General features: G+C 43.5%; 4 protein-coding genes and 2 long non-coding RNA genes across 10 annotated transcripts in view; 3 read left to right on the forward strand and 3 right to left on the reverse strand.

The window, feature by feature from the left end:
* Window positions 1-17,407: 17,407 nt before the first annotated feature.
* On the reverse strand, window positions 17,408-35,304 carry Impa1 (inositol monophosphatase 1). 4 transcript variants are annotated; one of them, XM_050161717.1, is made up of 9 exons: window positions 35,188-35,304; window positions 32,923-32,988; window positions 32,252-32,385; window positions 30,452-30,556; window positions 28,205-28,250; window positions 25,974-26,082; window positions 24,304-24,412; window positions 19,751-20,032; window positions 19,014-19,143 (listed from the first exon to the last, which is right to left on the reverse strand). In XM_050161717.1, the coding sequence occupies exons 2-8, from the start codon at window positions 32,983-32,985 to the stop codon at window positions 19,753-19,755; spliced, it is 846 nt and encodes a 281-aa protein (XP_050017674.1). In that variant the 5' UTR covers window positions 32,986-32,988; window positions 35,188-35,304; the 3' UTR covers window positions 19,014-19,143; window positions 19,751-19,752. The 4 variants fall into 4 exon arrangements, with proteins under 4 accessions (XP_050017673.1, XP_050017674.1, XP_050017676.1 ...); XM_050161719.1 differs by having other exon boundaries at window positions 32,923-32,985; window positions 35,188-35,293; XM_050161715.1 differs by having other exon boundaries at window positions 32,923-33,106; window positions 35,188-35,290.
* A 3,699-nt stretch (window positions 35,305-39,003) lies between these two features.
* Window positions 39,004-40,408, reverse strand: Slc10a5 (solute carrier family 10 member 5). The gene has a single exon (XM_050161707.1). The coding sequence runs from the start codon at window positions 40,319-40,321 to the stop codon at window positions 39,017-39,019; it is 1,305 nt and encodes a 434-aa protein (XP_050017664.1). The 5' UTR covers window positions 40,322-40,408; the 3' UTR covers window positions 39,004-39,016.
* Window positions 40,409-40,492: 84 nt separating this feature from the next.
* Window positions 40,493-43,420, forward strand: LOC126513381 (uncharacterized). The gene is made up of 3 exons (XR_007595317.1): window positions 40,493-40,572; window positions 40,673-40,804; window positions 42,444-43,420. It is a non-coding gene; the product is annotated as an uncharacterized lncRNA (long non-coding RNA).
* Window positions 43,421-43,529: 109 nt separating this feature from the next.
* Zfand1 (zinc finger AN1-type containing 1) lies at window positions 43,530-52,704 on the reverse strand. Of its 2 annotated transcripts, none has more exons than XM_050161722.1 (8): window positions 52,600-52,704; window positions 50,770-50,812; window positions 50,015-50,054; window positions 48,088-48,215; window positions 47,916-48,007; window positions 46,731-46,855; window positions 44,543-44,677; window positions 43,530-44,457 (listed from the first exon to the last, which is right to left on the reverse strand). In XM_050161722.1, exons 1-8 carry the CDS (start codon window positions 52,652-52,654, stop codon window positions 44,287-44,289), a joined length of 789 nt encoding a protein of 262 aa, XP_050017679.1. In that variant the 5' UTR covers window positions 52,655-52,704; the 3' UTR covers window positions 43,530-44,286. The 2 variants fall into 2 exon arrangements, with proteins under 2 accessions (XP_050017679.1, XP_050017678.1); XM_050161721.1 differs by having other exon boundaries at window positions 44,543-44,698.
* On the forward strand, window positions 44,367-46,724 carry LOC126513382 (uncharacterized). The gene is made up of 3 exons (XR_007595318.1): window positions 44,367-44,486; window positions 44,576-44,667; window positions 45,126-46,724. It is a non-coding gene; the product is annotated as an uncharacterized lncRNA (long non-coding RNA).
* Window positions 52,705-68,849: 16,145 nt separating the features above from the next.
* Chmp4c (charged multivesicular body protein 4C) overlaps window positions 68,850-70,729 on the forward strand; it is a 38,622-nt gene continuing 36,742 nt past the window's right edge. The window contains exon 1 of the mRNA XM_050161720.1: window positions 68,850-69,195. Within this exon, the coding sequence (XP_050017677.1) occupies window positions 68,886-69,195 (310 nt within the window). The 5' untranslated portion in view covers window positions 68,850-68,885. The remainder of the gene's footprint in view (window positions 69,196-70,729) is intronic.

Raw genomic sequence — 70,729 nt, forward strand, 5'->3', positions numbered from 1 at the left:
ATTTCAAAAGTGAACTCATTTTCTTCTTTTATTTTGCAAATAGAAACAGATGGTTGCACTTAGGAAGAAATCTTTACAAAAATGAAAAATATATGTTCTTTTAATTATTAGGTGTAGGTTTTCTCTCATGAGCATTTCCCTTTGCTTACAATAAGACTGTACTGCTATTCTCACGGTTTTATTTATACCAACACACAGTCATTTTTAGATAACTTTTGTGCATGTGACTGGTAAGTTACCTTAGCAGAACAGTAGTAACACCTTGAGTAACCATTGCTATCAGCCCTGTACCTGACCTAACTTCCCTTTAACTTTCCCGCAGTATTCCCGTATTCCTGGCAGCTCTCCCGAATCTGACTCACCGAGCTGTCACCAGCCCTCCAGGTGATGGAGAGGATTTCGAATCCCAGAGATTTTCTGCCTTCATGCGCACACTTGTGGTGACCCAGCTATGTGTTTCTTCATAAGCACACCAGTTTCTCACTTCCAATCTGTGCCTATAGAGTCTGTGTTGCCTCTTCCATAAGGGAACGTGCCAGACGAGGTAATTTAAATTTATGTTTGCAGGCTGTGTCCCTCATGCTTGGCTTAGAATGAACATTTATTTCCATAAAGCAGAGTATTTTATGCTATGTTATAGCCATAATTTTTCTGTATTTTTCAAAAGGTTCTCATCATTAATTTACTTTAACACCTATAGGGATCTCTGAGTTCAAGGCCAACCAGGTTTACAGAATAAATTGTCAGACTACACAGAGAAACCTTGTCTTGAAAAAAATATAAAAACAAAACAAACAAACAAAAATTGTGAACTTCTTGGAACCAGGAAAGGAGCCAAAATTACTCTCCAGAGAAGATTGGAATAAAACCTGTGACTGTACCTCTGGCTTCCCGCTGAAGCTACCACACCACACAAACAGCAAGGCTAGCTAGGCTGGGTGTGACTCAGTGGAGTGAACTAAAACTGTGCAAGCCTCGCGAGGATCAGCAAGACACTCCTTAAAATTACTACTGAAGCCTGGCGGTGGTGTGTGCCTTTACTCCTACCACTCAGGAGGCAGAGGTAGGTGGATCTCTGTGAGTTCAAGGCCAGCCTGGTCCACAAGAACTAGTTCCAAGACAGGCTCCAAAGCTATACAGAAAAACCGTGTCTCAATAAAATAAAATAAAATAAAATAAAATAAAATAAAATAAAATACTACTTACAAGTCAATCACTGTGTGAAGAGGTTATTCCTTGGTGCCCCTTCACATTCTCTCTCCAGCCCCTTAGGACTTAGTACTAATACTATACTATACTATACTATACTATACTATACTATACTATACACTCTATAGTGTATCTTACTTGCATTTATTCCGCTGGGGTTCAGAAGAGGGTGGGTGTGGGCTCGCCACAAAAAGGTGCGCTCAGCCCACTTACAGCCCGACCTTTAGGCTGAGCATGTGTTTGTTTTGGCACTCATTCCACAACTGTCTGGTGCACAGCTGTCCTCACAACACACCCAAAGCCACACTGCAGAGTTCTCAGCTACTGGTTGCTTTTACAGAGGTTTGAAGCCAGGTCTCACTCCATGGCCCACCCTGGACTGCAATTCATGAGTCTCCTGCCTCAGCTTCCAAGTGCTGGGATTGCAGACATGCTCCACTGTGCTGGGATTTCTGCAATCTTAACATTTTACCTGGTCTGCCAGATCTGAGTGAGGTTAGTGAAAGAAACCCTGCTTGATAGGCAGCCACTCCGTGTGAGATAAGAAATGGTATTTCCTAAAGGTGGAGGCTCAGCCCCTGAGTGTGTGCCCCTGGAGTCCTGCCAGCACAGACGATCTGAACTAGACAGCCTCACAGGCCAGTGGGTTCAGCACCACGAAAGGTTCACTATAGTCAGGTGACACTACGGGACACTTGAAGCAGGCTCTCTCTGCACTTTGAAATGTTCACAACCAATAGTTTTTTGTTTGTTTTCTGACCTGAGAACAAGCGGTAGTTACAAGTTTGATCAGAAACATACTCCACAGGCTCGTGTTTTAACCTCTGTTAGCTGGTGTCAGTAGGTTTAGAAGCAATAGAACCTTCAGAGGCAGGCCTAGCTCGAGAATCAGGTCACTATGGATGGGACATTGAGGGTTACAGACTGAACCCTTCTTCCTCCTTGTCTGTTTTTAAGTCCACCATCATGTGAGGAGATTCCACCACATACTCCCACCACCACGAAACCCACCATGTTCCTCACCATGATGGATGAAAACTGGGTTCAAGAATCAATCTTTCCTCTTATATCATTTCTATCAAGTATTTTGGGCAAATAATGCAACAGTAATTAATAAACCACCGAAACACGTGGTGAACCAGGTAGCAGCAGCTCTAGAGATGTGAGGGACATGTCCACAGGCCTGTGGTGCAGCTCTGGAGATGTGAGGGACATGTCCACAGGCCTGTGGTGCAGCAGAGATGAGAGGGACATGTCCACAGGCCTGTGGTGGTACAGTGAGCACACAAAAGGTCAGCAGCCACTACATTGTATAAACAAACTCAAGCCTTTAGTCAACAGGGCACTCACTAAAGGTGAATGGTGTTTCTCTAGATACAGACACACAGCACACACAGGATTCAGGAGAATCAGACCTGTAGATGTTATTAAATTTAGAATCTTGGAAAAGGTCACTCCTGGACCTTCTGAGATGCTCTAAAGAGACAGGGAGAGCGTCATGGGACAGAGAAGAGCATGTGAACACAGAAGCAGAGGCAGGGCTGTTGAGCTTAATCCAAGGAGCACAGCCAGAGGCCTCCAAAGTGGGAGGAAGCAAGGGACCAGCTTCCCAGGGAGCCCTCTCTGAGGACACACCCACCCACACTGGAATTTTAACTTAGGGTCTAGTGATAATGGAGTTCAAATTTTTGGTCTCCAGAACTATGTGAGAGAAAATTTCTGTTAATCCAGCAGTTTAATAGAGTTTGCTACAGGCGTCACACATGACTAAGATTATCTATTGTGAACACATAAAAGCCTCTCCCCTCACACACACGCCACACATACTTCATTTTGGATCTGGGAAAAAGACAGCATACAAAGGAGCTTAGTGGAAAGGGAAGCGGTGTATACATTCGGAGAGCTAAGGAGCCAAACGAAGCCGAAAGATTTGGAGGACACACAGTCAAGCCCTGGTTTGAGGAAATCTCCGAGTGGGCTGTTCAAGAGAAGAGCGTCTCCCAAACCATGCAGAGCTGGAAACACGTTTGTTGGTTGTGTTAACTCAGGATTACGAGCCATTCTATTAGAGGACATCCGGCAACCAGAGAGAAAAAATCCAGGAAGAGGTCAAAGGTCAGGGATAAGAGCAAGTCTCAGAAAACTTGATCCATATGTTCAACGAAAAGGAAAACAGATGAGCTAAGTTGGCCAGACATAGATTTCCTCCCATTTGACAAAATTCATAGCAATTGTAAATACACTATACATGATACGAATAAATTATGTAAAACGGATACTCACTTACAAACTGAAATGTTATACTAGGGAAAAAAAGGCCCATTTATTTCAAAGTTGTTGTCTAGGTTTGGTGTAATCCCAGCACTAGGGAAGTGGATGCCTTAAATTGGAGCCAAAGCATGACTTCAATAGAAACTTGAGTGTCTAGAATTTCAAACAATCTGAAAAATTGGACTCAACACAGCTTTCTTACTTCCTCTCTCCCCCATTTCCTCCTCCGTCTATCCTTCCTTCCTTCTCTTTACCTTTCTTTCTTTCTTTCTTTTCTTTCTTTTCTGAGAAAGGATATTATTGTGTAGCCTGGGCTGGCCTTGAGCTATGTAACACAGGCTGACCTGAAACTCAAGATCCTCCTGCCTGAGTCCCCCAAATGTTGGCTACAGGCTTGTGCTACCATGCACCCATTATTTCTATATGACCAACTTCACAGGTGTTTCTAAAATTGTTCTCACTAAGACAAAATAATAATCAGCATTTAGGCAAGTGTCTCAACCTGTGAGTCCCATGAAGGCGCACAAATCACCTGAGGAGGGGCCTGGGGTTCTACTGTCTCATGATGCAGAGGCAGCCTTGGCCCAGACACCCTACAGTGGAAGGATTTCCCATGCTCTGTGAGAGGATTAGCATTCTGCTTTTGCCTCCCACCCCATCATCTCAACATGTATTCTATTTCGATGTGACCAAACATGCTTTACAAACTACACCCAAGAGTATGAGAGAGAGAAGTAAGTTTGAATGAAACCTGTATGCAGGATCACAAGCAAAAGTGAACCCTGGCTCCAGCTCTCTAAGACAGGAAGTGCAAACATTTCCATGTGATTTTAAAGACCTCATAATCTGAGTGCAAAGGGATTAAAATCCACAGATGCCACCTTGCTTGTGACTTTAGTAAAACTGAAGCAAATCTATTCCTCGGATTTTGACTCTTATGTTCCAAAATTTAAAGACTATAGGAACCATCACGTTTGAATCATTTCCTCTGCCTGCTGCCCTGTGCGTGGACACCCTCCAATCTTTTAAAGCTCTAAGGAAAAATATTCAGGATTCAGGGTAGGTAACTTACTCTAGTTATTTTACTGTTCTGTTTTATTTTCAAAGCCTCATGCTGTAGCCCAGATTGGCCTGGACTGAGTGATGGTTCTGCTTCATTTTCCCAGTTGCGGAGATTTTTCAGAAGTCAGCTGCCACACCCAGATCTCTTCAGGAGAATCTGCAGTGTTAAATAATATGCTCCCTCTAGTGGAGGAAGAAGGTGAGCAATATGCTGGGTTCCTTCCTCAGAAGATGAAGTAGAAATATAACTTGTGAGCATTGACTATTCATGTTTTAGTTTCCCTTAAGAAGTTACTTCTTTGTATTTCATTTTATCTACATTATTGTCATTTTTCTAGGATGGTCCTTTGTCATCAAAGTCTTTCTGCCTCTACTGCAGCTCTACTAAATGTCTGGAAGCCCCAGAGTCAAGAAAACAATTCCAAATCCTGCTCTAGGGAACCTGAAACATCAGACGACTTTCATCCTGTGCCCCCTAAACAGCCAGACTCTGACGCTGTTGTCTAAAGTCAAAATTGAAGTGAACAGCCCAACACTAGGCAGAAATCAGCCAAGAATCAGAATGTGCTGAAGATCACACAACAGTCGGAGAGACAAGAACACCATCAAGAGCTTTCCTCACACAGCCACTCCGTCAAGGAAACTGCCCAGGGACTCTGAGCTTGGGATCCAGTTCTGAGCATCACCTGACCTTTTCCACAACTGTCTCCACCAACTCGAATGAGGAGGGCCAGCTGGTTTGACATTTCCACAACCCCAACAGCCAAAGTCCCCACTTTGGTCTTTCCTGAAGCTCACCCCTCCCAGCTCCAACACACACACACACACACACACACACACACACACACACGACCTTAGATAATAAAGTAAATTAAATGAACACAGAGCCAAATGCAGGTGTGTTTGACTCCAAAGTCCTTGGTTACTGGACACCAACTGGGGGGAAGGGGAGAAGGAAGCAGATAGTCGCCTGGCCAAAGATACCGTTGTGGAGATGTAGGACTCTGCTATTTTCAACAATGAAGAATAGTGAGTGTAAAAGAAACAATTTTATTACCTAGGAAATTCAAAATCTTTCAGCAGATACACATTGGCCATTGCTCTTGAATTCCATGGGTTTCCATCAATGGGCGTTGGTGCTGTGTGGTAACAGTGAGGACAGTAGAGCTCAGCTGCCCCGCCTTTGGCACCCAGGAACCTATTCCAGTAGATTCCACAGGACTGCTCCTGTTGGGTGTATGCTAGCTACTCCCTTCTCCTGATATTCCTATACCATTAGCTTTCTGCCTGCCAGGTGACCTGAGAGGGTGACAAGTGTCATTCACATCTGCTAACCTTTCTCTCCGCACTTGAAGTACCCTGGCCCCTTTGCCAGAGGCGGAAGAGTCGATACTGAAGGAGTGATCTGACTGTTTGAGTGCTTCTGGCTGGAACAAATGTTTGCCCAGGTTGCTGCTTTGTCCCTGGATGACTGAAAGGGTGCGGCAGGCTCAACAGTCCAGGGCCTGAAAAAATGCCTCGGTTCAACAATAGGTTTTTATGTCAGATGTTTCTCAATTCACCTTGTATATGTGTGTAAAACTATGATATAGAAAGTGTATAATTTATTATCCATGTGTGTGCCTAAGGCAGGTTTCAAGGTGCCCAGGCTGACCTTGAACTCCAGGTGCCTCAGCCTCAGCCTCTGCAGTGAACACCAGGCTCCTCCAGATCTTCACAGCACATGCTCATTGCTCTCCTAGCTTGTTCTCCCTGTTTTCTTATTCTTAGTGGTTCAGTTTATTGATGTCTGCATCTGACCCCCCCCCCCCCACACACACACAGACCGTGTTTGGAAATCCTGGGCTTAATTGGCCCCGTTTACTGGGACTCATGAAAGCTCCACACCAGTGGAAGGCAGAATGAATTCCCTGCATGGAACTTTATCAAACCCGAGGACCACACACCGAAGAACCCATAATTAATGCCTTTCGTGGGATTAGTGACCTAGGCACGAACACTAATACGGGGATTATGGTGGAAGGGTTGAGGGTCAGAGGAGTACCAAAGAGAGGTGTGTCCTTCCCAGGCATTCAGATCATTGTTTCTAATGAGAGCATTTCAGGTTGTTCATATACAATTAGCACAGTGAGGTGATATAGGAAAGTTCAACCCCCGCCCCCCGTTTTTTTGTGGGGAGGGTAGTTTTTTGAGTCAGAGTTTTGCCCTATAATTCAGACTGGTCTAGAATTCCCTATGCATCCCAGGCTGCCTGTGAACTCAAGACAGCCCTACCCTGGACCCTTGAAAGCCAGAGTTACAGGTGTAGGACCCCATGCCCAGTCAGTGCAGTTATTCTTTTATGAAAAATGTAAAAATGATTAATAAATAGGTAGTCTTTTAATTCACATGTACAGTTTTCTCCTTCCTGTTAGGCAGCAAGAGTTGCAAACTTTCTCTCTCTCTCTCTCTCTCTCTCTCTCTCTCTCTCTCTCTCTCTCTCTCTCACACACACACACACACACACACACACACTCTCTCACACACACACAGACACACACACACACACCGCCTTCTCCAGCACATTCAAAGGTTCTCACTGGGCATTTATTGCCAAAAATACAATTTTCTCTACAGAAGTTGGATATAATAATTACTAACATGTTTGTCTAGCTATCTGTTCCCTGCTATGTTGTAAAATAGGCTTAAGGTGACTTATTTGGATATGCAATATAAATTAAAAGTGAGGTCAAAGAAAGAATAAAGGCAAACCAAAGATAAAAGCCCGGGTGATGTAGGAAGATCAATAGTCTACCTATCTAGCTACGAGTCACTGACGCTTCTGACACTTCAGTTATGAAGTCTGACGAAGAAACCTGGTGCTGACGCTAATTCCACTGGTAAAGGTGCCTGCACTTATGGATGTATTTGAGTTATTCGAAGAATCCACAAAGCTAGAATCACTCAGTGTCAGCTACACACTTTCAAAATTTTATAGATATGAGGTGAGACCCTGAAGCTTGTCATGCAATAAATTCCCATTGATCTTTTGGAAGAGAGAGAGAAAGAGAGAGAGACAGAGAGAGAGAGAGAGAGACAGAGAGAGAGAGAGAGAGAGAGAGAGAGAGAGAGAGAGAGAGAGAATTCAGGATAACACAGTGTTTACATTAAACCCAGAGGGGACAGTGTTCTAGGCAGTGACAAAGAGAAGCTTGGGAACACACTGGACACTGGCAGCACAGACATAGGGATCCGCAGGAGGTTGGTCATGTGACCTTCAGGCTAGGCTTTCCCACAGTTCTGTGCTTTGTCCAGACTGGTGAAACGGAAGCAAGAACGGTAATGATCATCTCTGGTGCCTTGATGTTTGCTAGTTTGGTCTGAGCTAGGGCAGGGACTAAGAAGGACCTAGCTGTGTCTTTCTATCAAAACAGAAAAAAGCAGCTCTTGGTAAATAGGTCAGCGAAGCAGCCAGGCTTCAGAGTCCAGTCAGTACGGAGGATTAGCTGGGAACTCACAGGAGGTTTTAAAGGGATGTACTCCATTTAATCTTATCTTCACTGTGTGTTCTTTCTCCAGCCTTGAGTGGTGGAGGGGAGGGGGGAGGGGCAGTGGGGTGGGGCTTATCATAATCATGCAAATTGCTTTTTAAGTCTGATGCTGACCTGACCACGCAAAGTTCTCACTACCAGTGAATGCTACATGATCACACAGCTTTGTTCAATTTTGTAGCAGAAGAGAAAGTTTATTGTATTTTTTATATCTCCTGTCTCTCCTGTCTGTCACTTTTGAGTCTGAAGGATCTGCAAGGTTCTGGGTGTTCCATAGAATTTCGCTGGCTTTGGTTTCTCACATATCAAGTACTAAACGCTGTGGTCTTTAGTGTCTCTGGGAGAGAGGCAATTTGGAATTTTAGATAAACTATGGTTTGCAGGCATGCTCTTTGTTCCTGCTCTCAGATCTCAGTGTGAGTGGCATAAGATATGTCATTAAATGCTGATCGATTTGGCGTTTTCCAAGTCCTGTGCTTTGATAATGAGAAGGCAAAGGAGGAGTTATTGATAATGGCGCAAAGGAGGCATTAGTTCCAATAGGAACTATTAGTGTTGCAGTGCAGCACTGTGCTCAGGGTTCTCTGCTTTAGTTCAGGGTAGATGTACGTATGGATATGGTAAAGAATGATGGCTTTGAATCCTCCTCACAGCTGGGATTACACAGGGACCGCCATGTTTGACTGTTCTTCCTCTCCCAGGAATTGAGCTCTGGGCCTTGTGAATGCTAAATTCCACTCTAACACTGATCTCACGGCTGGCCAACTGCTTATTATGAACAAAGAAAGGGAGACCCTCAGAAGTTAGGGTTCTGGGAGGAAGTCAAAGTCACAGGTAACATAAGATCAAGAATGTGCGTCAATGTAAACAGAAGTTAGACAACAAGAGTTCAGGTGGGCTCACAAAGAAAGGTGGGGGTAGAATTAGCAAAAATAAGAGCAAGTCAGAACACAGCTTGCTCTGAATATTCATGCGAGCTGAAGCTTAAAAGTATCCAGCTGGGCCCTGTCTGGTGTTGGTACCATCTTGAATGGCTCTGCTGTCCAGGTTAACCAATTAGACAGTATTTTGGTAGAATGTGGCCATTTGTACATTGGTGCTTGAGCCTTTGCAAGCCCCAGACTTTCCCGGTCCTTATGAGAAAGTTGAAAAGAGAAGACAGTAAAGAAACACGGAACGGAACACTGCCTGCCTGGAGAAGCCCGCAGCTCCCAGGCGCAGCCCGTCCCGCCAGTCCCGAGCACAGCTAGGGCGCTGGGCAGCTGCAGCCATCTGGAGGAGTGGAAGCTGAGGGTATCCGGATGTTGAGACTACGGCAGTGAAAATGTTGCTATTCTTTAATGCAACGCAGTCCGTGCAGTTCTTTGTATACCTCACAGATTTCGCCCGAGTCTGAATCTTCCACAGGAAGTTTCTAGAGCGGTTGAAGTGGCGGAGAGTGGTGCGTGTGCGCCCTCTGCTGTATACTGCTGACGCTGCCACAAGCGCCCGAGAAAGGAAATCAAGACGTGTAAAAGTTTTTCCTAAGTGGGTCAATTACTTAAGGATATTAAAATACATGAATAGGGAAAGAATTCTCAACTACGACAACAAATGACAGGTGTTGTACTTCGTATATGTTTATGATAAATTAGCTACCTTAAAAAAATGAATTGCTAAATGTGCAGCTAAAATCCAGGGCGTCACATACATGGGTCCCCCAGCTCTGGGTGAAGCTCAGAAAGAATCCCGTGTTGTTTGTTTACTTGGCTATTTATCTGCTTGTTTGTTTTGCAGTGATGAAGGATCAGCACCACTGGCTTGAATACTACATTACTGACGTCAAAATCTGCTGAGGTTGTTATTTGAATGAGAAAGAAAATGTTTCAGAAATAAACACTTGGAACAACGCAGTGATCTCTTATGGGTTGTTTGCCATCTAGCGTTCATTTTTGGAACTCAGAAAAGCTAATTAGATTTTTTTTTTTCAAGCAAAGAGCTGACTCAACAACATTTCTACATGAACCATGAACGTCTTGTTTGTGGGGTGGGAGAGTGTAGTGCACGAGTAACCTGGCTACTTGTAAGCCTCGGTTCTTTCTGGGAAACAGATCCCTTCTCCATCCTGGCTGCCTGATAGCATCACCTGGGAAATGAAGGAAATATGGAGGGTCCAAGCACTCTGGCCTGGAAAATCAGGGTCCTGGCTAGCACCTCATCAGTGGCATGTCTCCAAAGCTCCCAGATGATTCTGATGTGCAGCCACGGGTCTCACAGGAGCTCCTGGCTTAGCTAAATTATCTGTGCAGGAAGAAAGCATCTTTGTTTCTACAGAAATTATAGCTTCCCCTAGGATTACTGTTTGTTTTCATTTATCGAGATGGATCTTGTTCTGGTAGCCTTGTCTGGCTGGGTATTCACTATGTAGCCTGGGCTGGCCTCAAGTTCATGGCAATTCTCCTACCTCAGTCTCTCAAATGCTGGGATTACAAGTGTGCACCACCACCCCTGGCATTTTATGAGTAATAAATACATTACCTATCCAATGTTTTGCATAATGCTGTGCTCAATAAATGCAAACCTTTAGTTTCGGAACAAGGTCTCTCTATGAACCCTAGCTAAAACAGAACTCTAGCCTAGAATACAAGCCCAGATTGGCCTTGAACATAAGAATCTCTTGCTTTAATAAAAGGTATTAATAACATTATTATCAAAGAAAATACTTTGAGTTATTTTTAAAGATCTCTGGCCTGGAAACCCTGTGGCCCCTGATTGTTCTTCCTTCCAAATCGACCATCTGCAATGACACCAAGCCGAGATCCAGATTAATTCAGAAAGACCCTCAGAGAAGGTCACACTCGATGTTAAACCTGCAGACACTAAAGAAAATGTAAAAAGAAGATCCAGAACAGAGAAGAGATTCCTCCTTGTCATCAAAGCCTGACATGCTGCTGAGAGATGCTATGCTTTGTTTAACCACAACTCAAGATGAGGACTGTCGTTCTCAAGAAGCAGTTTCTTCGCCTTTGTTGATAGTGTGAGCTGTCTTTCTGTGATGACCCTACTGGCCCAGAACTTGAAATCCCTCTGCCTGGGTGTCCCGAGTGCTAGGATCACACCTAAATGTTACTTCTTACCCAGTGCTGACATTAAACACTTTGTGACTTAGTTGTATCCACTATTCCTAACCCTCCAATTTCCTTACAAATTATATTTACCCTACGTGAGTGGGTCTGCTGGCCTCATGGCTTTCTGCAGGCAAAGATACACTATCTACAAGTGCAAAATATGGGCACAGCCTATGTGCTAAGGGTAGAGCCCAGGAAAAAAAGAACCACTGTGACATACAGGCATCTTTATGAGCGTAAAATGGAAGATTACTTACAGATTTGGACAGGTGCAGTGGCAGCTGGCAATGAGTCCAGCGCACAATAGTTCCCAGTGTGGCTGCAGTGTTCAATGAGAATGTCCAAGGGTACAGCTAAAGTGCCTGGCTATACCAGACTGGAATGTAGGAGACTTGGGGAAAGGAGAGAGCAAGTAAACGAGTTCCAGTACAAAAGGGGAGAGCACACAGAACATATCATCACACCCTGAGAAAAATCAGCAGTTTGACGCCCAGGAGCAGTTACAACAGAGGACCTTCTGAACGAAGAACTGGGGAGGGAGCCAGAAATACATTCAGGTGAACTTTCAGGAGGGAAACGTGGCTGAAGGTCAAGACCAGAGCGTCCATAGTGCAGATGAGATGGTGAAATCCATGGACATGCGTGACTCCCTTGGTTGTGAACAGAGGACGAAGGGTGCAGCCTAGGGATGGTGACACACCAGAGTAAGAAAGGGGACAGGAAACAGAGAAGTGGACAGAGTAAACTTTCAAGGTGATTCTAAAAACAGAACAAGGGGCATAAATGCAGATCAACTTAAAGGCACGATTTGGGTACAGCACAATTTGGCCTCTTTAAATTAGGTCACTGTTGGTGGTTTCAGAGTGTATGTCTTTGAGAAGCAGTGGCTGAGACAGGCTAGAAGTCATCATATTTTTGGGGGGTAATTATCACCTCCCTCCACCTTTTTTCTGTGCTGTGTAGTATTTTAGGGGACTCCTCCCCACCCTTTAAAGCCAGCGTGTTGTTGGCAGAGTCAGTTTTAGGTGTAGGGCAACCTACACCTAGAAGCCATGCAGGGTGGGTATTTGAGGTATGCATCTGTGAGGTATATACCAAGGAGCGGAGACTGAGTTCTGAAACAAACACCACTCTCCTGATTGGATACAGGCTGAGTCTCATGAAATACATCAAAGTGCACCTGCAGTGGTACATGGTAGTTGAGGTGTTACACATGGTTACCAATCCATGCCATCTTCCTAGGTAAGTATCTGGTATTTGGTTTTGCCAGGTTTTTGTTTTACCCACTCTGGTGTTGGGGTGTTAGTGAGTTCATTTCTTGGGTGAATAACTATTGAGTAGTTCTATGTTTGCTTGTTTTGTGAAGTGCACATTTGCTTACATTTGCAAAGGCATTGTCCTTCATTTGTGAAGTTTTTAGATAGACCATTTCTACCATATAAATATTCGTAGAGCAAACTTCCTGAGCTGTAGTTCTTCTGAGACTGCTGATCCTCCTGCCTGCACCTTCTGAGCCAGCATTGCAGGACACCTTGGTGGTGTTTCAGTGATGGTTACTAACTTCCATTGATTCATCTTTCTCTAGGTTGAGTGGATTGGATGTGCACTGTTGACCAAGTGTTTGCCACATGAGAGAAAACATGCTCTCTCAGCATCTGTTTCATTATTTAAAAACTTACTTTAGGGGTGGAGTTTGCACAAGCCATGGCAGGAGCTTAGATCAGAGGACAGCTTCCAGGACTCAGCTCTCCCCTTCCACCACGTGAGTGCCGGGATCAAACGTAGGTAAGCACCTTTACCCACACTGACTCATCTCGGCGGTTCTAAAAATTGATCCTTGTGTTGATGGGAAGGAGTCAGTATTTCTCCTCTCTCCGGGGACATCAACTGCGTGCCACTTGAAGGAAAGACAGACCTTTCCCTTACCCAACTGCAGTGGTATCTTTCATAAACTAAACCACGTCTAACTGGGACTCTGACCTCACAGGCCTGCTTGTCTGACCTTGGGCAAACACCACCGCATTAATTACGGCACTCTGCTCGTAGTCAGGCTCTAACTTTGCCTTTCGCTTCACAGTGGTTTCGCCATTTAGGGCTCTCTGCATTTCTGTAATAGTTGCTGACTTTCTCACTTTACCTCTTGTTAGAATTTGGAAATTGGCTATCCTCCAAAGGCACGTGTAGTAAAGGGCTGGTCCCAGCAAGTGTGGCAGTACATGCCTGTAATGGTAGCATAAGGGAGGCAGATATAGGAAGACTGAATTCTAGGCCAGCCTGGACTACATGCCAATACCTGCCTCAAAAGAACCCTAAATGCAGGGAGAGGAGGCTCAGTGGTTGAGAGCCAGCAGTTAACATACCCTGCCATACTGAAAGGCTGAGAGAGGTGGAACCAGCACCAAGGGCTGCAGTGATCACACCATTTACCATTGAAAATAAAAAAAGCTCCTTGTTAGAAAAGGATTTCAGATGCACAGTAGGACAGATTCAGACATAGAAGACCTCCAAACGAGACACAGTTTAAAAAATGTACATAGGCTTGGGAGAAAGAGGAAAACAAGTATAGACAGTTAGAAAAAGAAAGTTTTAAAAAATAAAACAAAGTCTTTAAGAGACAGTAAAAATAATATAAAACAAATAAGCCACGTAAAAATGGAAAATACACAGAGAATCTGGATTATGTGTATTATTGTGTTTTCTTTGGACTGAATGAGCCAACTGCTAAAACACATTTGATTCTGGGAGCTGCTAAGCTAAGCCAGCATATATATTTTAAAGGTATCTTGACTTCAAAACTTGAGTCTAAAGATATCACTTTGCAAAGAGGTTCTCTATGGATTCCTTCCAGGTTAATATCGTTTGATGGAACAAGACCCTACAAAAGGTCTCCATGAACTTTACAAATACTTTGTCTAACTAACAGCAAGAAGCAGTTTGTAAAAAACAATGACCAAATCCCCAAAATGATTGTTTATAAATGCTTGTTTTCACTTAAAGGGGGTTGACTTTAAGTAGTTAATGGTCACAGTAAATCTCTAAAAAAAAAAGGGGGGGGTAATTGAAGAGACAAGACTAAAGCCATTTTAAACCCAAGGCCCATCTTTGTGGGATTTAACAGGCACCCCATTCCAAGTACCTGTAAATTCAGAGAAAAGTCACAACCAACCCAAAAACTGCCTGGCTGCCCAGAGACTGGAGGACAGCCAATGGAAAGATAGACAAACTTTTTTTTTTAAACAGTTTTTGGGAGGTTTTGTGGAAAGCTACAAAAATCCTTTCTTGATTCAGATCCGGTAACAGGAAGGCATACAACTCCCTGCTTGGGGTTTTTCCCTTTAAAGACCCCCTGCACTGTGAGCTCGGGGCCATTCTCCCTCACCCACTGCATCAGTGTGTGGGACCAAGCAGCCCCTGCTTGCAAGCCTGTAAAACAATAAAGAAACCCTGTGTAATTGTATCAGAAAGCCAGCTCTTTGGTGGTCTCATTGGGGGTCTTTGATGACCAGCATAACAATGTGGTATAGAAATGAATACTTTACAATGGTATGGACTTTGGTTTATGGATACAAATTTAAGGTGAGTTTTGTTATACGTATATTTCTACTCTTATTTAAAGTATTATGTTTATATAGCTCATTTAAAAATGTAATGCATAATTTAAAATTACAAATTAAATAGTCATTTATAATAGTCAGACTTGCAGTCGTGTTAGGTTTTCTAGATATACAGAGATATATTTCAGTTCAATAATTTTCAATACTTCAAAGACTACAGAATATGGCATTTAAAATATTTTAAGAATTTAGACTTTTTTCAACAGTGAGACATGTCTGCTTCTGGCAGTACCAATCTACTTCAAGAGGATGATGGGCATCAAAGAAGCTCCTTATAGAGCTTGCCTGAACTGCTTGACAGTATACTATATAAACTTTACATGCAGAACCCAAAGAAAAATGACTGCCAAACTTGCCAAAAGGTGAGACGGTCCTTCAGGGTTCCTGCTTCATGAGTCTGTCAGACATTCTGCAGGACACAGAAGAAAGTGACTGACAAGCTGCCAATATAAGCTAAACAGTCTTTCAAATTCCCTGCTTTATGGAAAAGTCTTCCAGATACTATGGGCCTGTAGGCTGAAGATGGGTGCCCCAACATAACAGAACTCTGGGTGACTGTTCAACTCCAGAGTTTTACAAGTCACTTACAATGCACTTCCTGTTTACTTAGGTAATATTATATATCCTTCTGGGGTCTTTGATGGAATTGAAGATATAGTTTTCCTTAGTTAAAATAAAAGATAAATTAGATACAAAACATTATATTCATAAAGATAAGATAGGGTATTTTCTTTAATTTTGATTAATACAAAGACTAAATGTTGTAACTGTAATTCTTTCTTGATAACTGTTTTGTTATATGTAATTTTACTGTTATAGTTTAAAACCTTTTTATTTTTTATTTAGATGGAAAAGAGGAGATGATCTGGGATTACCCTCTGTATACTGTGAATATGTTTTATTATCATTAGTTAATAAAGAAGCTGTTTTGGCCGATAACAGGGCAGGATATAGGTAGGTGGGAAAACTAAACTAAATGCAGGAAGAAAGAAGGTGGAGTCAGGCAGATACCATCTAGCTACCGAGGGAGAAGATGCCAGACCCTTACCAGTAAACCATAGCCTTGTGGGGATACACAGATTAATAAAAATGGGTTAATTTAAGATAGGAGAGCTACCTGGGAATATGCCTGAGCCGTTGACCAAACAGTACTGTAATATAGTTTTCATTATATTAATATAGGTTTTGTGTGATTATTTGGGTCTGAGCATCCAGGAAACAAAAAAGCTGTTTGATTACACAAAACTGTCCATAACTCCAGTTCCAGAGCTTCTGAAACTGTCACACAGACATACAAGCAGGCAAAATACCAATGAACACAAAATAACAATAAATTACTTGGGGGGAAAACCCTAAATAATCAAAGGCTTGTTTCCCAGAGTGATAGCCTGCAGAGACAGTGAAAAGGTGGGACCTAGGCAAGACCCTAATACCATTTGGGCCACGCCCTCACGGGCAACTGTGGAATGCCAGTCTTTCCCTCCACTTCTCCCAGGCCACGAGTGAGCACAGTCACTGTAAAACACAAGCCAGACATGATGCACTTGCTGTCTTGCCACAGCAACAAAGGCACAAGCTAACCATTCACCGACTAGAACCCCAAGGTGAGCCACAGCAAACCACCTGGATGGGAAGGCACTGAAACTATATATCCACCTGGGAGAATTCACATCAGAGCAATACTAAGGGCTCCAAAGTATACATTACGTTTATCAAAACTTCAGGCTGGCAATATGGGCTGGTGGGAAGGGGGCTTGTCCAAGCCTGGCGACCTAAGTTGGATCCCCAGAACACAATGAAAAGAGCTCCTGCAGGTGCCGTCTGACAGCCCCGAGCACACCGAAGCTTGTGCATACAACCCCACCCCCCATGTAATATTTTAAAGGATCTTCAGCATTTTCCCCAGTAACGCTTTAGAGTTGCTGTGTGCATAGTTCTTATAGTTCCCACTAGAGCAGTCTGGGAGCACCCGATCACTCCGTATGCTGATGTATTCATTCAGTGCTTTTGCACACACTCATGCTTAGACAGCAGTGGCACCAGCCTCATCTCCAGGGACATCATTAATTTTAATAATCCCTTTGCAGACTCTTCTGTATTTTCTAATCACATGAACAACGAAGTAAGACTCAGTTCAACCAATCACTGTTTCTTTGCCTTGCATTTATATACAGCCTCAAGCTACAGCAAAGCGGCTTTAATACACTCCCAAACAAAGGATCACTTATCAGAGAGTTAATGGTTCTCAAAAGCAGAGAGATCAGGGAAAGAAATCCCCTGAAAATGAGAACTAGAGAAGTAAATACTGGGACACAGCAACAGGTTAAACAGAGGACCTTCTGTCACATAAATCAAGATTTCCCAATTATTTTGGGGTAATTTACTTTCTAATCATCCCTTTTTTTAACATCTAAGTAATGTTCAGGCAGATATTACTCAACTGCACATAGAATAAAAAGACACAAACAGCCATGGGGGGAAATATCAAGTGTTTACCGATATTGGGAAAACTATATGCAAAAGGTAAAAATACATAACCAATCATATACATTAGTTTCAAATATTTGTACTTAACTCAAAACCCCTAAAAAGAGTTGAGACCACAGACTTTGAAAATATATCATTAATCACACTTTTAATTTAAACGTTAACCATGGGCTGGGATGCTGATCTGGCCCGCATGAGGCCCTGGGTTCAGCACTAGTGACATGATGGTGCCCTGCTGTTCTCTCTATCTCAGAACTTAGAGAAAGAGGGCAGGGACATCAGGAGTTCAAGTTCATCATCAGCTACATAACAATTCTGAGGCCAGCCTGGGATACATAAATACACACAGTAAAATAAAATGTTATTCTCAATAGTCTTAAAATAAATCTAATCTCCAGAATAACCTGTCTTGTCATAGGATTTAATAGTATGTGATGTTTAAGTCATATGGCTAACAGCAGAAATATATCAATTACAGAGCCCAAATCAGAGTGTCACAGAGATCTAATACATTAAATCGCCCAATAATAAAATAATTTCTGCCTTCAAACTTATAAGAACACTTTATTTTATCAAAGGCCAGGCTCAAACATACAAGAACAAAGTATCTGTTCATAGCCGGACAGTGGTGGCGCACGCCTTCAAACCTAGTACTCGGGAGGCAGAGGTAGGCAGATCTCTGTGAGTTCGAGGCCAACCTGGTCTACAAGAGCGAGTTCCAAGACAGTTAGGACTGTTACACAAAGAAACCCTGTCTTGAAAAACAAACAAACAAACAAAACAAAACAAAACAAAAAGAGAGATCTGTTCATATGCCAAGGGCCAAGGCTAAAACAATAAACTAAACAATAAATTAATCCTTTCAAAAGGAACAGGAACCATTAAATTTTCTTCTTGGGTTTGAGAGGCCCAAGATCCTTATAGAGTATACAGACAGCAGTGTTGAAATTAAGCAAGGAGTTTGGAAAGAAATCAAATAGTTCACCATTAATGCCACAATACATCGTCAGCACAGCCAAAATCAGTTGAAGTATCTGACTGTGAATACTGCATTTAGTAAAACGTCACACTGTAACTAAGTACAGCAGATAGCTGAAAATCTCTCCAGCATGGGGACTTAGACAGAGCCTGCACTGCACAGTACTGTATTAACTGCAGAAACGCTCACAATAGGCAACCGTCTCTGGCAGTCCTGTGAATGGCAACATGGAATATAAAAAGGACAGAGAGGTAAAGCAGCTTCAGAACAGGTGCCATCAGCACAGGAACTGCAGCTCCAGGCACTCACGTAAGCTGCTGACTTTAGAGAGCCCACTGTCTGACAGGTATGCGCCAGTGCCCAGTTACAGAGAATAACACAACAAAAGGTCTCTGCGAGGACAGAGCCTGCTGTAGTCACACACATAACTAAATATGGCTTTTGGAAGAAAGACTTTTACAAAACAAAAACTTTACACTTGAGAATTGTGCATGTAAACAGCATATTAAAATGTAAGGGGATTTTGTGGACTGGGGATTATTCCACAGCAAGTTCATAATTAGACTTCATGGATCCTTTCCCCAAGAGATTCTCACATGCAGATTTTCTTTCAACAATCAAATATTCCATCTAATTTTGCATATGCCATCTGAAATGTTCCCATTTTAAAATCAGGACCTCAAAGACAAATTTAAACTAATGACATCATACATCACAAACATCCCAGGGTCAGCCAGTGTGATGGAGCTGGACACTGTCCTGTGCCAACTAGCTTTCGTCATCTCTTTGTAAAGGTATTATCTCAATTTCTTTGGCTATTCTTTCGGCTAATGCTTTATTATTTGCAGCAATTATTCTCCGAGACATCAAATCAAATGGTCCACCTGAAATCAAATCAAACATGGAAAACCAATTAGGAGAAAAGCCAGTGCACAGCTGTATCTATGGCCATTTTAATAGGCTTAGTTTTCAAACAGAAAAAAGAATCTATCTCTCGATGACAGCGTTTCAGTCTTGAGATGATGGAAGTTTCTAGGCATCTTTTCTGAGTAAGTACCAACATGAGGGATTTCAAGTTGGAACGCCATCCTCCCTTTCGGTTTCTTGTGGGCACTCTTACACTTCTGCACCGGCTGAGCGTCTGCACACACACACTGACTCCGATTCTCTTGCACAGCGCTCTCTTCCCATTTCCTGCTCCACCCTGCGACATCTCCTCAGTAAACTCTTGGAACCCAGGCTTACTCTCGCCACTTTCTCCTACTGCTCAAAGTTAATATTTAACTGACCTAGGCCAGAGCAAGAGACGCGGTGGACAAAGCCCGCTGTCCACTCTCACTATGGCCTCTTCAAAGTTCATGGAACAAGCTTCGGAAAAGAGTAGACCTTTCCAAAGCCTCTCAGGAGCTCCTGGTATTCACCCTTGAAGAGTCACAATCATTTCTCAGTATGTATTATAACTAGCTATAATATAATATAGTATGTCTTTACCTCTATCTCCTACTGTCTGACTTTATAGAAAGTTGCACAGCCCATTCTTCTATCAGGACATGAATCAGCCATCTTTTTAGAGCCCACACAAAAGGGAGCCTACAGATGCTTCGCGGTGCCATGACTTCACCTGTCACATCCATCAGCACTCCGCCTGCCTCGGTGACGATGACGCCAGCTCCTGCCATGTCCCAGCAGTGGATCCCCATCTCATAGTAAGCATCCGCTCCTCCAGTTGCCACAAGGCACATATTAACAGCGGCTGTTCCAACACTCCGGATTCTAGCACGAGAAGTAAAGATTGGTGGGAAAAAATTCTTAGAAGATGTATTCCTGTTTAAGGTCACTTTCAATGCCAACTGTGGTTGCTTGCTTGAATCTAGAGAATAACTGTGGATAGAAGTATTCTCCATATACTTTAAACTTTCTCTCTATAAAAATGTTCTCTATATACTTAAAAATGAAGTATATAAAATTTAAATATCCTTGCTGTTCTTGCATGGACCTGAGTTCAGTTCCCAGCACTCACATGGTGGCTCAGTTCCAGAGAAATCTAATGTTCTCTTCTAGCTTCTGCAGTCACTGCACATATGTGGTGCACACACATATATGTAAGCAAACATTCATACACATAAATAGAATCTCTTAAAATAATCTAATCACAACGTACTGTGTAAATCGGGAATTTATCACAAAGCTACCATTTAATAAGACGAACAAACATGATAACAAAGTCTTTAAGGGGAGACAAAACAAAATACCAGAGAGAGCCACGCATGACAGTACATACCTGTAATCACACTACCTGAGAGAGGCTGAAGTGGAAGGACCAGGAGTTCAAGTCCAGCCTGAAGTACATTGTATGATTTTGTCTCAAAAAACAAAACCAGACAAACACTGAAGAACAGTGACCCTTGTGTGCATTCCTGTCTGGACCCTAGCACCATTTATTCTACACAGACACAGTGCAAACCATCCCCAGGCCGTGTGAGACACCATGCCACTGTCCACTGCCAACTCCATCCCCAGGCCGTGTGAGACACTATGTTACTGTCACTGCCAACTGGAAAGGCCTCATGGTTGTGCCTGAACCCACAACAGGCCAGCTGGGCTCTGCATGAACATTTGGTCTTTACTTTTCAAAAATATCATTGCTTTCTACAATTAGTAGGAGCTTTAAAATCCTCAAAAATGTCAAGATCATAACAAAATGGAAGACTTTGAAACGACTTCCAAAAAATGGATGGGCAACGAGAATTAGGCTGTGTATACTGACACACACTTAACCTCAGCACTCGGGAGGACAAGGGAAATCATGGACCCATGCTAAAATTGGTGGTCAAGTCTTTGCACATTAAGTTCAAAGCCAGCTGGGGCTGCAGTGTGTAAGAACGACCCTCAAAAACAGAGGGCTCTCAGGATGGCTCAGTGGGTCAAGGTGTTGTCACCAAGCCTGACGACCTGAGTCCAAGTCCTACAGCCCACAGTGGAGGGGGAACTGACTCCTAAACGCCATCCTGTGATCTTCATGGTTGAACTGAAGCACAGGGAGAAACAGAAGCACTCGGGTTTGATGTGGTTATGTTACTGGATCTTTTACTAGGAAATAAACATGTTAGAGCAGCAGTTCTCAACCTGTGGGTCACAACTCCTGTGGCAAACCTCTACCTCCAAAAATATTCACACTACAATTCTTAACAGCAGCAAAATTATGGTTATGAGGTAGCCATGAAGTAAAGTCTGTTACAGACTACAGAGTGCATATGGAACAAAGAGAGCTCAGCGTGAGGGCCTGAGGTAGCCATGAAGTAAAGTCTGTTACAGACTACAGAGTGCATATGGAACAAAGAGAGCTCAGCGTGAGGACCTGCAGTGCGGGTGGCAGCACTGGAAGCTGGGTGCTGCTGCTCCCAAGTGGGGAGGAGGAGGCTGAGGCCAGCAGAGGCCAGCAGAAGAGGACACTGTCTCAAAAACAAACACAGCAACAACCACGACAGAAAGGAGACAGGGAGAAGGAAACATAATGTCCGTAAGTTACTTTCAACTTCTTACTCAAATTTCCTTTTTCCTTTTTTATTTGTTTTGACTTTTGGGGGGGGGGGCGGGGACTGTTGTTGTTGCTGTTGTTTTTGAGACAGGACTTCACTAATGCTTCAGCCTCCTGAATGCTGAGGTTACAGGTGGGGCCACCATATCTGCTTCAAATTCCTATTGTAACTAATATTTCAACCTCTGGAAATAGGCAGAGATTCATTCTCTCAAAGTTTATACTTTTTCAAAAATACTGGAGAATTGATGAATTGTGTGGGTATTTTTTTTTCTGTATCTAAAAACAAACAACAACAACAACAAAAACAACAAAAACCCTAGTTATCTTTCACAAAGCCAAATTTAAAAAAGGACAGGAATGACATGACACCTGCTTCCCCACACCCCAAAATAGAACAAACCCACTGACTCATCCAATATGAGCCTAGGCCCAGCTCTACGTGGACTATAGGATGTCTGGCAGTTAGACATAAGCCAACAACCCTCAGGAACTTGTAAAACCAGTTCCCATCTGCCAAAAGGAGCCATTTCCCTTATCTGGAAGAAGGGACACAGGCTTCACTGGCATGTATCCACCTGTGGCTATGTGCCAAAGGCCATGCTAGGTTCCAGGCTCCCTCAGTCCCCACTCACAAGTACACGCCAGTCCCTTGACCCTCCCCTGACTCCGTGCCCTCCTCAACACGATTCTCACTGCACTCTGTATCCCTGGGTGCCCTCCTGTTCTCTCACCATCTCCACTATTGGTTCCTGCTTCCCAGCCCCGGCCATGTTCAGGCTACTTCTCTCTGCTATGGACTCCTCAGGTGCCATGGCTCTTCCTTCTCTCAAATGCACACTCAAACCTCAACCATACAATGGCAGTCATGTAGGCAGCTTCTTTGTCACCTCCTCCTTGAACAGAACACCTTTGACTTGGAGTGTGTCTTACAACTTAGCAAGATGGGTCAATCCAATTCCAAGTGACAAGGTGAGCTGAGCACAAGGTGAGGCTGGAATCCAGGAATTGAGGAGGCCCAGGCAGAAGCACTGGGAGGCTGATACTACCTGATAAGACTGCCCGAGAGGAAACAATCTGAAATAAAGCCCAGGAAGGGCTCTTCCCTCCCTCTTACATGAGACAAGGACACGGGGCAGTGAGAGCTCACGTTGTAGGAGGAATGACCAGGACTGCTCACAGTAAGTGCCGTGCTGTTTACCGTCCACAGTTAAAGAGCCGCTCTAAAACAGGCAGCGGCTGCAGCAACTTCCAGCAGCGCCTGTCACCGCTTCAAGGACAACAGCCTCTCAGTTACCCTACTCCCTACTACACAGACCACAGATTTACAGTCCCAAATCACAGTCGGCAGCACGGTCAACATGTACTTCTCCCAAATCACAGTCGGCAGCACGGTCAACATGTACTTCTCCCAAATCACAGTCGGCAGCACGGTCAACGTGTACTTCTCCCAAATAACAGTCTGCAGCATGGTCAACATGTACTTGGAACAGCTTACTCCTAAAAGACGCGGTAAATACCGAAGAAGAGAATGATCTGGAAGTCATATCTCCACCTGGCTGTGTGATCTGCACGTGTCTGAACCTCTGAACTCAGCTGTAAACAAGGCTAGGTTACTAGAGATCCTTGGTGAATTCTTAAGAGACATCCCTGAGGATGTTTCAGGAGAAAAAGTAGCAAGAGTTGGCAATAAGAGAATCCTAAAATTCTCTTGTTGTTCAAATGCCTGTCTTTATTGTTTGAATGAGTTCTCACTATGTAACCCAGAAGCCTCCGCTTGCCCAGAGCCCGGCTTCTCAAAGGCTTCGTTCATTTGGCAGTCTCTTCTTGTGTAGTTCAGCTACCTTTGAACGATTCTCTGCAGTCCTCCTGTCTCAGCTTCCTAGAGGCCAAGGTTACAGGTATGCTCGGCCATGTCTGGTGACAGTGGCTTCTGAAGTGATAATTTTTACTGAGACAACTACAATAGAAACAACAGCTGTCACAGCACAAAGCCGGGTGAAAGGAGAAGAACAGTGTCAACGCATTATAGCTTTGCCTATTAAAGACATTGACACATTAACTTATAAATTCAACTCCATTCTATGTTTTGTACAAGCGACAGGTTTAAAATGGAGAGACAAAAATAGAGAGACAAGGCTTGGCATTGTGGTACACACCTCTAAGCCCAGCATCAGGGAGACTGAGGCACTGGGAAGGCCGAGGCAGCAGGACCGTGAACTCAAGGCCTGCCCGAGATACACAACAAAACTACGTGGGAAACATCAGAAACAAAACAAACAAAATTCATCTAAAACCACGAGGAAGATATTCAAGGTCAATTCTAGCCTCCACATAAACACAATGGACTCAGACATACATGAAGGGCACTCATGCATGTGCACACGTCAGCGCGCACGCACGCACGCACACAGAGAAAGAGAGGGAGAGAAAGAGAGAAATAATAAAAGTGAATCCTTTAAAAAGTGCAGCTCTCTGGCAGTGTGGTGGGAATGAGAAGGCTTACCCGTGGATGGGAAGGGAGCAGAGCTTTTCCATGTTGGAAAGAACAATCCGCAAAGTCTCTGGTTTTCTGGACGAGCCCAACTCAGTCACCAAGAGTGCTTTGGTAATATCTGAAAAGAGAAGTTATTTCAAATAAACCATTGGATGTCAATAACCAAAACTCTAGAATAAATCTAACACAATTCAGAATAAAATGGGATATTAAAATCCTTTTTCCTGGTGGTTAAAACACATAAAATTAGGTATGGTGCTCAATACAACCCTGTAACTAAAAAATAAAAATAAACAACAAAAAAGGAAATGAACAGAAATCATGCCCTCAACCTAAGTGTTTATGAGAAAGGATATGGCTGGGCAGAGTGGTGTGCATCTTTTAACCAAGTGCTCAGGGGACAGAGGCTGGGGGCTCTCTCAGTTCAAGGGCAAACTGGCCTACACAGCCAGTTCCCAGTTCCAGGCAGGAGCTACAGTGAGACCTTGCTTCAAAATGAAACGAAACCGGAAGGAAGGGAGGGAGGAAGGGAGGGAGGCAAGAAGGATAGAAAGGAAGGAAGGTTGGTTGGTTAGTTTAGCAGAGTCCGCAAAGATTCCAAACTCCAGACTGTTGGCAAGCGTAAAGCACTTGCTAAAGTGCCAGGCTGCTGAAGGGGCAGGCTGGAGATGCAGACTGACATGACAGAAGAAAGGTGACATACGATGCCAGCCACCTGTCACACTGCAACAGTGCTACTCACTGAGTGTGTATGTACACACACAAACACACACACTTATCTTCATAAAGACAGGGTCCACACTCACACACGTAATCCTTCTCAGATGGCAACCCTGACCCCACTCCCAAAAAGAAACCCTGTACTACTGAATATGGAAACTTCTCCCACATTACCTCCAGAGGCCACAGACTATATAACAACCATTTATACGGCGTCAATAGCGTACTAGCCGTAACTAACCTAGAGACAGAGAAAACAAGGGTGTGTGGACAGGGTATATGCAAATACATTATTTTATATGAGGAACTTGACCCTCACATAGACTGAGAAACTACTGTGTATCATTCTTAAGGATTCTCAGGTGATTTTGTTGTTGTTGTTGTTGCTGGGAAAAGGTACATAATTTTTTTCTCTGATAAAGTTTTGCTACAAAGCATAGGCTGCTCTAGAACTTACTTTGCCCAGGCTGGCCTCAAACTCCTGATCCTTCTGCCTCTACCTCCTGAGTGTTGGGATTCCAGGAATATTCCCCCATGCCCAACTGATCTCAGCTTTAACATGCATTATTTATGATTTATTGACCAATAATGGGCTGAGGGGCATCCAGTAAAATCCAGAAATTCTAGGAAGGATAAGACACTGTAGCTGAAGCACTGTGTCCTGAACCCTTAGAAGAGAAACCCTGGCGTAGATAATACATTTCTGTCAACATCACCTAATACCGAGTGCTCTTGCTCCATGCCATCTGCTTCTCCTGCTCCAGCTATCACACTAAAAATGAGGTCAGAAGGGGAAAGGAAAAATAGTACAGTTCTGAGTCAGCTAATGTAGCTAAGTGCAGGGGTTAACATATGAACATGAGTCAGCTAACACTAGCTAAGCGCAGAAGTTACCATACAAGCATGTAAACTGCAAGCACACTTGGCTCAGGGCACCAGGCACCGAAGGACACACCTACCTTCCTGTTGTGAGACCCGAAGCTTTTGACCGTTACAAAAGGCTCCTTTTCCCTTCCTGCCAGTATACATCTTATCTTCCACACAGCTATACACAACTCCAAACTCCATCTGCAGAGGGAAACAAGCCTTTTAGCAAACCTCAGTACTTTTCAATTAATTGGTATCTGCTTCTGAATAAGGTGACAAGAAAATCTAGAGTATTAACAAACTCTATTCAAACAGCCCAAACACAGTAGGTCATCAGACCTCAGTCCCACCTCCCTCTCTCCTAGCCTCAGACTGAGGCAGCTTTCTGTATTTTCTACAATGAACACTGTGTCCTCCTGCGTTAGGATCCCTGCTCATCCATTCTCTGACAAACTATCCACAGATCCTCCTTCTCTTCTGGTACCTTCTCACTAAACATCTCCCGTCCATATTGCTCCTTTGAGTTCTTGCCCCCTACACCTCCATGCTGAATTTAATTGCTAACACAATGGTACCAGGAGGTTTGGCCCTGAAGAGGCAACTGCCTTCTGCCGGGCAAGGATTCAGCCTTCTTCCTCCCCAGCAGCATGAGAGGCATAGCCTCGGGATAACAGCTTCACCAGACACTTCCCTACACCCCGCCCCCACTGTGTGCTGAGTTCTGTCAAAGCAGCCCCTTTCTACAGTTTTGCACTCCGCATCTCCCGCTCACGCCCTGCGGTCTGCAGTCTGCACTGACCAGCCTGTCTACTGCATCTTTAAGAACCCTTTGCTGACCCCAAAGGCTTTGCTCTAAAGAACTGGAGATGGGTGGTCATCCTCAAAGCTCTTCGATACTTAACTCCAAAGTTCCACGTTCCCTGAGGTGTCCCTTAGAAGTTGACCCCTCAGGCTTTCTACCCATCTTGCACCACTTCCATTTCCCTTCCAGCACTTCTGATTCTCAGGTTCTTCCAAGTCCACAGACTCAACTACTAACAATCATGTTGGCTCCAACAAGTCCCATCACAGGAGTCTATGTGTTGTAACTGTCTTGCAGAAACCTCTTTTAAAGAGGTCAAAAAAACTGTTCCTTCTGGTAAGACTTTTCTTTCTGGAAAACTTCAAATCTTCTAACCAGACACTTCCCTACACTCCGCCCCCCCCCAACATGTGCTGCTTGTAAGACTTCTTCTGCTAGGAAGCCGCCCATTGCATGACAGACAGCGCTGGTATATTCTCTTCTGCCTTCCTCTACAGGCTACCTTCAGCTGAGGATACACCTGACTGCAATAAAGGACGGATTCAAAAGCAGAGACCACATTCTGCTTAGGCTGTCTATTGTAAAGGCTGATTTAGGACCACTGGGCATGCTACAGGAACAATGTGGTCTATAACCAAGGGCTATAAGCGCGCGCGTGTGCGTGCGTGTGTGTGTTGTATGTGTGTTGTGTGTGTCGTGCGTGCATGCTGCTAGGGATTCAATTGAGAGGTTTATATACACTAGGCCCTACCACTTAGCCTTGGGCTTTTATTTCAGAAATTTCTGAAATACACTTTTGTTCATGCTGGTCAAATGCAGCGCACAAGCTCCTTGAAGATAGCAGTCAAACAGCAGGGAACAAAGAGACCACAGTAGCTAACAGACTTTACTCTACTGGGTTTGGTATGAAAGCATTCAATTACGTCTAAGTTCCTAACATACCCTGCTATGTCCGGTCATTCTCTGCCCCTGACATATCATCTTTCAGTGTCTCCCTGCATTAACATCATGAAGACATGCTTAGAAATGTCCCACTCATGTCTGAGACATTTTAAAGTCACATTAACCCCGTCATAGCTGCATGTGTCAGAAGTATGGGGTGGCTTGTGTTTCCTTTACTTGTGTTCAATTTCTCTTTCCAACTACGTCTTCTCAGGAAACAACCTCGTCCCCTGGAGATGCATGTGAAGAGGCCCAGTCTTGTGGTTTACATTTATAGTGATGCGGGAAACAACCTCGTCCCCTGGAGATGCATGTGAAGAGGCCCAGTCTTGTGGTTTACATTTATAGTGATGCGGGAAACAACCTCGTCCCCTGGAGATGCATGTGAAGAGGCCCAGTCTTGTGGTTTACATTTATAGTGATGCGGGAAACAACCTCGTCCCCTGGGGATGCATGTGAAGAGGCCCAGTCTTGTGGTTTACATTTATAGTGATGCGGTGGCACAGAGCACAAGAAAGGTTTATTTTTTCTCAGAAAAGGAAAGCAAGATATTTGATGGAACATACATTTAAGACATACCTGTTTATTTACAACGAAGCCAATTGAAACAGCTACAAAAGGAAACCTTAAAAAAAAAAATTCACACACTAACCAAGACAGAATTTAATTTCAACAAGTACTTATAAGATTGTTTTCAAATTAATTCTCATAACCCTGAAGATTGACTATGTCACAAGTTATGCATATAAATTGGAGAAAGATGCACAATCTACACACACACACACACACACACACACACACACACACACACGATGCTTCTACAGACATTCACGTATTCACATGACTGAAAGGGTCATAAGGACCTGGCAACAATGTCACATTCCTCAGCAGCAGGGAGACAGAAGGGAAGCAGAAAGTGTCCTGCACACCATGCTAGAGCTCTTGAATGTCAAATACTGTAAATAAAGTAGCTATGTACAGGCTTTATTTTTCAAAATGCAAATTTTTAGTACTGGTCACAGGTTAAAAAAAAATTCCTCTCATTTTCCCCACCAGTAATAAACACAGGGAGAAATAAATTGTTTGTTCCTATTCTGAAATGAAATTTGGAGCTGAATGTTAGAATAATAAACTGTTAGCCACAGTGATTTTTACGGCTTCTAGTTTGCACAGATATTATATTCTCACACACAAGTGAATTGGAATTCTAAAAAAAATTGGCAAAATAGGTTCAAACATAACTGAGATAAACTTAAATTCTGAACTGAAAATAGTAAGTATTTAACATGGAGTTTTTATTGTAATAAAAGCACATCACAGCCTTTTATTTTATTCCGTGCACCTCCACAGCTTCCATACTTAAAGGTGCAGTGCCTTGTCCCATGTGGGTTCTATGCCTTATAGCTCTTATAGACTTTGGTAACTGTAAACATGCACACACACGTATGCGCACGCACAGTACAGGACAACTTATCAGGACCATGCCAAGCACTATACTGAGTTCTTAAGAAAGTGTACAATAAGAGTCCTAGCAAGAAGCAATTCTACAAAGCAAGAGTTACTAACATGGCCATTTTATAAGTTTTTTTTTAAATAAAATTATCATATGTAATTTAAGCTATCCTGAAATTCAATATATAGTTCACACTGGCCTCAATCCCATGATCCTCCTGTCTCCACCTCCCAAGTTGGAGGATTATATTATCATACCCAGTGTTATAGTTTTTGTCAATTCAACACACACCCAGACATCAGAAAAGAGGAAATCTCAATTGAGGAACTGTCTACACCAAACTGGCCTTTGGAAATGTCTGTAGGGCATTTTTTTTTTTTTTTAGTTTTTTTTGAGACAGGGTTTCTCTGTAGGGCATTTTCTTAATTACTAATTGATGTAGGAAAGGCCAGCCCACTGTGGGTGGTGCCACCTCTGAGCATGTGGGCCTGGGCCATAGAAGAGAGGCAGCTCAAGGCAGGGAAGCAGCCAGTGAGCTCCATGGTTTGTGCATATGGCTCCCGCCCTGAGTGCCTGCCTCGGCTTCCCTCACTCATGAACTGGAAAGACTAAGGTAAAATAAGCCCTTTCCTCCCCAAGTCTCTTTTGGTTGTGGTTTTATCACAGCAACAGATAGCAAACTGTAATAATTGAATTTTAAGCATTTTTTAAGCCCTTATTTTTCTTTTATGGTTATGGGTATTTAAGCACCATGTTCGTGCAATGTGTAAGCAGACCAGAAGAGGGAATTGGATCCCATGGGACTGAAGTTCCAAATGGTTGTGAGAGGCCATGTGTGTGTGTGCTGGGAATCTAACCTGAGTCCTCTGGAAAAGCAGTCAGTGATCTTAACCACTGAGCCATCTCTCCTCCCCGGGTTTAAGTAGTTTTTAAACTGAGGCTGAGAAAGACAGTCACAAGCCAGCGAATAAGCTGGAGGATTCAAATCTCGGCCTGCAGATCCTAACGCCCACACCCCTTTAGAACCCTCTTTTCTGTCTGAGTAAACGCTGTACACTGCGAGCATCCCATCAGTGCAGTTACCAGCTCCTTTGCTGATCTTAAGCGCCCGTGGCACTCCTCACACGTTTAGACCATCACAATAACAAGGAGTGGAGGTCAGGTACACCACACAAGGCCAGACGGTACCACTGCTTCACTCATCCACATCTCAGAAAAGACTGCACAGCTCACTTAGCTCCTCCACTACATTTTCTGGACGGTTTCTAAAACAATTTATACAATTTCCTAAGGTGCATGTTGCCTTGACAGAGAATTGTCCCCCACCCCCCTCCCCAAAACACAGCAGTAATGACATTAAATTAAAGGCGTACCTATGCACAAAGTTGGTCGTGCCGTCAATAGGGTCAATGATCCACGTGGGCTTGTCGGTAAAGACTGTCTTTTCTCCAGCTGCCACAGATTCTTCCCCAATGAAACTGAAAGCAAGAAACACAAGCTTCTAACCTCTAAATTGGATTCAGGACTTTAACCTTCATCTCCTAAGCTACAAGGTCTACCATTAAACACAAGCCAAGCCTAGACTATTATTCTAATGTACCTCCTTTTTTTTTTTTTTTTTTTTTTTTGAGGGGGGAGGTTGAGACAGGGTTTCTCCATAGCTTTGGAGCCTGTCCTGGAACTCGCTTTGTTGACCAGGCTGGCCTCGAACTGACAGAGATCCACCTGCCTCTGCCTCCAAGTGCTCGGATTAAAGATGGGCGCCACCACCGCCTGGCCTAGTTTCTTTCTAAAAATAACACACACACACACACACACACACACACACACTAAACATAACAAAGCTCTACTTTCCCCAGAATAAAGGCACGTGAAACAGTACAAAATCCAAAATCCTAAACGCAATACTGGCATAAACGCAGGAAAACACACGCACATCTGCAAAGGTCATCCTTAAAATGAGAATCTAAGGAAATACAGCGATTTCAAAAGTAAGAGCAGGGTTGGAGAGATGGCTCAGAGGTTAAGAGCACTGACTGCTCTTCCAGAGGTCCTGAGTTCAATTCCCCGCAACCACGTGGTGGCTCACAGCCATCTGTAATGAGATCTGGCGCCCTCTTCTGGCCAGCAGGCATACATGGAGGCAGAATGTTGTATACATAATAAATAAATCTTAAAAAAAAAAGTAAGAGCCCAGGGCTGCAGACCCCTGAATCCCAGCACTCTAGGTAGAGGAGAAAGAATAATCAACTCCTGGACAGCCTGGGCAAGAGTGAGACTTTGTCTTAAAATCAAACAAACTGAAATAAATAAGAAGAGCACAACTTCTCTAGTCCCTATCAAGATGGAGAGCCCAGAGAGCACTTTCTGAGTGTGGCGGCCTCCTAACTTAGACTACAGCAGGGACACAGCAGACAGCCCACAGGGCGCGGGAGCTGCCAGCAACCACAGACGCCAAGGGATTCTCCGGACCTGCTGGAGCTGTGGTGGTGGCACCTCTGGACCACTGACTAAAAGGAGCGGAGACCTCAGTCAAGGTCATGCAGCCCAGCCACTCTACTCTTCCCAACTCTGGCAAAATTGTGAAGCAGTATGTCTGTCACTTAGAATTATTTTAATAAGAGCGACAGGTGACAGAGAGCAGCCACTAAGTTAATGAGAATATAAACTAACCTCTTAAATGACTGTCCATGCAACCATAAGTTGATTTTATAAATGGTGTCTGACTTCACTGGCTTTCTTCTCTCCTATTTTCTTTTTTGAGTTGTTTATTGTTTGAACTGTCCTAATAAATATTTGTCCTCCTTCACTTTCCTCTTACTTCTAAGCTGTTTTATTTAAGGAAGTATGTTCAGTCACAACTCTAAAACATTTCTCCTTCCAGTGTTACAGCATTAAAGCTTTCAAATTCTTGAAGTTCTGGGGACCAGACTCGCGGACTTGCACACACACAGAATGCTCTACCGCTGACTGTTTCCAGGCTGGGGTTCCCTGAGACCCACTATCCAAAACAATGGCCCAGACATCACCCCAGGTGTCTTCTCCCTACCCAGCACCCTCAATTAAGCTCCTATTCAAGCCTAAGTCAACCTACAGTTTGACACAATACTAGCCTCACGCACAGATTACAACCTAGGCTTAATTTTATCACTTTAAATTGGTGCAAGAAATACCTGTGAGATGGGTACTTTTCCTTTATTGAAGAGAGAAGCATTTTTTCAACGTTCTGGTCGGTAACTGTTACCAAGTCAGCTGGAGAACTTTTAATCATGACATTCACCTCATTTTGTAGAGCTTCACGAATCATCTAAAAAGATGTTTTTGGTAAGCAAGTAAAAAAGATGTAAGTAATTTTAAACCAAACAAAAGGTAAATTACAAAAATAATTTCAAGCATTCAGTCTTACATGATGTTCTTAAGTTTTTCTTTCAGAAATGTCTATGAAATATGGTAATTTTAGAGTTATGACCTTCTAGGTAAAATATTACATAATTTCATATCCTATTTTAGATTCAGGAATGTCTGAATCTAAAGCTTAACAATACAAACTGAAAATCCTAGCTGGAGATGTCACGTAGTACCAGTGCTTGCCTAGCACACACACAGACCTAAGTTCCATCCCTACCGCCACACACGCACACACATGCATTCACGCACGCACACATATGTACATGCACACACGCGCGCGCACACACACACGAGCATGCTCACATATGCACACACACATACACACACACTGTATTTAAAGTGTAAAACAGCTAATATGAATCTGAATATGCTTTAGCAAACAAGGCTGTACTGCAATCTACACACATCCCATTCTTGGCACGAAACTAGTCCATACCTCTCCAGCTCGTCTTGCGAGGGTGACCGCATAGTCCATGCATTCCTGCCAGGGGTCCGCCATCTTCTGAACAAGTTCAACACAGGCAAGCACAGTTACAAACTCTGCAAGCATCTCAACTAGAAACTCACCTCTGATTCACCTTCCCTGGTTTACAGTTCAATGCTTTCCCCAAGATATAGGCCTAGTAAAAATCATTTTGAATTATCACATATTTCACCTGCATAGTAGAAACCTTTTTTACTGTTATTGTTTTGAGACAGTATCTCATAGTCTAGGCTAGTCTCAAACTCCTGATCCCCCTGCCTCTACTTCCCAAGTTCTAGGATTACAGGCATATGCCACTATACCCAATTAATATAAGAATTACCAAAGTGGGGGAAAAACGTTCTAGGAAGCTGTCTTCCAAAGTGTCCATACAATATCAAATTTAGGGGAGTGGCCACACACACCATGTCATATTGTCGGGGTGGTAGGGATCCAATTGAAGCTTACGTAATAGATACGGTCAAGAAATAGTCTAAAGGTTAGATGTATGACTGGGTGGGGAACAAGATAAAGAGCCCCAGGAAGGCTGAAATAAAAGTAGTTTTGAAGACAAAGGAGCAAAAGATGTCTGTGTTAACTACATTCAGGAAGTGTTTTGCACATGGAATTTTTTTTTTTTCAAAAAATAAGGTTGTAAAAGTGAAGAACTTAAGGTGCACAGATCAGAAACACTTTGCCAATGTTATATGGGCAGACTTTACAGAATGCATACTCAATTCTAATTGGAAAGTTCCTTGCTTTCTGTTACAGCACTCTTGGTGGGGGGGGGGGTGGAACCCTAGGTCTAAAAATATAATTATAGAAGTAAAGGCACCATTCACTTCCTGGGCTTCAGGGAGGGGGAAGCATAACCGTGTGACAGCACAGGCTTGACCCCACGCTAACTGTTCCTAGCACAGAGATTCATGGAAACGGTCACACTCAGAAAAGGTGGTCTTTTTTATAAAGCCACACTAACTCTGCTTCACAACTGAGAGCAAGGGACACCGTGTTCCTCTTTAGGAGCATGTGAAATCTCTGCCTCATTGCACAGGCAGAGAAACGCGGGGACTCGGAGTGTCTACTGGGTGTGGCTTTGTTTTCCTTTCTAGAGACAAGGTGGGTTTCAAGTTTCCAGAATGTTGGCTGGGATTGCAGGCATAGCCATCACGACTAAATGCCTTTTCCCGTGATACGAGCATTCGCGTAACCGTGTAACAGACCCTTTGTGAGTTATAAGCTGCTTAGAGCTCTTCAAAAATGCTTTGCAAACTTTATCATTCTTGTTCTCATCACTCTTCTTGCCTCCTCGCAGCCTGACACTTGGGCTGGTCTGCTCAAGCCTCTTACAGGCCATCTTGTATCAACACTAACAGAACACCGTTTCAAAAGACATCCATCCTATCTTCAAAGGATCATCCAGGGAACAGATGTCAGCCAACAGATGTCTGTACAAAAACCGCTGTTGCTCCTCAGCAGTTAGCCAGTTCTATGCATGCGCTATCTTTTCAACCAGTCTGAAGAGATTTCTTGAGGAAAAGGGGGCTGATAAATGAATTTTTCTGAGATGCCCTGAAATGGACAGAGGTCCAGAAGAGGGAAGAAATAAAGGAAGTCAATTAGGTAACAGTTGTTTGGGGTTTGTTCTTTTCTCGGGGGCGGGACTGGGGCAATAATGGAGAACTAAGAAGCCTGTGAGCTGAAATCCAAAAATACCGCCAGCTATAGATCACATACGCACTTTTTAGCCTCGTTGCTGGTAGTTTACAAAATGTGCCCCAAGTCTTGGCCCTTTTCCTAGCTAGTATATTTAATAAGCCCTTTTATTTCAAAGACCTCTTTGCCCCAGGACCTGTTTTTCGGGGGTCATAGTCTTCACTTTGGGAACAAAGCCACACAGACTTAAAACTGTTTCTGTCCTGTAAAGCCGCTCCACTCCCCTGTCACCGCTCCAGACGCAAGAAATCACCGGACCTGGGCCTGTCCACCCCTGACCCAGGGAACTTGCCGCAGAGTCGGGCTTGATCTGAGCTGAGGTTCTCAGAACCTCAGCGATCAAGGAAGGTGGCCTGGCGAACCCGCTCGGCTGTTTCCGGAGTACTACGGAAAGCATACCAGGCAGGAGCGCCCGCCCGCCGCCCCGGCCCAGCATGGGGACAGCTCGCCTGCAGCTCGCCACAGCCCGCGCCCCGTCTGTCGAATAACGGGGTGCGGGATGCAGGGACAGAAGGGACTTACCTCGCGTGAGCGCACAGCGATGCGCAACTGCCGGGGTCGAGGACTCCGCTCTTCCGGAGGTAACGGGGCTTGCTCGCACAGGAAGTCCCGCCCCTGAGAGCCTTCAGGAAGGGCCGGGACGTCTAGAAACCCCGCCTTCACGTCTGGACTCCTCCCGGAGTTGCCGGTTTGAACGTCCTAGGGGCTGCAAGGCTTGGTCTGGTTGAAGTTGGTGTATTCTGGCATTCTTCTGCATTCCCTTTCTTTAAGAACTTCTTCTTTATTTTGCAAATCTCCACTTTTGTCTTTTCAAGTTTTCCCATTTTCCTTTCTCCCGTCTGGTCCATCCTGCTCTTTGGTCACAATACATTGTTGTTGTGACTGTCATTGTGCAGCTCTTATTATTTGCTAAACCAAGCCTAAAGCAATTCACTTAGATACCTACTGTTCTTTGTTGAGAACTTGACAGCTACAGGCAGTTGTACTTCTCATCCACCCCAACCCTCAGCTCTAAGGATAAAGCCTAGGGCTTTGTAAATAGTATACAAGCACCTTGTCACTGAGCTACCTTCCCAGACATGAATTTTCAACAATGTCCCATTAGGTAGCGTAGGTTGGCTGCTGAAGTCCTTGATCCTCATCTCACGCCTCTACTTCCAGAGTTCTCAGGTTACAAGCGTGTGCCACCACATCAGGCAGCAGCTGTGTTCTTACATGCTTAAACATAAGTGTTCCAACAATTTCATGAAGAGTCTCTTCATTATACAGATAATGAAACTGAGGCTTAGAGAGATTAAGGGATTTGTCCCAAACTTACACAGCGTGAACACAGCACCCTGACTCCAAAATCCACATACAAAGACCAGTTTGCTCCATATGGGCAACAGAGGCTCACGTATGGCTCCTCAAATGTTTCTTCACAGCAAATGGTAGGTCATGATGACAGGTATGTTACTCTTAACTGGAAAACTCTACACATATGACCTTCCACAAGAGGACTACAGTGTCCCTGCATAACTCCTTGTGAATTCATTGCCTCTCTTGATTTAATCAAAAGACAAGAAATTATTAATGATGTGCAATATGTCTCAGTGATAAGTGGCAGGAATGGTGAACCCAACTTGTAAACAATTATCACAAAGAGCCAAAACTTGTCCTTGCTCTTCTGAGGAATGAAACCTTAAGAGACTGATTTGGAAGCTGGGCGGTGGAGGCTCACACCTTTAATCTCAGCATTTGGGAGGCAGAGGTAGGCAGATCTCAGTGAATTTGAGGCCAGCCTGGTCTACAGAGCGAGTTCCAGGACATCCAGGAATATTACACAGAGAAAACACGTCTCAAAAAACAAAAACAACAACACTCTCCTCTGCCCCTCCCTCTTCCGCCTCAAAAAAATCAAAAAAAAAAAAAACATGAAAGAAAGAAACTAATTTGGATACCTCTGTCAAATACTCTTGTTTTTTTTTTAAGTTCTTCAACCATTTTAAAATAGAATAAAATCTTATCAAATGTCTGCTGACAGGCATAGATATGTGAGCAGATGAGTTCTCTAGGCACGTGAAGACATGGCATCTTTAAACCTCTCAGGAGCGGAAGGTGTCCCACTGACTTGGCAAAGCTGATAAAATCAATCTTGAAGGAAGATAAATGAGGCACTACAGACAGGATTCGTCTACAGCAGAGCTGTTGCTAGCTTCCTCCAGCAGATGAGCAGGAACTCTAGTTTTGTTCTGTTTGTCTGTCTCTAGCAGCCTCAGCTGCTTCTTCAGAACTACCGTCAGGTAACTCAGGATTTCAGCACAAATGGTCCGTTCTGTTGCCAAGTGATTTCTGAACGGGAAGTGCACAGCAGTGTCTGATGTTCTGATTCGGATACGGCAGTGCTGCAAGCTGGCATCAAAAGCACAAAACCCTGCTATTGAGTGTATGAAAGTTGGTTCTGATGGTTGTAGAGACCTCCATACATGATGAGAGAAAAACTCTGAGATGATAAACTTTAAACAGAGAGAGACAGACAGACAGACAGACAGAGACAGAGAGAACGTGAAGTCTCTGTTGATCTTGGGTTTTACAGATCTGAAAACTGACACATTCTAGGTGTCATAAGGTTGATCATAAACCACAACTAGAAAGACAGGTTTCCTGGCTTGCAATTGGCAGATTATATTCACTAAGAGATGCCTAGTTAAGTTTGTATTTTATAAATAACGTTTATACTGTGAGCCTATGAATGGACATTACTGTTTAAAGGAGTCAAATACTCCCGGGAGGCAATCATTGTTTTTAAGATCAGGACAGCCATCCGTCAGCACACCATCGGGGCTTTTATGAATCCAGTTTTTAATATACTGGACTTAGTGGCATAAGAAAGAACAGATATGTCTATCTTGTATCAGCAGAAAACAGAAGTTCCCTACTACGACAATACTATAGGCAAGAACATTGACAGGAAAATATTAAAGGCTTAGGCTCCAAACATAGCTATCTAATTTATATTTCAAACTACCAGTATGTATCTGTCAGTGTCAACAGTTTAAAATCAAACAAAACAGTAATAATAACTAAGGAAGCACAGTAAATGTGTGGTTGAATATAATTCCCACAACAACAAAGGAGTTGGCATCATTATTTCCACCTTCTTAAGAGAACTGGACTGTGGGATAATTATTTTGTCTTCAACAACAAGAAAAGAGGCAAATAGGGAAAGGCATATCCTTAAGACTGGTATTTCTTTTTAGGGTTAATGGCCACATTGCCTGTGGAGAAGAATACAGACTGGTCATAAGTACTAAAAAATGCATCGAAAATTTCGGCCATAAATTTTTTATGATGCAAAAATCTATCTCATGAAGTTTATATAGAGGTGTGTGTGTGTGTGCACGCGCGCGTGTTATAAATTATAATCCAGAGCCTCAAATATGCCAGGTAAGCACTCTTACTAAACTGCACACCCCTGACCAAAGACCAGTCGATTACTTTTTGAAGCATAGTCTTCATTTGAGTCCTAGCTTGTGCTTTAACAATTTGTTTGAATAAGCATATGAAAAACTTAATGTATGTAGCAAATACAATAGGGTTTCTTTGCAGGGAAATGTAATGTCATCCAAATTAAACATTAAGATTAATGTGGCTGACTAGAGTCAGCAGAGAGAAGTCAAAGTCCTTTTGGAAGGTTTGGGAAGCAGCACTGGGAACGGGAGGAGGCTGCTGCAGGCACCGATGAAACATTCCACAGTAACGAGGTGGACTGTTTAAAAAGACAGCGAGGGAGAGACAAGCTTTCCAGATAAGTGCCCGTGCCTTTGGAGTGGAGTATAGGAGTCAGAAGCACACATGGCTGTGAAAACAGCCTTGCTGTGTTTATTCAAGACAGGCTGCTCCCCAGTGAGCTAGTGGGGAAGCCAGGGGAATGTCAGACAGAAATCTGCGTGCTCATTCCCCGAGTAAGCATTTGCTATCCATTGTATGGACAGCCTTTTCTTAAAACTCAGGATATACAAGATTCACTGGTTATTTCCATTGCTGTTCCTCATTAAGAGATTGCAAAATCATTACCAAACTAACACACTGCAAGGGTGTCTTAACCCCCTTCTCAATATGTACTGTAGCAGTCACTGGGTGTTTACTATGGTAGCATATGTGTGTCCTATATAACATATACAATATGTAACATATTTATATACATATAGATGTGTAACATATCACACACACAAATATGTAAAACATACAAGTATTAGAAGAAGTACTCTCACCCCCACGTCAAGCCTTCGAGCAGATGAAAGGAGACTTGAGAGCAGGCATTGCTGATGCACGGTTTGAAGCAGGGCAAGGATTAGGAGTGCTGCGAGTTCTAGACTAGGGGAGCTTTCTCAGCTTCTGTGCTAAGGCTTCCTAGTCTCCTACCCTTGTAGATCAGAAAGAGCAGGGACATTTCACATCCAGAACACATGGCTACTGTAAAAGGAGCCACAGAGGCTTCATATGCCTTGAGCTGTGGGAGAGAGAGCTGAATAATGGCCAGGGCTAAGAAACTATTCAACATCCCACTTTCAATAGCAATCGTTTTGCAAACAGGAAGAGGCAGCATACAGACTTTAGCAAAGAAATAGCCAAACATAAAGCCCAGTGCAGGAACCAAAAGCCCCAAAAGAAGCACGTTTAGGTTAGCCATTCTCAGAAACACCAGTCCCATCCTGAAAGCCAAATAGATCCCTACAAACATTAAAGTCAGACTCAGAGGCCGAACTACTCTCTCTAAACAGACTGCTCTTTCAGGTGATCTGTGCTTGATGACCACACCAATTGATACTGGTGTAAGAATGAACAGGAGTGTAGACACAATCTTTAAAACAGGAACATGAAAGACACCTGCTAACCCCAATAGCCTACTGTATATGTAAGAATTGACAGGCATCATTATCAGGGCCAGGGATGTCGATGTGCAAGTCATCAAAATGGCCAAAGTGACATCTCCTTCCAGAAGTAGGGCAAAAAGATAGCCCCCACCTCCTCCTGGGCATGTGCAGGTCATTACAAATCCAAAAGCTTGTGCTTCGTGCAATCCCAAAATCTGAGACAAAAAGAAACCACAGAATGGCATCAGAAAAAACTGTGTCACTGCCCCGAGAACTACTGGCAGAGGTCGTTTCCATACGGTTTGAAGTACCTGGAACTCTATCTTGCAGCCAAAGGCACATTTATTTAAAAGGATCATCGATAAAACAAGCAGTAAGATATACTGATTGACATGCACTGGTGCCTGGAAGAGGCTGTCTTCCGTCTGTCCGAGCACTCTGACTTTAACATCTGTTATCTCTTCAATGAGTCTTTTGTGCCTACCTTCAGAAGTCCAGAGCTGAATGGTCATGTTCGTCTCCCCAGGGAAAGTCATTAGGCTGAGGGTAAAGTCTGTGGCGTCCCGCGAGGTCTTGGTCAAGTTGACCACCTGCAGCACCTTTGGATCTTCTACCTTCACAAAAAGGTAGCTGGAGTCCGGCCGTTTGTCCTTGTAACTGGACCTTACGATGACAGCTTCCTTTGTCTTTGTAAATGACAGTATTTCTGAATTTTGTATATTCAGGAAACTGAGAAATGACTTCTTTGCTTCTCCTGGGATCACCAACAAAAGTAGGATTACAAAAGATTTTCCAAACATTGTGAAAAGTTTGATAAACCGTACGTGGCAACTCAAGATTTTTTTTTTTTTTCAAAAATAGACGGGCATTCTTGCAGGTCTCCAGTGGCAGAATGCATAAATGTGGGTTAGGCAACAGCTGGGGTTTGGTGGGTCAAGGTCCAAGAGGAGGGACCGTTGTGCTTGTAACGAATATAAAGCTCCCTAGTGAGTGACACAGCCAGTTTCTCTGTAGTTAAGGAAACTGAGACGCCAACCCTTGCATTTAACAGGTATCACCACCACAAGCACCCACTGGATCTCTCTTCCTGAGTTCCTTATTACTTGAGGATAAAGTCTTAGAGCCATTTTTTCATTTTCTTTTGTCCTAAGGAAAACAATAAAATAAAAGCAGCCAGGGACAGAGGTATCTACGATAGATACTAATGCTTGGAGACCATTATCACTATTCCATCAAGGCAGATGGAAACTGCATATCTACCTACATGCTGGTGTGACCGGAGAGTGAGTACTGGGGAGAGAGAAGGAGGGAGGTGGGTTGAGGGAAAGGAAGAGGGAAGGCTGTAGGGGAGAAGGGGGTAGACAAAGAGGGAATTAGTGAAGGCTGACATATGAAGCCAGTTATGAAAGACTAGAAGTCCCTTCCTGCCAAGGCTGTCTTCCAAGAGTTGCAGAGAAGGAAAACAAACAACATGAGGTACAAATGTGCCAGTCTGCGCTGAACTCCTAGCCCTTCCCTATCCCTGGCCCACTTCCACCCGTGGAGATGCTTTTTAAATAAACTGTCTCTTTTCTGACCACCATCCATGTGTCCATCCCTAGTCCAATTCCTTGTTCAGGGACACAAATAACTGGAAGTTGAAACAGCTGCACTATGCACCCTGACTCGTGCCTTTAACACTGGGGCCCTACACTGAAAGCCACAGTGACCAAGGGAAGTACAATTTTGCTCTCTTGACGTTAGTCATGTGGCTGCCATCAGTGACTACAAGGCCTAACCTCAAGAGCTTCCTTGATGCTAATAGTTTTCTGCAGTTCTAGAGCAATTCTATCTGGCAAAATAAATCCTTAGACTACCCTTGCTATATGTTGCTCAAAAACGTCTGGTGTGGTCACCAGGTAACTTGAGGACATAAGAAGGTAGCCTGGCTAGGGAACTGTTGCTACTGGGCATGTGGAATTCCAGAGAGGAAAGGCACTAACCTTAATTCTAATGCTCTAGTCTTTTACTGTGCACAGCTAGGGCCACGGACAGCTATCAACTAACCCAGCAATGCCTCCGCTTCTATGGATAAGGAAAAGCAATCCACAAACTCAACTGTGCACTTCCCAAATGAGAGGATGCCAAGCAGTGAGAATTCAAATAAATTCCCCATTACTACAAATGCATATTTTACTTTTGTGTTAGAATACAAAGTAATGAGCGTCATTGTGGCATTTTCAGTTTGACCGATTGTTTTAGAAAGGTATGTAGGTGTCACTCGGCATTATTAATTTATTTCCATGTAAGACATTAAGAAAAACCAAAGACATATTTACCAGTGGCAAGGACAGGGACTAGGACTAAGCTCTGCTCAATGACAGCAGTAATTTTCCAAAGGAACTTTATTTTAAGAATAGAGTATCACTATGAATCTCTTGCTGGCTGTCCTGGAATTCACTATGTAGATCAGGCTGGTCCTGACTCACAGATCCATCTTCTTCTGCCTTCTGAGTACTGGGATTTAAGGCATGGGCTGCCACCCTGTTTCTCAAGGAACTTTAAAGTGACAGAAACACCTGCCACTGAGAAGACTTAAGCAAGGGAGTCACAAGCTTAAGGCCAACCTGGGCTACAAAGTAAAAACTTGTCAAAATGAGTAAAGAGCCCGGTGGGATAGCTTAGTGAATAGAGCACTTACTGCCCGGGTGAACACCTGAGATTGATTCCCAGAACCCACATAGTAGGAAAGAACCAGTTCCCCCAAGTCGTCCTCTGACCCACACACATGCTGTGGCATGTGACTTAGAAGAGAAAATGACACGTACTCTTACAATATATGACCTTAGTACCTTAAGTCACAACTTTGATTGACCAGATCCAAGCAATATGAAGTATTCCTTCTCATGCACTTTATCTAGTTTTACTTTGTTTCTCTTTCAGGTTCCCCCAACCTTTCTTCATACTGAAAAGTTTGAGACTGACACCTGAACACTGCAGCTGGAAGAATCCCATGGCCCAGCTCTCTCATGTATTGCCCGTCCTTTAGGCTGATGCCCATTGGTATCAGGGATTTAGTTCAGCCGTTCATCTGCACTCCTCTCCTATGTTTTCTGTGTCTCCCAGGACAATTTTAATTGTCTGCCGGCAACGGAAACACCAGGGAGGATGGGGACAGTGTAACCTTACCGTTTCATTAGGCAAACTTACTCGCAGCCTTGGGTTTTCTGCTTTCAGAGTGATTTGGACACAGGCAGTTAGGGGGACTGAGACTCTCATCCACACCTTGTCCTCTTTAGACTATGCATGCCTTAGCTACCAGTTTTTAGTATCCCTGGCGTCCTCCATAGCTGCAGGCTCCACCGCCTAGGACCTGGCCTTGCTTACAGGCAGTGTACTAACTTTGTCGGGCCCTCTGGATATCGCCTTGTTCCTTTTGTCTGATTAAGGAGAGAAGACATTTTTTTCATCCTTCCTAGGTTTCAGTTCCTGCCAGCCTCATTTGCCCTCCTCTCAAAAGGTATTATTTTTTTGGCATTCAGTTTTCATTCAATTGTATGTGCTGACCACCTATTGTGTGCAAGTAATTGAAATTAATATAGGTACTGGTTGGAAAACTTTTTGACATCTCAAAACAAACAAACAAACAAACCCAAACCAACTTCTGGTATATGGATTTTTAAACATTATTTCTCTCGCTAGTGTGATAGTTTCCCATTAAACAGCTATTGGGGCGTGGCTATACTGTCTGTGCACTTATTTGCAACTTGCCTTACAATTTTGTGTGACAGTTCTAAGTGTATGTCTACATATCTTCACTGTATCTAAAATGGCAATTAGATACTAATGTATCAAGTAGATGCGTAAGTAACTCTGTAAAGGAATGGATTCAGAACCTGATAAAAGCCAGAAATTATCACTGTTTATCACATGGACATGAAAAAGATGGACCTGAAGAAGACCAAAGGAGCATGTGAGTTTATTCTTTTAATTAAACCTAAAGTCATGAAAATTGGCACGGGGGGGGGGGGCAATTAAAAATACTTTATTTCCTTCTTTAGTGCAGTCCTTCATACACTACAGACAGAAACATTCATTCTCAAGTGTAGACAAAAAGCATTCCCCAAAAGGACTTATTTCAATTTATAGATAAAATGCAGTAATTGCTGGTGTATATTTTGCTTTGGTGCAATGAAAGAGATTGTAACAAAGCAGTCTATTCATTGCTCTTCTCATTTCTCTATTCTCATACACCATACCAACAAAAACATGAATCCTATTGGAGGAAATTCATTACCCGAAATATATTCAGTGCAATTACATGATACCAAGAAAATAATTTTCCCTCCTCATATATGAGGTTTCTTATCCAAACCCTTGGAAGACTGAGTGAGAGGAAGGCTGAGATCCCACAATTCATGCGCATATTCCAATCACACGTCATCATTTAGGTATACAGAAGGTTGTGTATTCTGGCCCCTTAGTCAATTAGGCTTAATCGTAGGGCCTGCTTAAAACAAAGACGACAAGTACCGAAGAATCTGCCACCTGCGTCCTCCTCTGCCATAAGAATGGAAAAACAGCAATAAAAATAATACTTTGTCATAACTACTAATACATAGTTCAAATTTAAAACACAAAGCCTGGAACTTAGTAGAAAACAACTGATGTAAATTATGACCTAATGGAAATAAATTATAAAAAAGCAACTTTCAGAGTTTTAAAAAAGTATCTGTCGTAAAAGAATGATTTCTGCTTGTAAATTCTGGCTCTAATTCTGGAGTGACTATTCCAAGTAAGAGTCAACATTTTTTAAAAACTGCTCTTCATCGTTAAGATACTCCAAAATAACATTTCCTCCATTATGTAAAGGGCAATCCTCCTTGGTGATCCAGGTTTCCAAAGTATGGTCCAAGGGCAAGGCTTCTCCTGAAGGAACGTGACACAGCCGCAGCTTCTGCCGAGAGAGAAACAAACCACACAGTGGTAGGGACACCCACTTGTGGGCAGAGCGGGAAGGAGGGGTGGTGGCTGCAAGTTACCTTTGCCATCAGCTTGTTGTTCTCGTTTCTAAGACCGGCTAGAGAGGCTGCGAAGTCCACCACCTTCCCAATGCTCCAGCGGAGGCAGAAGAACATGGCTTTGCTCTTCTCTTTGCTCCCCTTCGGTAAGTAAACCTGAAAGTAAATTCTCTCTGTCTGTGTGAGCAAAAGTTAACATATAGATTAGACACACGGGATAAGACATTCCTTTCAGCTAGTGGTCCCTTTCTTCTTTTCATCAAAGTAAAATAATGCCATAATGATACAAGTTCAGTGAGCAAACCAAAGGTGTAGCCCATCTAACTAACTGTATGTCCCAAGGACCCAACCCCAAACTCTAGCTAGGTGATCCTATGTTATGACAGTTGTGTGACCTGTTTTATGTTCAGGGCCTGGGGCACAAGCTCTGTCTCTTCTGTGTTGAGTTCCAGTGGTTCAGACCTGGACCGAGGCTTCCCCTCAGAGCCCCCAGCCACTCCTGAGTTAAGAATGAGTTCCACACAGACAGAGAGAAATTGGGGAAGCTGATGGGTCATTCAAGATCACAGAACCCTAAACATGGGCCACTGATCTGTTCTGTTAGGAAACAAACTGGTTTCTACTGTACTGCTTGGAACCCCGTTCCTGTCATCCGAGAAACAAGGCTTCTGATATAAAACACCTTTTTATGTGAATGACTTTACTGCTTATTGGATGCAGCAAGACTTTTGAGAACAAAGAAAAATATTTATTAATAAAACAGGGTTTCAGAGGTGGGATCTCTACTATAATCTGTGCCTTACTGTGTTCTTTGATTGTATTTTGTTACTTAATTAACTTTATTTTTCTTTAAAAAAAATAATAGGGGGAATAGACTCTTCCCTGATTGCTAAAATTTGCTTTAGGGAGATTGTCTTCACAGGTCACCTCCTGGACAATAAGTGTTACTCTCAGGGAAGCATGCCTAACGGGAAATGCTGGGAACAGCTAGAGCAACCTTAGGCACTAACAGTGAGATTGATGCCTAGCTCAGCAGAAAGGAACTCAGACGTGCTGAAGGTCAGTGGGTGTATTAAAGATGAAAACCTTCAAAGAGATCTGCTGGAAGCCTCAGCTCTGGCCCACTTCATCACCACCAGCGCTGCTCCCACAGGAAAGCAGCAAGATGACATAGGAGACGGGCAAAGGAAAACTTAGAGTCTCTAACAATATCTGAGATCAAACACAAGCCAACAGGAAGCTGAAACAGGAGGTTTGCGAGTTTGTGAATTTAAGAACAGTCTGGGAGACCCAGTGTCTAAGTAAGTAAGTAACAACAACAGAACACATAAGAAAGAAAACTACAAAAACAAACAACAGGCTGTCAGGGCTTCAGAACAGGTAGTACAGAGCTTAGGGTGGCTAATGCGGCTCTGGGCGGTCTGAGGGACTGCCTGCCGAGCACTGGCCTGGAAACTGCTCACACGTCAGCACAAAGACAGGCACAAAGCACAGCTGTGCCTCCTTCGCAACACAGCTGAGCTCTCCCACCTCAGGGGCTGCAACTGCAACAACCCCAGAATCTCTCTAGATAGAAGCATCATTCGGCTCAAGCTGAGATCTTGAAACCGATGCTCTGGGTGGGTGGGTTAAAGGAAAAGCAGAAAACTACCAGGGAGGGACTGGGAAGTAAGGGGAGAGAAAAAAGCAGCTCTTCAAAATCAAAATGAACTTGTGGAACCAATAAACTTAAATCTTAAAATGAAGTAATAAACCTAACAGATCTAAAAAGACATTAAAGAAAGTTATTTGGGATGCAGTGAGAGACATTATATAACATTTCCCATAAAAAGGATCATGTTATAAAATGAAAACAACTGGAAATAAAACAAGGTGTAGATATCCAAGAAGAAATACAAAAGCTAAAAAAATGGCTTCAAAAATAAGCAACTCGAACCAGGTAAATTTCTACCATCGTCAGTTAAAGGCATACAACAGAATAAAGTGTAGTTACTGAATGAACTAGACCATAACTGGGGCACAGAGAAATACTAAAAATGGAGGGAAAGTGGGCCAGGAAAGAAGATCATGCTCACTGCCACCTCCAGGGGAAACAGGCAGCAGTGGTCTTCAGAGGTGACCCATGTCAGGTTCACATTCGTATTCGATGGGGGGGAGGAAGAGAGAGGAGGTCTCGGCACATGTCACACGCTTGGCTCGCTTGTTTCACCTGCGGCAGTGACTTGTCCCCGTCAGCATGCATCTTCAGCTTCATCAGGGCCACCTTCGCGGCTGTGCCGCTGGTCTTCGCGCCTTTCCGGCCTTTTCTTACTACTGCCCCTTCTGACTTGGAGTCTAAGGAAGAAGTAAAAGCATGCAAGTACTTTCTTACTGCAATTTCCAGATTTTCTTTTCTTTCTTTTCCTTTTTTTTTTTTTTTTTTTCCTTTTCTCTTGTTTTGAGACAAGGTCTCCCCAAGTAACCTTGGCTGGCCTGAAACTCACCGAGCTCCACCTGCTCTGATAGGATTACAGAAGTACACTGCATGCCCAGCTTTACCATTCTGGCCATCAGCCTACATAAACTGCACAGGGCAGCTCTAGTAAGTATATTTACAAGACTAATGGTCAATCTAAGCAATTTCTACCTCAGAAAACTTCACAGGCTCGTGCTTCTTTCTGACATAAGCGATTTATTCTACAGTGGCCACTGGTGAGAGCTTTCATAGAACACTTCCGGTCTTAACAAAGGCCCCACTCTGTCTGTAGGATAAAAGTTCTACTGATCTAATATATTGCCAGAGAAACTAGGCTCTTTCCTGGTGCCTCATTATCTGTGGCATTCACAGCACAGCCAAATAACCTTAGTAGAATGTGTTCTGTAGACAAAGCCATCCGTCATGCCAGCTCATCAACACACCTAGCTAGAGTCAGCACCAGATTTGAGCTGCCCGACAAGTGAGACCATCCAATGGGAACCTTACAATGCTCTAATTTTCCCTGGTCAGGAAGACTTTGTACAAAAACTCTTAGGTTATTAAAATGCAAGTTCTTGGGACTGTAGAGATGGGTTAGCTGTTAAGAGCACTTTCTTCTTTTCCAGAACACCTGGGTTCAATTCCCAGCGCCCACATGGCTCATGGCTGTATATAACTCCAGTTCCAGGGGATCTGACACCCTCTCTGGTCTCTAAGGATACCAGGCATGTAAGCAGTAAACAGATATACAAGGAGGCAAAATACCCATAGAAATAATTTAAAAATAAATAAAATGGTAGAAAAGAAGGCAAGTCCTACACTGGAGCTGCTAATAAGCCTCCATAAGTGGCGATCTGAAGCAAGAGGCAGGAGAAGTGGAGTATGGGATGGACACCAGGGGCCCAGCAGCCACACACTTCCTAGGATGCTAGGACTCACCAATAATGTCCTTGACAAGTTTCTGTGTGGCAGTCATTCGAGGCTGTGGGGTCTCCAGTTTTTCACACCCATGGTCCGACTGATGGCGGTGTCTACAAGAAAGAGAGGAATTGGCACTCGTTCACGTACAGTTGAGCAGGTACACAAAGCTTGAAAGCTTTTAGGTGATTACCTTAGGCAGAAGTTCTTCTCACAGTAGGGACACACAACTGCCACGAGCTCTACTTCAGTACAGTCCTTGAATGAGCATGGGTAAGGTTTGTGTTCATCTGTCTTTGGTCTCTCCTTGATGATATTCACCTACAGCAGTAAGAGGGGGAAACGGCACTATAGTCCCCATTTCCGACAACACAAGAGCCAGTGTTAGAGGACATCATCCATAGCATTTTGATTTAAATTTATTAGATTAAGTTATATATTCTCATATGTTATTATGTCATGAGAAAGGATTACTAGGCTTATTGTTCCACTTTGGCATAACTTTTCCTAAAGTGTTGTAATTATATTTAAAGTAAAATTAAAATGACTATTCAGTTTCCCTACCTTTTTATTGAGGCTTGGTCTTACTATGCAATAGCCCAGCTGGCTCTGAGTCTGCAGTATTTCTATTTTGGCCTCCTGAGTGCTGGGATCCTAGGGTGTACCACTGTGCCTAGTCTACTGCCTACAATTTTCCTCTCCGCTCTGTAACACTGCTACACAAAGATGCCCTATCAAAATCTGCCCAGCTGGTCAACTCATCAACCCTCAAATGGGGAGTCACAACGACTTCCTATGCCAGTTTTAGAAACTGGACAATTCAGGACACAGTACCCTTAAAACTCACACCTGTGACATGAGGCTGTTCTCAAAATCATAAACTAGTTCCCATGCTATGTGAAAGATTTTATTATTGGAAAACATTACATCAGAACACATTTTTTTTGCAAGGAAACAAAAAGAAACAGATTAGCCACGTTATTGAGCATAGAGTAATTACATTCCTAGAGTTAAGTAAACCTAAGAAAAGGATTACTTGAAATCGGTAACCATAGGAAAATTCATTGTATTAACAGTAGGAACATCTATTATAATTAAAAAACCTAAATTTTCTTCCAAATTTGCTGCAATGACCTAAAGGTAGAAATATTTTTCACTTGAATATGTATCTGAAAAATGTAAGAGCTATTCCTAAAAATCAAATGATAGTATAAGAAAAAATCATAGAGGGCCAGACTTATGTTTTAAAAGAAATATAATTTTACTATGATGTTAAATACAATACATCCCTTCCATTCAATCTTATATAATATTAACAAGTTATGTAATTTTCGTTTTCCTCAAATAGACCAGACAAAGGGGTCAGATTTTTTATAATTGAGAGAACGGAAGTGAAAAATCTCCAATAGGGCTTGGTGAATGGAGGCAGGGATAAACCAACTGAAAGTTACCTCAAGATATAAGCTGCTGCTTCCATCTACTGTGGGGAATTCTCAGTTAACTCCTTGTCTGTCTGCCCTGGGGAGAAGCAATGCTAAGTAGTATCTGGGCATCAGGCTTTGGACAGCTGATCCAGATGTCTGGCTCTGCACTAAGTAGTGATAAGGCTGTTAGTCTGGTCTCTATCTTCAGCTTCCCTTCTCAATCTATTCATCTGTTTGGAATCCGGATAAGGATTTTCTTTCATTGGACTAAGGGTTTGCTCTTGGTGGTCTAAGGCTGACTGGGTTCAAACATGTGACTACCACAGAATCCTATCAGCAGACATCAGTGAAAATGAACACTACAGTGAAGGACAGAGTGACCTGGAAGGACAATGTGACGTGGGCACTGAGGCCAACCTGTATCACAAACACACAGCTTAATGCTACGAGTGGGCTTCCCAAACAGAAATGTAGGAATAGATATTATGAGGATAAAAATGTGAAAATACCAAACAGAGTAAATTTTCTTCAAGGAGAGACCAATATTAGAAATGCAGCAAAAGACTTTTTATAGAACTAATTTAGGATGCTAAACTTAAATGTCTGGTGTACCAGCTAGCTTAAAATCTAAACCAATTCCAAAAGTACACAAGTACAGATACATAAATTATACCAGAGAAGAGAAAATAAACATACCTCAGGACAACCATGCGCATCCTTGCTTCTGTGTTCAAGGCTTAAATAATTTCAAAAAAGTTTATTTCAGACCAATCAATTAATTCACTTAATGATAACTGAAACAATTTGGGCTATTCTAGTATCTCACTTCCTTAAGGACCTTTAAGTCACTACACTAGTGACTTTCATGCAAGAACCTGAAATCCACAGACAGAAAGAGTATCTACCGTCTCAAACGGAAATGTTCACCTGCAATCGCGTTCTCCTTACTTCAAGTGCTTTGAAGTGCACAGAAACTTCAGTCTCTGCTGAAAGGATTCAGCTGAACGAAGAACTGCGATGCCAAAGCATGTATCTCAAACCCTTGAGTGGTGTACAGCGCACATAGCGTGATGCGGTCAATCACTATCCATTTTAAGATCGTTATAGGTCGGGCTCTTTCCATCCGTTGATTAAAATACAGAGAATAATCATGGCTGGATTTTTAAAAGCTTAAGTTATTTATATGTGAACATTATTTTCTCATTGTATATTATGATACCTAATCTTCCAATCCACATTTATGACTGCATTTCTTGAAACTTTAAAGATTAATGATATATATGCATAACTAATTAAAACCTTGCCTTTCCTACAAGTGATTACAATTCTGAATATCAACTGTCCATGGCTAATGTTACAACTACTTTCAAATCATTCTATTTCTCAGAAATTAACCTCACATTGACAAACACCAAAATTCATTTTAAATCCTACGTAAAAACTTAACTTACCAAAATATTCCTGAACAACCATCACATACAAATGGAAGAAAATCTAAAATTGGAGGAAAATATGGTAGGTACTGGTGAGTATCTGATTTTGATTTAGTTTTCTTAAGCAAAAAGAATCTCCTGGCCAATTCTATAACAAAATTTTCTTTTGCCACGCAGTGGTGGCGAACGCCCTTAATCCCAGCACTCAAGAGGCGGATCTCTGTGAGTTCGATGCCAGCCTGGTCTGAAGAGGGAGTTCTCGGGCAGTCAGAACTGAGAAGGTCTGATGAACTATCACTATTGTCACTAAATAAAGCATGATACCTTGAGCTTCAAGTCCATACCCAGAAGTTAGAGATACGTGTGTCAATATGAGAAACTGAAACAAAAGAATCTGCAGAATTTCAGTATCTTTCTTTGGATGTATTTCATGTATGTGTTCTTGTGCTTTGACACACATGTGGAGGTCGGAGGATAACTTTTTGGGACCCAGCTCTGTATTCCGTCATGTTTTTGAGGCAGGATCTCTCGTCCTCCTGCCAGTGCCCCCGGCATATGAGCCTCCTGTTCCACTGCCGAGCTCACGGAGCCACCTTGCTCGCCCATTATGTCACTCCGCAGTGAAGAACTCGGCATGTTTGCTATTTTGAGACAGAGTGATCAAGTAAATATTATGTCATTCAAGGAGGCCTGAGAGGAAAAGTTATGATCAAAAAATTTCCTACCATCCACACTTAATTTTAATCCTATTTCAAGAGACAAATCTCGTCTTAATTAATAGACAAAATCTCGTCTTAATTAATAGACACTAAAGATATGTGAAACTGGGAAGGATGAGCTATAACACAAATGATAGGTATTTTAGACATAATTTAGCCTGACCAAATGAAGACAACAGTGAAAGCCAAAGGCTAGGTTTCCATAGGAGAGGACTACAGGGGAACAAGCTTTGATCTGCTGAGTGGTTCACGGCTACAGTCAATGGGAAACACATAACTAACGATGACGATAAATACTGTTGTCTTCGCTTACCACAGGTCACACTGATCCAGGCCAAATCTAACTTTCAGGAACTTGCTACTAATTGAAGTTATAGCAGAATGAAGCACTATACACACATTTGGACTGCAATTCAGTAGGCAAAGGCCGCACAGTCTGTGAGTCTAAGGCTTGAAGAACTTCCTGGCCACAGGGCTGTAACACCTATCACCACGGGTCTTATGTTTATGACCACAGGTCTCTGTTTAATGGAGAGACCATATCCATATTATTTATTAAACCTTTCTAAAATGCAGCGTACTAATCTGCCACTAACCACTTAAATGAACCTAGCACCAAAATCAACGCTCTGTTTGTTCAAACAGTGACATTAAACAATGGTTGAATGGGTGAACGCCTAAGGGACCTCCTGGAATAGTCGGGGGGGGGGGAGGTCAGAAACCCCGAGATTTTTAAAGACCCGCGAACACAGTTAAAAACTGATTTGTTCAACTCATTCGTCTGAGAAAAAAAAAATTACTGAAGAAAATGTCTGAGAGTGGATGCGCCAAGGTCGTATTGCTAAGGACCAAGGGGAACTGGAGCCCTGCTCCACGCCGTCGGCGGCCCAGCGCTTCTCGGGCAAAGCGACTTGGAAGCCCTGAGAAGTCTGCAAGGTCAGCTTTTGGATCTGGGTGGAAACCGAGGGGTCACACGTTTCGCCCCTAAACTGAGGGGCAGCAACAAAGCACCACCACCACCCCGGAGAGCTGCTCGCGCCCCGCGTCCTCCCTCACCCGCCGCCACCGCCCCGGCCGTCAGAACCCGGCCCCGCTCTCCCGCGGGCGAGGATGGGGTTTCCAGGGTCACCTCGCTGCCGGCAGTGCTGCACCTGGCAGTGCTGCCCGATGTCCAACTCCGCCATCTTTCCACCGCCGCAAAGGCGGGGAAGGGGAGGGGGCGGGGCAGCGCGGCGTTCACCAACCCGTAGCGTGCAGGGCCCGGGGACGGGGCGGGGGGGGGGAGGGGCTTCGGGGCGGGGCCCACGAGAGGGACGGGCGTGCAGAACTCGGGGGTGTGGCTACGGGCGGGGCCTTGGGGCGGGGCCCACGGTAGGGACGGGACTGCGGCGCGGGGTTCAAGGGAGGAGCGGGGCAGCACTGAGTTCACCACCCAGTAACGTGCAGGACCCGGGGGCGGGGCTGAGAGGCAGGGCCAACGGGGGGGCGGAGCAGCGCTGCTTTTCCAAAACCGTAGCGCGCAGGACCAGGGGGCGGGGCGGAGCGCCGGAGCTTTGGGGCGGGGCCTATAGGAGGGTCGGGGCAGCGTCGCCTCCCGAACCCGTTACGCGCCGGACCAATGGGCTGTGGGCGGGAGGTTCCCACGGGGGGGCGGGGCAGCGCTGCGTTCGCGAACGTGTGGCGTGCAGGACTCGGGGGCGTGGCGGCTTGGCGGGGCCTTGGGGCGGGGTCCACGGGAGGGGCGGGCAGAGCTACTAGCTAGCAAAACCCGGGGGCGGGGCTGAGGGGCGGGGCTCACGGGAGGGACGGGGAAGCGCTGCGTTCACCACCCGTAGCGTTCAGGACCCGGGGGCGGGGCTGAGGGGCTGAGCCCACGGGAGGGGCGGGGCCTGGGTGAGGACGGGAAGTGTCTCACGCTTTGAGGAGGTCTAGCCTTCTTAAGGTTGGGGGGAAACCTGGTCGCCCTCAGTTCCTGGAGCCCTGGTTCTCGCTCTCACGTTTTAGAAAAACCCAGCTCCGCTTTTGGAAACTGTACCCTCTATTCTCCGCGCTGAGCCTTCAACTCGACAACAGCCTCAGGATGATTTCTTGCTTTTCTTAGTGAAGTAGTCCCAGAAGTCAGCACAGACCAGGCACAAAATGTAAGAATCAGGGGACATCCCTGGACACTGGTTACCATTGTCTTGATGACTCAGTTTGAAGTAAATGCTCCCACAGTGGAAGCATTAGACTTTTGTTTTTTACTTTAAAGTTTTTTTCCTTGTCTTTTTTTTTTCAATTCTGATAGGAAAAAGATACATATAGTGAAGTTCTTAGGGCTCCTCAGTGTAGAGAGCACACACTCACTCACTACCCAGGCAAGCTGCCATGACCCAGGAGGAAGGGAGCTCTTTGGTGCCCAATGAGCCACTTCACAACTATGAAGAAGAGGCACTTCCTTGTAGGTGGGGATAGGCAGGGCTGTCATTCCACTGACAAGATACCAGACACCACTCAGTGGATGAGTGACCATCAGCTGCTCTCATGACAGGAATCTGAAAAGTATTTACTGTCTCCCATGTGACTTCAGAGATTCCCCAAACAATGTTCTCCTGGAGAGTGGGGAGGATATGATTGCCACACACCACGCTTTTTCAGTGCGTTCTGGGTATGAGAGCGTGGGTCCTTATGCTTGCGCACCAAGCAGTTTTCTCACCAAACCACCTCCCCTGCCCTCAAGATTTCTTCAATCTAAGGCTCAACAGTTCACCTGAGTTTTTATTAGTGTTTTATTTTACTGGTGAAGTCAAGCAACAGCAAGCCTTCTAGAATATTACTGTACCTAAACTTTTAAATGGGTGGCAAATATATAACTCATCAATCCAATCATAAAAGAAAGAAAATTGTTTTCAGTTCTTGAGGATCTCACAGAGCATTACACAGTTAGAATAGCCAAGACTGAAATTCAACTGCTCTTATCTCTGAGTCTCCTTTTCTGATTATTCTTTACACATTATTTACAGAAATCGATTTTCTCCATATATTTTCTCCAATTTGTGCTTGGTCCATTCATTAACTACATCCTCACAGTGATGAAATTCCAATGGTTTCTATATCAGAAACTCCTCTGCCTGTATACTTAGTTGTGACAACATTCTTTGAAATATGCTCTCTCCATTTCTAGCAGCCTAAGTACCTGCTTTGTGTTCTTTCATAATAAAACTAAAGTGCAAAATGAAGGTGTTTTTGTTTGTTTGTTTTTCACCGCCATTCCCTCCCTAACTGTAGTGTTCTACCACACCAAGAAGCCACTTTCCACCTGCCCTTTCTTATGTGCGTTCTGGAATAGCCACCAAACACAATGGAGTCTTCCTTAGAAACATTGTTTCATTCTCTCTGTATCAATTTCTCCGGATTATCTTTCCTTGTAGAAAGTTACTTTCTTGCCTGTTAGATGTTTCCTCAGTTCCTCATTAGGTACAGAATTCTTTTGTTTGTTCAGTAAAGCTTTCCAGGTGTGTCCCCAACTGTTCCTCACCATGTGCAGTCCTTCTCACTGTCTCCCTCCCGGCCAGTAGACCTTTGGGCTCTTTAGTGTGCCTATCCATTGCACATGCCATTGTCTCTCCCCTGGAATGTTCTCTATGACAGGGGTCCCCAAGTTTCTGTGAAGCTAAAATCATGTGCATGCTTGTCCACAAATCCAGCTGCTCCCCTCCTCCTCGCTCTGATTATGGGGCGGGAGATGGCTGTAGGAAGCAGTATAATTGGCGACACACGCTTCCTTATTGAGGAATTTACAAAGCCCTTTGTTGTTCTCTACTCCACCTTCAGCATATAATCAGTCACTCGTCATCTTGCAAGGCTTTCGGAAGGTATAGGCACAATTCAGTCCTCCAGGACATCGACATCTCTCCTCACACTCACCACGTGTGTTTCTTGGTGCCACTACCCAGGTTCTATTAAAATTTGATTCACTCCACTCTCTATTCCTTTTCCCCATCTCTGCCTTGAATTCTATGGGCTACAAAATAAAATCTATCTTTGGTTCAATTCAGCAAGCAATTTGAACATCTCCTACATTTGAGGTACTATTCCATATCTGATAAAGAATTAAATACAACATAGTCTACAACTACATGGAACTGGAGATGTCTGAGATGGACTGTCTTTGTTTGGCACTTAAAAATATTTCAAAAGCTGACCCAATGTACCTCGTCCTTGCTATCTTCTGAAGACATCAGCACACCGCACCAAGTCACATTAGGCCCTTTGCACATCTGTTTCTTTTACTTGGAATATTCGTTCTTCTGCTGTGGCTAGTCCATTTCTTCCTTTCTACTAATCTTTTCTTTAGAAAATCTTATTTTTTCCTAAACTAGACTCAGTCTTGTTGCCTTTATATGCATTTTACATCTTTTCCACAGATTTCTCCCAGGGTAGATTGCATTTTTTAAAATGTGATTACTGGTTGGTAGTGTTCTCCAATAATTTATAACTTCCCTGAAGTCAGGAATCGCTCACTTTATTACCCATAATATTAAAATTGTATTGAGCCTACATTTTAGATGCTAAATTGAAAGACCCTACAGACCCCTCCTCAAAACCCGCAGCTAGCATGCTCCCGGGGGGGGGGGGCGCCCTGTTTGCTTGAAAAATTCTCAGATCAGCAGCCAGCCTGCTCTCATAAGAACACTCCATTTGCTTAGGAGAGCAGGATGTCTACGAGATAGGATGACTGCAAGGCAGGATATCAATAAGATAGGACATCAGCAAAGCAGGTTGACTGCAAAACAGGATATCTATAAGATAGGAACAGAATGACTTTTGCTGACACCCATGCTGAGCCCCCACCTCATTCCGATAACCACGCTTTTGCTTCTGTAAACTTGCTTTTTGCTCCTCCCTATAAAAAAAAAAACCCGGCCTCCAGTCCGCAGGCGCGCAAGTCCTCCAGAAAGACTTGCTGCCCGCAGGTACCTGTGTTTACCCAATAAACCTCTTGCGATTTGCATCCGTATGGTCTCGGCCTGTTCCTTGGCATGGGGAGGTCTCCTCCTGAGAGAAAGTCCTCTTCGAGGGTCTTTCAAAATAACATTCATTGAATGGATTACTGAGAGAGCCCTCTTTAGAGTCTTCTATGCACTTGCCCAAATGAATTTACCACAGGTTCCCGTGCCTACTCCTGCCTTCCTTCCTGTGGTACTCTGTGTTATTCCTCCTGATTTGCAATGTCTTTACCACATCCTCACAAATCATCTTTCTACCCATAACCATGTGCTGTGAAATGCTCCTTTATACACTGTAAAGATTTGTCCCTAGAATTGGCAGGAAGTATAAGCAACACAAGCAGACTAAGATTGCTGGGATGAAGAAGGGTGGAGCCAGAGGAACAGCAAGGAGATGCAGAGGGAAGTAAGGTAGGCAAGCCGTACTGAGAAGAGAAAAGAAATATGGTTAATTTAAGTGAAAGAGTTAGCTAGTAACAAGCCTGATATGTTGACTAAAAATTTATAATTAATATTAAGACTCTGAATGGTTATTTGAGAGCCACTGCTGGGTCAGAAAAACTCTGCCTACAATCCTGTGTGTAAATAACATCATCCCTACAAGGCTTACCCTCATTTTCCTGCTATAAAGTCTCTCTTTCAAATGCATTCATTACATTATCTTTTTAAAAATTTGGTTATTTACAGAGTTTACTATTGTTATTCTTACAAGTATTTCCTCATGCAGTAGGTTGGCCTATGCCGTTACAAATTGATGTTGCATTCATTGTACATTCTTTTCCCTCTATCTGTGAAGTCTCATTTTTTTTTTCATTATTCCCAATGGGGATAGAGTCATTGTTCTCAGCTATGAGAACACAAAAGTGATCACAACTTAACCATCTGAAAAATAATGCTATTCTGTACTGGCAGGACTGTGAATAGAGGAGAGACACAAAAAAACTACCAAGCAGCTCTGTTAATAACAGCTCAAATTTAGAAATGCAAACAAGCAAACAAAAAACCCAAAATAAAACAACAGCAACAAAAGATTCACCAGCAGGAGAAAATGTGAATGAGTCATGGTACAGTGGTAAGCAGAGATTTCCTGTTTCCCAGCAGCTCCCAAATAATCACTCAGAAATTACTATTAATTTTAGATGCTCTTCTGATAGCTCAGGCTTGTTGATCGCTAACTCTAACATCTTCAGTTCACCTATATTTCTTATCTATGTTTTGTCACATGGCTTGGTGCGTTCTCTCAGCACGGCATGCCCACCTTGCTTCTCCCTCCATCTCCTGGCAACTTCCAAGACTTTGCCTTTCTTCATTCCAGCATCTTTAGTTTGCTTGTCCTGCCTTTACTTCCTGCTTGACTACTGGCCCATCAGTTCCTTATTAGTGCTGAGAGTAATACATATTCACAGCGTACAGAAGGACTATTCCACAGCATTTTACCCTTTTTGTCTAATTAAAGAGGAAGATTTTAATTTTAACATAGTAAAATTATACACAACAAAACAGTTATCAAGTGAGAATTACAGTTATAATATCTAGTTCATTTGTATTTAGCAAAATTAGAGAAAATATTCATTATATATTTTATCTTTGTGACCTTTAGGGTTTTATACCAAATTTATCTTTTAGCATAACTAAGGAAAACTATAATTATGATTATATAGTCTTCAACTCTGTCAAAGCCCCAGAAGGGTGAAATGTTATCTAACAACAGAGATATCTGGCTGCCTGGACCCTAAGTTCTTCTGCAATGTTCAGCCATCCATCTTTCTTCCTTTCTTTTCTTTTTCTTTTTCTTTCTCTCTCTCTCTCTCTCTCTCTCTCTCTCTCTCTCTCTCTCTCTCTTTCTTTCTTTCTTTTGAGACAGGGTTTCTCTGTAGCTTTGGAGCCTGTCCTGGAACTAGTTCCTGTAGACCAGGCTGACCTTCAAACTCACAGAGATCCACCTGCCTCTGCCCCCCGAGTGCTGGGATTAAAGGTGTGTGCCAACACCCCCCGGCCCCATCTTTCATATATGGGGTGGGAACGGGAATGGGAGGATATCCGGTGGTGGTGGTGGGGAGAATGGAGGAAAAGAGTACTGGGAGAGATGACGGGAATTGGAGGGCATTTGAGGGTCACTGTGGAAACCTAGTGCCGTAGAAACTCCAAGAATTTGATGAGGGTAACCCTATCAAGGACTCCTAGGAATGGAGGAGATGGAGCCTAAACAGCCCATCTTCTGTAACTCCGAAACTTACAGTGGTGGAATTGGGACACCAACTCAGCCACAAAACCTTTGGTCTACAATCTATCCAGTCTGCAAGATGTGCAGGGGCAATAGAGAGACAGAACATGTGGGACTGGCCAACCAAGGACTGGTCTATTTGAGGCTCACACCAGAAAAGGCAGCCCATGCCCAACACTGATGGAGGAAGGTCATTGGTTAAATGAAGAAACTGCTTGGCCCTGATAGGTTAGAACATAGGTGGGTGGAGTAAACAGAAAAGAATGCTGGGAGGAAGAGGAAGTGAGGTAAGACTCCTCAGACAGATGCCATTTCCTCTCCTCTCTGGGGCAGAGGGGATGAAGCTCTGACCCAGGATGGACGTAGGCTAGAATCTTCCCGGTAAGCGCACCTTGGGGTGCTACACACATTAATAGAAATGGGTAATCAAGATGTAAGAATTAGCCAGTAAGAAGCTAGAGCTAATGGGCCAGGCAGTGTTTAAATGAATACAATTTGTGTGTTGTTATTTCGGGGCATAAGCTAGTCAGGCGGCCGGGAGTCGGGTGGTAGGAACACAGCCCACAGCTCATTCAACACAACACTGCCTGGATGACAAAGAACTGGAGACTGGATAGTCCAGAGACCTACGATAGAAAAAAGAAATCAGTAAAGTAAAATGGTTCCTAATGATATTCTGCTATACTCATAGATTGGTACTTAGCCCAATCCTCATCAGAAAGGCTTCCAGCAGCTGATGGAAACAGATGCTGAGACCTGCAGCCAAGCATTAGGTGGAGAGGGAGCCCTGTTTGGGCATCTCCATTGTGTTCTTACCCTGCAAAGAGGAGGAGGAGGTATTGTAGGAGTCAGAGGGGTTGAAGATAGCAGGAGACCAGAGCTCACAGAATCAACTAAGCAGAGCTCATAGGGGCTCACAGAGACTGAAACGGGTCTGTGGTAGGTCCTTTGCTGTTGACTGAGGTTTTCCTGCTGTTTGTCCCTCAGCCATTCAGTCCTAAAGAAACACACAGAGGTATACATTAATTATAAACTGGTTGGCCTTTTAGCTCATGCTTCTTATTAACTCTTATAACTTACATTAACCCATAATTCTTGTCTGTGTTAGCCATGTGGCTTGATACCTTTTATCAGTGAGGCATTCTCATCTTGCTTCCTCTATATCTAGGTGGTGACTGCAGACTGAACCTTTTCTCTTCCCAGAATTCTCCTAGTCTGGTTGCCTGGCCTATACTTCCTGCCTGGCTACTAGCCAATCAGCATTTTATTAAACCAATACAAGTGACAAACCTTTACAGGGTACAAGACCATTGTCCCATAGAACTCTGCAAATATGTATGGTTGTTAGCTTGATGTTTTGTGGGAACCCTGGCAATGAGAGTAGGGGATGCTAACTCCTTTTGGTTGCCTTTGGTACTCTTTTTTCTCCTTCTGGGTTGGATTTGGGAGAGAGAGAAAGTGGGGGGGGGAGTAGGAGGAGTGGGGGAGGGAGAACTGTGGTCCAGACATGAGAGAAGAATTAAAAATATAAAGATTGTATGCTAGAGAACAGAGAATTATGTTCTGATTGAATGTCTGACTCATCTGGATAGGACATTACATAGGGCTTCCCTTAATGCTGCAAAGTTTAAAAAACTCATTTGTAGCATGTTTTGAGTATTAATTATTGATATCCTGTTTTAGGTTTTAGTGGTTGAAATAAGAATGAACTCTGGCTTGAACTTTCTAACAAAGCTAAAGGAGTGGTTAAGAACATGAGCGTGGGAAAGAAGTGACGGCACAGGCATGAAATGCACTTGATGCTCTTCCAGAGGACCCCAGTTCAGGACCCAGGACCTGGAACTCCAGCTCCAGGACATCTGGTGCCCCCTCTGGCCTCCTCAGGCTCCCCTAAACATGTGCACATAACCCACATATGAACACATATACGTAATTAAATTTTTACAAAAGAATATAAACTTAGTGCCAAAACTGATAATAGCTCAACAACAATTAAATATTAAGTTCTGTGAAGATGCCTACACTATTAGCATACACATGAAAAACTCAATAGTGTTTTATTTTTTAATTCCAAATTATAAAAGCCAGGTGTTGTGGCACAGAGTTTGAATTGCAATTTTGTGACAAGTACCTAATGTGGTAAGAGTTATTAAAGCCAGCTCCGGCAGCCCTTGCAATCTATGCTCAGATCACCACTCTTGATTCACCAATTAAAAAGACAAGTAATAACAAGAAGCAGAGAAATGAGATTTATTCAACCTGGCTACAATGGAAAGAGGAACAGTTAAAAAAATCCAGTGTCTGACAAGTTCATTTGGGGGTGGGGGGGTTAAAAAGAGGGCAGAAATTATTTACACTCATACAAACTGTCCAGCTCAAGGTGTGCTCTCACCATAACTGACCCACATTGTCCTGGTTTCTGGATGTCCTGCAATGTCAGAACTGTGTGACACTTCTTCCTGGGAAGTACGTTCCTCCTCTGGATAGAACAAAGGGTTCAGCCTTTCCCTTGAGCCAGCATAAAATCCTACAGAAACTCCAGTTCTTATAGTATGATAGCCAAGAGAGGGGTACAAGCATCTCTCTTCTGAATGTATTTGCTTTTGCTAGGATCGTTGGAGTGAAGCATCAAAAAATATCTGTCAGAGACAAGTAGCTTATAATGTAATCGCACCACCTAGAAAACTGAGGCAGGAGGACCACCCTGAGCAAGAGGCCCTGCTCAAAAAGAGAGAAAAAAAAAAACCCAGTTTACTTTAGTGAGCAAGCAAGTCAACATTAGCACAGCACATAGCTGTCTGGTATTCTGGTGTAATATTAATGAGGAATAGTAATAAATGTTAACTGCAGAGCAGGGAGCACAAACAAAGTCATTCGTTTCATTCTGCTTGCCTGGCCAAAAGTAACTGCAACATTTCATTTGGTTCTCATTTTAAGTGTGAAAGAGGAAAACTGGGGCATAATGAGGAAGGTGTATAAATTCAGGGCGTTGTTAGAGCTCGAGCAATGAGCGATACTACAGAGGAAGGCCTGTCCCCCTCAATATCATGACCATGTTTGTGTTACACATGTGTGTGAGCATGTGTGTGTGTTTATGTTTTGAAAAACATCTTTTAATCAAGAGTTCCTCACCAGCCAGTAGGTTTGTAACATTTTCTTAAGTAATTACTCTTAAGAGAGATAATTTTAGTAGTAGTACTGACAGGCATACATAAAATTATTTTGGAATGACACCTTAAATTACATTTTGGCAAGGGTTGAATCTTCAAGTATAATTTGCCTAATTAACTATGGAGATTTTTGATGATGCAATAACAGCTACTATTAACCTCACTCCTTGAAATTCCTACCAATCAAAAAGGAATGAAATCTTTGAAACTATAATTTATTTTCTAGCAGGGATATTTTGAATGAGGTCAAGTGTTTACCTGCCTCACTAGTGCTATGTGCAGTTATGCATCCCAAGGTTTCCCTTCTCCAAGGAAAACGGCGCAGCATTTTGTCAGGCCTTCTGCACTTGTTAAGAAGAATTATGATTCAGACTATTGGATCTAGTAAATGATTTAAATATCTTATCAGCTATGCTCTCCTTATGCATTCATTTCTTCAACAAATATTGATAGGATGTCTACAGTGTGCTAGGCTCTGCTTTCCAATCTTTGAAGAATAACCTCTGTTCTCAGGGGAAAAGAAATAGGCTACAAACCAAACTAGCACACAGTAGGTGGTGTCAAATGGTGCTAAGGAGGGAAGGGAGACTGTGGTGCTAGACTCTGAGAAGGCAGGGTAACTATCTTAAACACGAGGGGTGGTAAGGATGGAATGAATAGCATGTAGGGACCTGCAGTGGCAGACCTCTTCAGAGGAGCAGCAAGAGTATACTCTGTATTTCAGTCATAGCCAGGAGGCCACGGGTTGCAGTGGACCAGCCTGGACACGGTGAAGTGCATGGACAGGTGTAATTATTCTGGTGGAACGAAGATATTCTAATGAGATGTTTGTGCCTCTCCCTATGGCTCATCAGACAATTGAAACAATTGTCCTTGGAAAATTGGAATTTCCCCAAGAATTCCATGCCGGGAGAAGAAAAAGGCCAAAGGCTGGTGCCAACCAGAGGAGAAACTTGTCTTCCCGAAAGAGATTCCATACAGTTCTGTCAAGTTGTCAGATCACCTTTCAGGGGAGACAAGCAGAGATCATGGTAAGACCACACTTTGACCATGACTGTTCTGCTATACACATTTCTCCATTTCTACTTATCATCAGGACCCAAGGCAAATTTGGGAGTATGAGCACATTGCATACACCTCTCTTCTCTTGAACATTTTCTAATACTGTATGTATAACCGTCTTATTGGGGATTGGTGGGCAAGACTAAGACCCAGGTGTAATGGATTATGTAAAAATGCTGTGGATGTCCAAACGGCGGCAGTGGGCAGTGGGTCCCTAGAGCAGCCAGTCCCAGGCAGGGACAGCGCAGTTCCCCAAGTGGCTGTAGTGGGCCACGAGGGGCAGCGAGTCCCATGAGGAGAGACCAAAAGATGGGCATGCCATGAGACCATGCTGCAGGTCTCCAAAGGCGGCTGGTCCCGGGTGGGGAGCCATGCAGCAGGCATGAGACAGACACATGGATAGGCATGAGGTTGGATATTTTTTTAGTCTGTTATGGAGGAGAAGGGGTGAGGAGTAAGGGGAGAGAGGGTAAGGGAAGAAGGGGGAAGAGCAGAGAGAGACACACACAGAGAGAAGGGGGAAGGGGAAAAGTGGGGAGAATGGAGCGAGGAAGAAGCTGCCTCTTCGAGGGAGAGACAGAAAAGAGGACTCAGGCTGAAAGCTGAAGATCAGCTTGCCTTAGTGAAGGGGGGAGTGGACGTGGCTTGTCTCTTAAAGGGACAGAGCAGACCATTACACCAGGACCTGACACTAAGAACTGGAGTAGCACAGAGATTGCTGTGAATAACAGGGCTTGGTATCACCATCTGTCTGGATTAAAGGTATTTGTTGAGGACCTTGGCATTATAGTAAGGTAGGAAATTACTGTAGGTTCTGACTCAGGTTTTCTCTGTCTCTGTATAGGAGGACTATGGCGAGATCATTTGTTCAGAGGGTGTTCTGTTATAAGTCTACTGGTACACTTTCGGTAAGAGGTGACTATAGCCCCTGGCACAGTATTTCAGTGGAGACAAGCAGGTTTACAGTCAAATCTAAGAACCTTTGGGTTCCTTAACATCTTTCTAAGCAGGGAAGGATAAACAGCTGTTTGTCACGACTAGTAACAGGCACTATATGCTTTCCTTTTGAATTAGGGCAGCCAAATGTTTAGTTTTACAAAATTGCTACTTTTTATTATCATTATCTTTGAGCTCATTATTGTGGGTGAGTGCTACATACCGTGTGTGTTTAGCTCTGAGAAGCAGCAACCCCTGATGAAAAGAATGTGTACACGCTTGTTGAGTTGCCTAATGTGCAGCTATTCGATGCGGCTCTGCAGTGTGGTTAAAGGCGGATTCTTCTCTGCTGCTCTGAGAGCTCACCCGACATTCTCAAAACTGATGCAGTTTCAAAGGGTAGCGAAAATGTATCAATTATCCTGACATCTAGGTCTCTTTAACAGATCTATAAATTTCCAATTTCCTTTGCCATCTTAACCATGGTAAATCATCTTGAACAAGATCATTCTTTTGAACAACAGCCTTCTTATTAGCTGAGATCAATTGAGATTAGAAAATGAAAAATACTCCAGACTCCGAGAACTCTGTATGAAACCACATTTGTAGGATGAATATTGAATGAAGATTAATGTGTTATTTTCAGCTTCTAAATCATTGATTTACAAATTTCTTTTCTACATTTCACTGCTGGATTAAACACTAATGTATGTGTGGATGGTTTACTTGCTGGCAAGCATTATCTTTCTCCCGCTGAACTTATATAGTTATGGAAGGGAATGATTTTTAATTTCAAATGTGCTTTGCTTTGCATACTACATGCGATTTTAAAAGTGCCTCATATTATACTGGGTGAAACAGTTTTCTATTGAATTACAAATCATTGACTAGATTCTTAATTTTAACTATTGATTGATTTTATCTATTTGGATAAAATGCGGGACCTTTAGTGTATGTATAAACCCCGTGTGATCTGAACTCTGGGTGCCTTTGAAGGAAATCTCACCAATTCTTTACTATAGACTTTTTTCAAACTCTAATACTATGGACTGGAAATATTTACACATATTGTGTATAATGTATATTCTATTATAATTTTGCTGACATTCTTCCCTATTTTAATACAATATACTAATTTATTAATTGTCTGTCTTACCTTTACAAGACTGTAAGCTGCAAAGACACACTCAAGGGCTTGTTTAATGGTTAAGAATACTTAGTGCTTGCTTAAGTTAGGGTTCATGATGTGTGATGAAAGAACATGGTTATCTCGTTAGGTTTACTATCACTGTGGAAGCACCATGACCACTGTAATTCTTATAAAGAAAGCATCTAGTTGGGGCTGTCTTACCGTTCAGAGGTTTACTTCACTATTAACATGGCAGGAAGCATGGGAAACACAGGCAGACATGGTAATGGAGAGGTAACTGAGGGTTCTATATCAGGATCTGCATGCAGCAGGAAGAGAGAGGGAGACACTGGGCCTGGCTGAACATTAAACATCCAACCCATCCTCCAGCAAGGGCACACTTACTCCAAGGCCACACCTCCTAAGCCCTGTCAAATAGCACCACACCCTAATGAGCAAGCATCCACTTCTATGAGCCTATGAGAGTCATTCTTATTCAAACCATCACATGACCAAACACAACTTGGGAAGGAAAAGATTTGGTTTATATACCTTGAGTCACAACTAATTGAGGGAAGTCAGGGCAGGAACTCAAATAAGGTAGTGTAGCTTACTGACTTGTTTATCATGGCTTGCTCAGCCTACTTTCTTACTGAACCCAGGACCACAGCCCAGGGACGGCACCACCCACAATAGGCTGAGCTGTCCTCCATCAATCATATAATAAGAAAAATGCCCTACAGGCCCAGCTCCAGCCCAGTCTTATGGAGGCATTTCCTCAACTGAGGTTTCTTTCTCTCAGATGACTCTAGCTTGTGTCAGGATAACATGGAACTAGGCAGCATACAGTTCCATCATGAAGATCAGAGTTAGGATCCCAACACCCATATTGGGTGGTTTCGAACAACTGTAACTCCAGCTCCAAAGGTTCTGACTGTCTTCTGGCCTCTGAGGATACTCTCAACATGCACACCTGCATACACACTCAGAGATAATAACAATACAGATAAATTGTTAAAAAATTCACTCAAGAAAAACAATAACTAAATAGATAAAGGAATTTTTATTGAGGTAATAATTTCATTGTGCAAGTTTTGGGGACTTCTACTCATTTTTTAAAGATTTATTTATTTATTGTGTATGCAGCATTCTGCCTGCATGTATTCCTGGACTGAAAGAAAGGGGCACTGGAACACATTACAGATGGCTGTGAGCAAACATGCGGGTGCTGGGAACCGAACTCAGGATTCTGGAAGAGCAGCCAGTGCTATTAACCTCTGAGCCACCTCCCCAGTTCCTATTCATTTTTCAAATTACAGCTTAATTTTCACTTTTCCTCCCAACCTCTTTTTCGTTGATTTCAAGACAAGATCTCTTTTCTTTATTATTTATTATTACAAGCCCCAGTTTTCTCCTCAGAAATTGTTTCTCAGAAACTTTCTTTCACCAAGTCTATCATTTGTGAGATAATTTGTTTAGCTTCTGCATTCTCCCCTAATGCTCTGTGAAAACAGAAAACATTTCCATTTGTTCTTAACTATATCCCCTAATATCTCTCCCACAGTAGAGGAATGTAGAGATGGTCCGTGTGGATCTGATAGATGAAGTGTGAATGGGAGCTGGCTACTTAGCTCATCACCCTTTGGTTCCCATGTTCTGACCATTCAGTGTTCTCTCAGCACCACCACCAACAAAAAAAATGTGTAATTGGTAAACCACCAGACAATGTTTTAATACACTGGATACATTTCTATATAAGCATACATGAATGCAATAATGTTTATGGTATCCATTACTTTTTTAATTACAAAATTTTGAGACTTTCATATATGAACACTGTATTTTCATCATTTGTAGCCCCAACTTCTCCCTTATCCCAACTCCCTCTCAAGTTCATGATCATATATATATATATGTATATATGCATATATGTGTGTATGTATGTATACATATGCATAGCCTTTAGTGTTGTTTGTATGCATATGTTTTTAGAGATGGCTGATTAGGACTGGATAATCCTTACCCCCAGATGAAGCGCTACATGCTAACAATAGCTGCTAAGGGAAGGATCAGCCTTTCCCTTGGTAAACTTCGAATAGGATCTATGACTTTCAAGGCCATGTAACAACCTGTACCTTCATTTCACATCATAATTAAACAAACATTTAGTGAATTTCTCTTCTGGACCAACTGGGGGCTATATAATCAATAAAAAGAATATACTCTTACTGTGTAGCGTAGGCTTGGCTTACTTGGGATACAGGAGCACACCACTGGACTTCACCGGGAAGAGCAAAGAGTGAAGATTTAAGCCTGAACCATCTCTTCCATTTTGATTGCCTGTGTGAATCTGGCCTAGTTCCGAAATGAATCTAAGGTTCTTCATCTGCTGGAGAAAAATCAACTATTTTCATCCTCAAGTGTGTGGTCTTGAGGCAGATTCACAAAGGAACTTTTGTGTAATTACAAATGAGTTAGCAGTTTTTTCAAGTTGTTTACAATAAATGTGTGGAAATAACTATTTTGTCAAGTTGTCTGTAGAGGACTGATATGTGTATGGTGTGTGTAAACACATGGTGGGTGCTTGAGAGATTTGCAGCAGTTACTACTAACCTTAGAAGGGAGTTTCTTAACCAGCTTGACTTCCCAGCATCTTAGCCATAGAATACACCCAAGAAGTATGAAAACATGTTCTAGGGACTTTTAGATAATTATCAAAGAAACTGGTTACATTTGGATACATACCAAATTAGAGCAAACGCAAGCTACTAACCATAATGCTTTAAATGGACAGTAGGAAATGATAGGAACTTCTGGCTGTTACAGTGAGTTCCTGTGTGTGTGTGTGTGATACTAGTACATCTCAATGTTCAATTTTTCACAAAATTTCTGCTAGATACACCACTGTTGGATAAAAATGGATTAATTTGCCACAATAGCATGCAGCATCGGCTACTGTTCTCAGGTACCAAGGTGAATTCGTCACCCACGGATGCTGTCTTTCGAGTAGTCTGTTTTATGATCACTTACAGATTCTGATGAAGCTGCTCAAATACAGGACCCAGAACTTAGTCTAAATGCCGAGGACCTTTTCTTGGCAGTGTACTTCAAACAGGTTTTCAGTTGTATTCTAGCAGCCGACCCTTGCCCCTCCAAGAGGTGGGGCTGACCAAACAACCGTGGAGTTAAGATGATTTATTTTTTTCAGGGTATCTTCTACCTCCTGTTACTAGGATATTTATGGAAAGGTGGTAGACAAAGATCCAAACACAAGAGAAGTCCCATTTAAGGTTAGATACACAACAATCACACTGCAAGCTTGGTATTCCTAATTACAGAAGTGATGTGACCACCAAGCACATACAAAAGTCTTGCAGTTAAGAAAAGTGGTGACTGCCATCTTCGGCCCTCTTGAAGTCTTATGGAGATCATCTAATCCCAAAGGGTAGTCAAGTGCACATCAGCCTGCAGGATCACAGAAATGCAGAGGCCATTCAAGCAAGCCTAGCCTCTTCTGTGCCCACACTTTCATGATGGGACAAGTCAGTGTCCTGGACATGACACACGTTTAAGAAGACAGAATGTTCTCCTTAAGACAGAGAGTGGAGTCGGAAATACTGTGAGCTCTCTCACACTCTGAAAAAAGCAGTTTGCATATCTAGGTGGGCCACCTGCACTCACGCCCACAGTCTTTCAGAGCCAGTCAGAGGCCCTTGCAACGTGGGTTTGCTTTTCTCGGGTCATTTTTCTCAGCAGTCGCTCCGGGATGTGTCCCTACTGTGGATAAAACAGTCCCTCACTTCTGGCCAACTTTTCTCGGCTCCCTGACTCCCAGAGGGCTGTGGCGCCGGCGCCCAGCCTCCTCCGGGGTGGCCATCCGAGGGCGGGGCCGAGCCGGGCCAGGAAATGCCCGAGAGTGGGTGTCACCTGCCTAAGCAACTTGTTGACTCCCGGGAGCGCGGCCGGCTGGGTGTGTGGCTCACCTGTCCCCAGCGCGCAGGGCCGCTCGCCCCCCACTGCCCAGCCATGAGCAAGTTGGGCAAGTTATTTCGAGGGACCCGCTCCTCTCGGGCCCGCGCGGCTCCCAGCCCCCAGGAGGCCCTGGCCCGCCTCAGGGAGACCGAGGAGATGCTGGCCAAGAAGCAGGAGTACCTGGAGAGCCGAATCCAGAGGGAGCTCGCCCTAGCCAAGAAGCACGGCTCCCAGAACAAACGAGGTAGGCTGCCCCCGCCCCAGGCCAGGCCTCGCTCACCTACTCCCAGCCCTTCCCCGGGGACAATCTGAAGCTAGAAGTGCGAGTCCCCCCAGGCCATCTAGTTTGCCTTTCTAGGAATTGACCTGACCCCCAGGGCCTGGTGATTGAGAGGAGCTGAGCCAGGCACCTGCCAGGCAAGCAATAGGTTCAGCACCAAAAATTCCAGTAATTGCCATGAGCACCATTTGTAATACTTAAATGACTTAAATCGATCAAACTTTAAAGTTAGGATGAATATCACTGATCATTTTCTCTTGTCTTGGGTTTTAGTGGTACTTACTTATTAAAATTATTTTCATGTGATATTTTGCTCATTGTCATTTTGTATATTATTTTTGAGTTTTAAGAATATTGCATTCAAAGGACATTTAGCTTGTGACTGCATTTTCTGGATCTCTCTTGGGTTTTATCCCTTGCTCACCACTTTCTAGCCCAGGTCTGTTGACTCTACTGCTGAACATACCAGTTTTCTCCTGTATGTTTGTATTCTAGCCGCACATGGTGAAGTGTGTTCTAATATGCTCTGGTTTATTTTGTTCCTCTGCTATTGAAAACTTCAGTTGCCTGTTGTACAGTTGCAGTCTTAAAGAAGAATCAAAGAACTAAATATTAAGTTTCCTTAACTGGCTTTTAGTACACACAAAGGACTTTGAGTCAATAATGACCCTTGAGAGCCTGTCACACCTTGAACCTTTTGCTCCATGTCAGAGTCCATTGGTTCGTCGGCATCATCCTCTCTGTGTAGGAGTAGGCCTCAAGAACACGTGCGGTGTGCACAAAACCCAGGGAGGAAGCGAGGTGGTTAGCTCTTAATCCCAGGTCAGTGGAGGATCCTGCACTAGAAATGGCAATGGTGCTCATGGATAATCTGAACACTTGTGACCCTGTGTCTGGCTTCTTTACTGTTAGGAGTTTTTCCTAATGCGAGCTCTCTGCCAACGCAAAAATCCCAATCAAGCCAAATCACAACAAGACAAATTAAAAAATATCCAGATTTAATGGGATTCCTGCACTCTTGGGTGGCCCTGAGGGGGAACCATAGGCCACTAATGCAACCACCAGGGGGAAGGAAAAGAAACCAGGAGAAAACGTCCAGGGAAGCAGTTTAAATAGACTGGGGGAGTGGTCAAGATTTTGGAGGGCACAGGGACGGGGCCTCCAAAGATGGAGGCCAGAGACTGGGGGCTTACATTTACTGTGTCAATGATTTGGGGGAGGAAAGAAGCTTCTGCTCCTCCTCCTCTTGCCCATCCTCTTCTCTCCATCTTTGGTTTTCATCTTCTATGGTCTTGGGGTACTGAGGACAGAACCCAGTATCTCTTGCACACCAGGCAAGTGCTCTACTCTTGGGCCACACTCTCAGTCCAGGTTGGTTACAGGGAAGCCTTGGGAAGAATTAGCTCATCCTTGTGAAGCTTCTTTTGTTCAGTGCAGGGGAAGCAGGACGCCTCCTGGAGCTGATCTTGAGAGCTCCACCTCTGAAGCCAGCCTGACA

Source organism: Alexandromys fortis, unplaced genomic scaffold, assembly GCF_014885135.2.
Source record: "Alexandromys fortis isolate MF-2015 unplaced genomic scaffold, M_Fortis_MF-2015_v1.1 scaffold_74, whole genome shotgun sequence".
In the NCBI taxonomy this organism is placed as follows: Eukaryota; Metazoa; Chordata; class Mammalia; order Rodentia; family Cricetidae; genus Alexandromys; species Alexandromys fortis.

Coding starts and splice junctions, on each gene's coding strand:
- Impa1 (XM_050161715.1), bottom strand. CDS start 33,036: ATGCTTGCAGAGTTTGTAACTGTGCTTGCCTGTGTTGAACTTGTTCAG. Junction 30,557..32,251: donor GAAAAGTACCCATCTCACAG/GTATTTCTTGCA, acceptor TCTTGCTTTCAG/TTTCATTGGGGAAGAATCTG. Junction 28,251..30,451: donor ACGACCAACTTTGTGCATAG/GTACGCCTTTAA, acceptor TTTTTTTTTAAG/GTTTCCTTTTGTAGCTGTTT.
- Zfand1 (XM_050161721.1), bottom strand. CDS start 52,654: ATGGCGGAGTTGGACATCGGGCAGCACTGCCAGGTGCAGCACTGCCGG. Junction 48,008..48,087: donor GAGAAGAACTTCTGCCTAAG/GTAATCACCTAA, acceptor TCTTTCTTGTAG/ACACCGCCATCAGTCGGACC. Junction 46,856..47,915: donor ACTTGTCAAGGACATTATTG/GTGAGTCCTAGC, acceptor CTTCTTCCTTAG/ACTCCAAGTCAGAAGGGGCA.
- Slc10a5 (XM_050161707.1), bottom strand. CDS start 40,321: ATGTTTGGAAAATCTTTTGTAATCCTACTTTTGTTGGTGATCCCAGGA.